The sequence below is a fragment of the Leptodactylus fuscus genome, chromosome 1 (assembly GCF_031893055.1).
Source record: "Leptodactylus fuscus isolate aLepFus1 chromosome 1, aLepFus1.hap2, whole genome shotgun sequence".
NCBI classification, from domain to species: domain Eukaryota; kingdom Metazoa; phylum Chordata; class Amphibia; order Anura; family Leptodactylidae; genus Leptodactylus; species Leptodactylus fuscus.
The window spans coordinates 134404613-134465560 of record NC_134265.1 but is presented as its reverse complement, the minus strand read 5'-3'; the positions used below and the strand labels follow the sequence as shown (position 1 = coordinate 134465560).

The 60948-nt window shown below is 42.7% G+C and overlaps 1 protein-coding gene across 1 annotated transcript; it reads left to right on the top strand.

Moving 5' to 3' along the window:
• Nucleotides 1-9453: 9453 nt before the first annotated feature.
• Nucleotides 9454-41624, top strand: MMP14 (matrix metallopeptidase 14). Its single transcript, XM_075276968.1, has 10 exons — nt 9454-9831; nt 35319-35467; nt 36299-36421; nt 36505-36812; nt 36915-37082; nt 37229-37392; nt 38401-38539; nt 38670-38820; nt 38958-39073; nt 39333-41624. The coding sequence occupies exons 1-10, from the start codon at nt 9751-9753 to the stop codon at nt 39656-39658; spliced, it is 1725 nt and encodes a 574-aa protein (XP_075133069.1). The 5' UTR covers nt 9454-9750; the 3' UTR covers nt 39659-41624.
• The last annotated feature ends 19324 nt before the right edge of the window (nt 41625-60948 follow it).

Here is a 60948-nt window from a genome sequence, read left to right as displayed (position 1 = left end):
TCCCATATTCACATTGTCAAGAAACCAAGCTGGGTGTGTATGGATTCCTTTTGCATGTTGTTACATATATTTTAATTGTCTTTCATGCATGTGCCAAGGTCTTCCTTCTATGTTATTCAGTTCATATACTTTGTGTTTACATCTTTTGTAGTGTGTAACTTGAATTATAGAGAATTGCGTACGGTCATGGCCATAAGTGTCTTCGCTCCCACATATTTCTCCCAGAAAATTATTGCAATCATATATGTTTTGTTACACACGTTTAGTTCCTTTGTGTGTATTGGGACTGCTTATCCACCATCCGGACTATCCTGCGTTGCAACCTTTTATCAGTTTTTCCCTTTCATCCATGTTCAGGGATATTAGCTACAGTACCATGGGCAGTCCACATGAATCTTGAATCTTACTGCAAGCAGCACTTTTCTCTCCACATGTTTTGTGTGGAAACCGAGCGGAAAAAAACACAGACCCCATTATAGTCTATGGGGCCCATGCGGTTTCTTAGTTAACTACTTTTTAATGCGTATAAGTTTCTGTTTCGGGGGCGGGGGGGGGGGGGGTGTCCCCAAGCAGAGCCGCCGAACAGAATACTGAGCATAGATGTGAACTGGGCCTTACTTTGAAAAATGTTTCAAAAGTCTCTTTTATCTATACATGTCTATTAAAGGGATATTTCAGTAGCAAGAAGTTACCCCCACCCAACCGCTGAGACCACCAATCATGAGAACTGGATATTTTGAATGCCAGTTTGAATGCGTGTCATAGTACAGCACTCAACTCAATCTCTGGTGGTTTCCACTGAAATGAATTGGGTGGGGGTGCACATTTCACACTTACCACTGCAAAACACACCAGGTCTTATGATTATTGGGGTTTTCAGCAATCAGCTCCCGGCATGTGATCCCGTCCATCATTATGGGGAATGTGAGATCAATTGTGAATAAGATGGATGAACTGACAGCACTGACCAGACATCAACAGGAGTTTCGTGAGTGCAGTATGATGCTGTTTTACAGAGACTTGGCTTACTGAAATCACTCCGGACATACTTGCCTCCGTGGAGGGCTTCAAACTTCTTCGGGCGGACAGAACACTGGAGAGCGGTAAGCGAATAGGCGGAGGAATTGCAATATTTGTCAATGAGAGATGGTGTAATCCAGGACATATTGTGGTTAAGAAACAATTGTGTGGAAAGGATATTGAACTGCTAGCCGTGGGCATGAGACCTTTTTACCTGCCAAGGGAACTATCACATGTTATTGTACTAGCTGCCTATGTCCCCCCCTCTGCTAAAGCTGACGCTGCCTGTGAAGTCCTCCATGCTGTTGTGAGTGAGCTGCAATCATCTCACCCCCATGCCCTGCTCCTAGTGTCTGGAGTCTTCAACCATGTCTCAGCATCCACTCTACCAGGCTTCACACAGTATGTAACCTGCCATACAAGAGACAACAAGACGCTGGACTTGCTCTTTGCCAATGTAAGGGATGCATATAACTCATCTGCCCTACCACCCCTAGGCAGATCAGATCACAACCTGGTACATCTGCGACCCACATACATTCCACTGGTGCGCAGAGAACCGGCGGTTACCCGTACCGTGAAGATTTGGTCAGAGGGAAGTGTCGAGTCTCTAAGGGACTGCTTTGATATAACTTTATGGGAAGTGTTTCAAGACTCATTTCCAGAGGACATTGAGGGACTCACACATTGCATAACGGACTACATTAATTTCTGTGTGGACAGCACGGTACCAACTAGGAAGGTGAGGTGTTTCTCCAATAACAAACCATGGATTAACTCTGAGATTAAAACTCTCCTCAAGCAAAAAAAGAGAATTTTTAGGTCTGGGGACAAAGATGGCCTGGGGGCGGTTCAGAAACAGCTGAGACAATTGATCAGGGAAGGGAAAGCCAACTACAGACGGAAGATGGAGCTACAGATGGGGGAGGGTAGAATCTCTGAGGTGTGGGACAGCCTTAAGGCAATTTCAGGACACAAGGAAAAGACAGGGCACCGAACAGTAGGGGACAGGAAGTGGCTTAACGAGCTTAATCTATTCTTCAATAGATTCGACTCCAAGCAAATGCTCCCTCCACCAGCATGTCAGCTAACCGCCCTCCCCTCACACACCAAGACCCAACCCCCACCGACCTGCGGTCAACTGCAATCTGACTATCTGATCCTGCAGGAGTCTCAGGTGTGTAAGGAAATGAAGAATATTAGAGCGAACAAAGCGGGGGGACCTGATGGTATAAGCGCAAGAGTTCTTAAAATGTGCAGTGACCAGCTGTGTGGTATTATAACGCACATGTACAATATGAGCCTGAAGCTGGGGGTGGTACCTCAACTGTGGAAAACATCTTGCGTGGTACAAGTCCCAAAGAAACCCAACCCGATGGGCTACAATGACTACCGACCTGTAGCACTGACATCACACCTAATGAAGGTCCTAGAGAGACTGGTCCTGACACACCTACGCCCCCTAGTGAGCTCCGCTCTGGACCCCCTCCAGTTTGCCTACCGGCCAGGCATTGGGGTAGATGACGCCATCATCCACCTTCTTCACAGAGCTCTCTCTCACCTGGAGAAACCCGGGAACACTGTGAGAATAATGTTCTTTGATTTCTCCAGTGCGTTCAACACCATTCAGCCAGGGCTACTGAGGGAGAAGCTGAACCTTGGTGGTGTGGACCATCACCTGTCCAACTGGATCCTAGACTACCTGACAAACCGCCCTCAGTATGTGAGAGCCCAGGACTGTGTGTCTGACACTGTGATCTGTAGTACGGGGGCACCTCAAGGTACAGTTCTTGCCCCATTCCTCTTCACACTGTACACTGCTGACTTCAGGCACAACTCATCCAGCTGTTACTTACAGAAGTACTCCGATGACTCTGCTATAGTCGGCCTTATCACTGATGGCGATGATAGGGAATACAGAGACTTAAACCGGGATTTTGTTGAATGGTGCCAGCAGAACCAGCTCAGGATTAATGCTGGGAAGACCAAGGAGATGGTGGTGGACTTTAGTAAACGGAGAGGTGCTCCGACCCCGGTGGAGATCCAAGGAACATGTATTGAGATAGTCAGGACCTATAAGTACCTGGGCATGCTCCTCAATAATAAACTAGACTGGGCTGATCACCTGGAGGCGCTGCACAGAAAGGGCCACAGCAGACTCTACCTGCTCAGGAGGCTGAGGGCCTTCGGAGTCCAGGGGACACTTCTTAGGGCCTTCTTCAACTCTGTGGTTGCCTCAGCCATCTTTTTCGGTGTGGCCTGCTGGGGAAGCAGTATATCAACCAGGGACAGAAATAGACTTGACAGGCTGATCAGGAGGGCCAGCTCTGTCCTGGGGAGCCCCTTGGACCCAGTACAGGTGGTGGGTGACAGAAGGATACTGTCTGTGGTGACCTCCATGCGGGGGAACAAATCCCACCCCATGTATGGGACCCTGATGGGACTTGGCAGCACTGTAAGCGACCGTCTGCTTCACCCCAAGTGTGAGAAGGAGCGCTATCGCAGGTCCTTCCTTCCAACCGCGACCAGGCTGTATAATCTACATCAGACCAAACGAAGAGCTCTCCGCACAGAGAACTAATGATTATGAGGATGACCATGAGGTCTTCCTCTTTCTCTTCTGTTTTTCCTTAGCTGCCATGGACTCCTAGTATATCTTCTCTTCTCAGCTTATCTGTGTCTACGTCTGTAACATATTACTCTGTATTATCCTGTATCTGTATTACTATGCTGCTGTAACACGCTGAAATTTCCCCAAGGTGGGACTATTAAAGGATTATCTTATCTTATCTTATTGAACAGCAACTTACCCATGATCCTTTAAGCAGGGGGTAGCTTCTAGTTACCAGAATACACCTTTGGGACCAGAGCTCCATATTGCAGAAATGTTGCTGCAAAAACCACTGCATGTTACAGTACCTGCAAAGTGGATGGATTCTAGCTAATCCCATCCACACATTGCAGAAAAAAATCTGCAGTGGAAATTTGTGATGGAGCATCAGCCATTGAGCTAAATCTGGAGTATTTTCTGACAGCCTGTCTAAGTTTATACTGTCTATTAATAAATTTGTGAATTTCTTAAAAATAGGCAAAAATAGGACATTGCCTATTTGTTGTGAGATCATTCACACAATTAATTAAAAAAACGGACGTGTCAACAGATCCATAACTTCAAACTACATTCAACCAACAGTAATTAATGGGCATTTGACGTTTATATTTTTAACGGGCGTCACAAGGTACCTTTAAATTCATGGTAAGTGAAGGCTATTCACATGACCATCATGGACCATCAAAATATAGGTCATGTCCTATTTTTGTCTGTTTTCACGTATCCCTCCATACACTCAAGTGTAAGGGGATCTGTGAAAACGAGTGCCCCTTGGGTGCAAGACGGCCATTAAAAATGGACGTTTATCATGGCCATTTTGCACCTTGGTTGTGTGAACCTAGCCTAACACTGGTTTTACTGCATTTGTGTGCTGGCCATTAAAAAACGGACAGCATAACGCTGTTTTTCACTGGTGTGTGTACAAGGTCTAAAGGACATTCAGGAGTGAATTGAAAAAATGAGCAGAATATCATATGTCCTTTATAGTCTCACTCTTTATGATCCAGTCTGCATCAACAAAATCTGACCGTGTGTCCTAACCATTATAGAAGAATCTAAAAGCAAGGTTCATGAGTTTTCCCAGTAGTTCTCAGAAGTGGCACATGCTGTTATTTTCAGTTAAATAGCAGAGACATGTGTACATCCATATCTTCCCCTGTGGCCTGTTTAGTTCCTATAACTCGGTGCAGCGGAACGCTCTGAAACTACTGAAACTACATTCTCGTCTTAGAATGCCCTTTACATATTATTGTTATTGTAAATGTAAAAAAGGTGGGGAAGAGGCTATAGGAAGGGCAGAGATGCAGACACAAAGAGAGTGAAATTAAAGAAGGGGGGTTGAAAATGAAGACGGGTGTGGGAGGAAAAGTAGGTGGGAGTTTCAGGAAATGAGGGTCACAAGGAAGAAAGGTGGGGGGAGCAGAAATGACGGCTCAGCAAAAAACACACCCAAAGTTTATGCTGAGACAGGATTTCTGGGGTTGAGCACTGTGGGGAAGGCAGAGTGCCAGGTGCACGGAGGGGCTAACTAACATATGATGCTGGGACGGATGCTGTTGGGAACACTGGGGATAATTTGTTGTGTAACCTCTTCTCTTCCAGAAGGTGTATCACAGATTCCCTGGTGAGCTGTTGGTCAGAGCTGCTGAGAGGAGGGATTTTTAAATGACCGCTGCTGTCTACAAAGCAATTTTATAACATCATTTTACCGCACAGGGATGCTTAGTATAGACATTTTACTTTCAGGTCTGCTTCCCATTTGTGACCTTGCGTGACCTTTCCGAGCTCCTTTGTATGTGTCATGTGTTATTGTATTAGTCTGTGGCAAGCTGAGTACTGGAAAAAGGCATCTTAGTATAACATAAATGGCCCATCATTTAAAGGAACGCTCTGAAACTACATTCTCATCTTATAATGGCCTTTACATATTATTACATATTTCCATATTACATTTTTACATTACACATTATTACAAGCTAGAATATTAAGCTACCCAGGATGAACTGTTAGCCACAATGGCATCTACTAAAGTGCAACTCCGATGACCAGAAGATAACCCCATATACACACAAACACATGCACACTCCCCCCAGTAAAGAATAGTCTTCTGAATGGCTGAGAGAGTTCATAGAAGGCAATGGTGCATCTGCTTTTATGGGAATGAAATTATGCCCACTTGCTCAGTGTTGTTATTATGATATTTTTGTCCTAGTAATAGCATCCATTTAAAAACATTTTAGGCTTCAGAAACGCAGCTTTTTTTGTTGCAGATTTTGCTGCGTTTTTTTGAGCCAAAGCCAAGAATGGGTACCAAAGGAATGGGAAATATATAGGAAGCTTCTTATAACTCTCCCTTCTGCTCAATCCACTCTGCAACAAAATCTGCAACAAAAAAGCTGTGTTTCTGCAATGTGGGGCTTCAGCCTTAAAGGGATTCTGCCACCACCAAAATTGCTGGTGTGGCAAGGTGTCCCCACTATGCCACTTGGTGAGTGGCATAGTGGGCACACCTTTTTTGTGTCAAAGTACAATGTTCCTACTAAGTAAATCTGGTTTAGGGTAAATTCACACGGATCTTTTTGGTCAGGATTTTGAGGCCGAATCCGCCTCAAAATCCTGACCAAAAAGTTGTCAATTTGACACAAAGAAGGTAGGTTCACTATGTCACTAATAGTCCCTACAACAGCATATAAGTGGTTTAGAAGAGATTTTGGTGGTGGTAGACCCCCACCTAAAACAGTTTGGTATTGACACTCAGCCACATGGGAAATTCCCAGGACAACTAGAGGACAAGCACCAGCCTCATACCAAAAGTCTCTATCGGGCCTTATTCATATGTCCAGAAACCACAGCCATGTTCTATCTCTGTTCTCTACACACAGCACACAGTCTCACAGATTTTAATGAGTGTAGGCAGACAAAAATGCCTGGTTTTGTTTCATTTTGTTGATCAAATACACCCACGGAAATCTATGGGACAGAATGCAGATGCAAACCACATGTTATTCATTTTACACAGATTCATTGAAAAATATGGCAATATGTTAAAAAAAAAATGACAAAACACATCTTTAAAACAATGGGACTGTGTGCTGTTCATGGATAAAATGGTAAAATGATTTATGGACGTATGAATAAGGTCTAATAGGGCAATAGCCCGTGTCCTTACTACAGTATCTATTATAGTGCCTAGTAATGGTTTAACCTAAAGAGGACCTTACACCAGCTCCAACAACTCCAGCTCTTTGCTTCCTACAATAACTACTGCTCCACTGACTGCGACACAATTGGAATTTTTTCTCCAGCCCCCACCATACCTGAACAAAAAAATCCAACTGATCCATGATCACTGAAAGGGTGCCTATTGAAGAGTTGGAATTGGTGGAGGTGGTGAAAGTTCCTGGGTCCCATTGTAAAGTCAGTAACAAGGGCCCCACCTACCCTGTCACCAGGTCTGCCTGGGTGATGTGGCTACCACTGAACCTCCCTATAGCTTAAAACCATTGGAGAAGATGGAGCTACACACAAGTCATTGCTCGTAGGCTTCTCAAATATAACTTCCTGGCTATGCAGAGAGAGCAGCAACATGGAGGAGGTGGCATCTGTATGGACTCTGCTGTTCCTGGGCGCGCCCATGGTTAGCACACATTTGCCCATAATATGTCTGGTACATTCATGTAGCCTTACTATAGTTAGGCTCTTATATAGATGTTACATTTTTTTGGCTCCAATATGGCTATTGCTTTCATTATGGGCACTGTTGCTTAGGAGTTTTTTATCATATTGCCGCAGTTGGTGCATTTGTATAATCACTGTTCTGGCTGGCACATTGGTATAGTCTTTGGTGTGTCTACCACAGTTATATGCATATAAATATGGTCTCTGTTGTTCCTGGCACAAGTGTATAGTCTTTGCTGTGTTTGGCACAGTTGCATGGTCTCTTATCTGACATGCAGAATGTATGGTCTGTATTGGGCATACTTATACAATATAAACATGCAGCATAGGCCTCATTTTAACAACTAGAATAAACGGATGACAGTGTTGTCTGGCAGTGACTTTCTAGCCAGACAACACGTATATTTTGGCAAAATACACGTGTAAAAATACACGTGTAAAAATCAGACTCCCATTGACTTCAATGGCATTTTTTTTTTTACATGTGTAAAAATACACATCAAAATACACGTCAAAATACACATGTAAAATGTCATTGAAGTCAATGGGAGTCTGATTTTTACACGTGTATTTTGCCAAAATACACGCGCGTTTACTCCGTGTGAAGGGGCCCTTAGAAAACTAAAGTACGATGAGTATAAAAGTGTACAGGGGATCAGGAGAAATAGCTATCGGATGAACACTCATTCTCATTTATATGGCCATCCTTAAACAAAGGTAGGTTGATGGCTGAGCAAGCATTGAATGACTGATCATCTGGTGAATGATAGTTTTGCACATGGAGCTATATACTGTACATCATGGAAGCATTCAAAGAGAGATCTGTCATTCAACCATCAGGTCAAATTTTCAAATATGTCAACCCAAGCATTAGCTATGTCACTCTTCCAGGGGCATAAAATGAATGGGTCTCAACTGGGCCCAGGAGCCTTGGGGGGCCATAAGCACTGGCATAACTGTAGAGAATGCAGCAGCACCCAGGCCTATAAGTCAGGAGGGCCCGCAGGTCACCCTCTCAACTTTTAGGCTGATTAAACATTTTTGATCTCCTTTCTGATTGTCTTTAATGTTCATATAAATGTATTACTCCTGGCCTCTTGTGCACTAGAATGTGACAGGTGAAGATTTATGATACACAGACTATCACTGTCAGAAAGCGTATTAACCTTTTAATGATAAGAGGAAAAGGGTGACTGCATATAATCAAGTAGTGAATTTGTAGAGGGAGACTGTGGCACAAATTATTACTATTACCATGTTTGGTGCACTGATAGGGGATGCAAATGATAGGACCATTATGTGTACAGACAAGCTGTGAACAAGTCTTCATGGCTGTCTGGGTCCAGACAGAGAAGGAAACCGAAATGTAACTGGTGCTAAAATGTACAGATTGGATACAGCACATTCAGGGCCCAAGCTGCACTTTCACACCAGGGCCTGTTATGGTCTTTAGTTATGCCCCTGCCCTTTAGCATTATGTTTTGCATGGATGTGTGTTTTCATATGTAATATGAAATTTGACCATTCTAAAAACAAAATTATATGTAATTTTTTACAGCCAAATAAAGAAACCTGAGCAGATACAACCAACTACAACAGACTATGGATTGTCTTTCTTTGTCTTTATGTTGTAAAGACTTTTCTATGATCCATCCAGTGTATATCAGGTCAGGTATCCCCAAACTGAAAATCTTCTCTATGGAAGTTTCACCACAGGGAACATATCATTCTGTTTTCAGATGAATGGAAATGTATTCTTAGAAAGTACTAATAGTTACGGCTACTATAGAAATGTTTAACAAAACATCCACCTATGTGAATCAGTGTCATTGCTATGATGTCTCAAGAATATATACATATATATACATATATACATATATTAATATATATATATATATATATATACGCAACCATAGTTTCAGGCAGATTGAGTGACACAGGTTATTTGCATGCACATCTGTCTAACCCGTTAAGTCTTTAGCTTTATTAGGTCTGCGATTACTTTACGGAACAACTTTCCTAGAAAAGGACCTTCACCCTAACAGTCTACTAGGCAGCTTGTAGCATCTTTTTATGGCTCCCAAGTAATATCTAATTTGTTCACTAGGGGGTGTACACCATCACTTTTTCCAGTAACTACAAAATGTGGGAGTAAAGACCACGTCTGCAAGTCAGAGGCAGGACACAGTTGGTAAAGAGACTGTTGGAAAGAGGGACATCAAGCTAGGAAGGAAAAGCTGCAGAAGAGGATAACAGAGTTCATGGAGGAGTAGAAGATTAGATGACTGCTGGAGGAGAACTTCCTGAGACTGAGGAAAGAGGCCACCAGTAACTGGCACTGAGAGGAGGTGGGAAAGCTCAGCAGACAATAGCAATATTCTCTACTTTCCTAAATTCCCACCTCCAGCAGTGCAAAAGACTGACTGCAGACTTTGCTAAGAATGGACTCTCTAAGTACAATCTGGATATGGCTCTTGCTGTGTTCGGTATATACTTTTACTCTTGCCAGATTCAGCCCAGAGGTGAGATAATACATTTGCATTCTATCTATCTATCTATCTATCTATCTATCTATCTATCTATCTATCTATCTATCTATCTATCTATATGTCTCATTTTGTTAAGATATATGCATAATGAATATCCTGAAATTTCCAATAGCCTTTTTTGATGATTCCCTTGAAGCCTGTTACTTTTTACCCCTCCCTCCTTTTTTTCCTGGAGAAGTCATTTCTGGGCTCTCCTTGAAATCTGAGGTCACACATGAATCCTGTTAAAATCTGGAAATGTGCTCTCTGGAAAAGATTCAATGTTTAGGGAGAGAGCAAAAGTGAAGGAGAGTCTCTGAATTACAGTGAGTTAGGAGAGGAACTTAGTGTTAAGGGAACGTGAAGGCGTGCTTGATGTCCTACTGATAGAAAAGGTATGGAAGAAAATAAGGAGATCAGGGGTACAGTAGGAAGAATAGGGAGTGAGGATCAAGAGCGGGGTCATTGAGTAAAGACTATCTAGGAATACTAAAGAAGGATATAAGTGAGATTCTGCTTACTCCAAGAAACACATTTCATGAAGGAAAACTTTTCCACAATACAACTGATTTGTGGGTTTCTGTATTGCCGCCAGCATATTTCACAAAGATTTAACTCATTTTTACTAGTTGGTAGAAAAAAAAACTGTTTGGAAAATGTGGCGTTTTAAGTAAAATGGACCAGAGAAGAAGGGGTGAAAATTGGAGCCAGGAGACTGAATGAGGAGAGTCATTGTGGGAGGAGGAGGTGGGGGAGAGAGAGGCCACTTGGAGGATCTTCCATTGAACAGACAGATTTCTTTGGTCTCCTTGTCCTAGCTAACCAGAGACATGAAGCTTAACAACAAGCTGTGTGTCTTGTGAATGCAGCAATGTTGTCTGATTTTCCAAATAAATCCATTTACTTCAAAGACCATGTCTATACAAATGATGCTTGAGTGCATTTAAGAAAGTAAAACTAAAAGGGTATTTATGGAAAGCAAAAAGACTATCCAAAACTAAAATATCTCAGCCAAGTTGACTTTTTTGTGGTACCCCATTGAAGCCTAGCAAAGGTTGATAGCAGAATCACAATAGCTTGAATTTTGTAAATGCTACAAAATATGAGCACTTAGTAGAAATGTGACCTTTTATAGTATGATATATTGTTTCTGTTACTTACTGGAAGCCTGTAACATTTTAAGGCAAAGCGAGCCTAGAAAATGTGCTTTTGTTACAATGATGCAAGTAGTTGTCATACATAGGGTTAATTTCCCAGATGTAGCGCTAGTCCAGATTCACACAAAGACTTGCTCAGTTTAGGATATGCCTTGAATTGTTCCAGTAACAATCTGAAATGAGCGTGCATATGCAGACCGTTCTTCTAAAATGTCTATGTAAGCATCTACTAGATTCCAGGCCAATGAATGAGCAAGTATTAGCGCCGCATAAGAGACGTTGCCATGCATTCCTCCATTTTGTGCAGATGGTGATTTTTTTGTTAACCTTTTCTAATGCGGAGCCCTTCACTTCCCCCTCTCCTGACTCCTCACCTATGCCTGGATTCCTGGCAGGCACAATCATATGTTTATCCAGTGACTACTTAACCACATCTGCATTTTCCTGGCCTAATGTTATTGGCAATGGTATTGTTAATAAATCACAGGCGTATGCTCCAGCTACCAGGGGGATTTGCAAAATCAATTGTGATCATAGACAAAGAATATCAGGAATAGATGGTTATAACTTGTTGGCTATAGCGCTGTGCATATTATGTCATGAGCGCACTAAAATCGTATTATTAGGGGATCTGTATTACCCATTATAACATTCCTTATAGAAATTCTTGAATAAGTTGACAACTGGGCGTTACTGTTCCCCTTGTTACATGGGTGTGTCCCAACACTGTCTGGCACTGATTGGGCAGTGACAGAATATGTAGCGATATACCCCATTTGAGTAACACCCAGTTGTCAATGCATTCATTGATTTCCAGGAGGAATAACAGGAACAATACAACCTTCTAAGAAAAAAAAAAAAATCAGATTTTTAATTTTATAGGGAAGATCAGTTCTTCCTAAAAACAAGATCCTTGTCAAAAGCAGTGAGAGTTCCCTATTGAACTGACTATAGACCTAAGTATCATTCATTTGGATGATAGCCATGATCATTATTAGTAGTCAACGGTGTCAGAACAGTCAAGATATGTGAAACAATAGGCATTTGTGTTAGAACAATGCTGAAATAATTGCTAAAATCACTCCCCCCTGGAATATTGTTTCTATCATTGGAAATATCTGTGCATGCAGGAATTTTCCTGACAAACATCCCCATAGTGATAAATATTGGACTGCTTGTCAGATAGGGCGGGGAAGCTTTACATCTATCACTTGCTTAAAGACAAAAGGCGTCTGCATATACTGTATTCCACTAACTGTTCAGTTCCATTGTGTCCTAATCTTAAAGGAATCCAGATGTTTTTAATATATGGGTGGGAATATAAAAACTGGGTCACCAAGCCATATAGGGTAAGCCAACATTATCCTCATTTAACATTTTACCTACTAAGCAAATTCTAGTACAAATCACAGAAATGTTTTGAATCAGCGTTGGAAACTTAACCATTTCATATAATATTCTGAGTCTAAGCACAACGGCAATACAAAAAGAATATAATATAATGCAAACAAAGCTAGTGGGGCCACGCTGACTTCAGACACGCCAAAACTATATATGACTATAGATGCTGTATATTAAAACCAGCACTATGAAAAAATCTGAGCAGTTAGACACTTACAGTCACATACATAGATATGCTATAGATACATATAGTGCAAATATATGAAAAGATTTCCTAGTCTCCCGGGACAGGGCTGTGGCAGAACAACTTTACATCACTGCTACATTCTCCTCCACACCCAGCTGCTTCCACTCGAAATGGTCAGTAGTACAGAATACACATCTTTATTTGACTGTAGATGCACATAGGTCCTATTATTATAGTATATCATTATACAACCCAGCTACAGGTCTGACCTCTGAAGACCTGGCAATGAGCTTATATCGGTTGGTAAAGTTGCATCCTGGGGCATAGCCATAGGAGGTGCATCGGTAGCAGTCACTACTGAGCCCCATAAAATATACCAGTACCAGATACATAAAATATACCAGTATTTTTAAAGGCAAATAATGGTAAAGAAGGCCTCCATTATAGATTTAGCATTGGGGCCCAGGAGTTTCATGCTATGCCTCTGGTTGCAACCAGCCACACATTGCTGCAGTGGGAGAGGGCAGAATTACATGGTGCCAGTTTATGTGAATGGGAAACCTTGTAATAGATGGCAGGGCCAGGTCCAGCAGAAGTACTCTACCTTATTAGCTCTCTGCTCTGACGAATAGAGGACTTCCGCATGCCCTATGTAATGGGGCTGTCTGACAACGAGGGAGCAAGAAACAAGCCCAATCATCTTAATACAACAACCATATAGATGAGTAGCTTAGGTCTCTAAAACTTTGATCCTCGAGATCTGATCATGACATTCACGAAATATTCAAGCTGGGATTGTATGTGATACTATGGGATAGGCCATAATAAATGGCAATATAAAATGCAATCCTTTGATCTCATTGCAATAATCCTGACCTGCACTTCTGATAACTATGTTAAGGATGTGTTCACACGTGATTTTTTTGGTCCGGAATTTGACGCGGAGGCCGCCTCAGACTCCGTACCAAAAAACGGCTAGCCGCGCCTCGATGTCAGTGCAGTGCACAGGCATCCAGTCGCAGCATTCTGCTCCCTAGTTGGGAGGGAGGTGTCGTGAGGCGGATGTCCGCAGCTAAATCAGCCACGGAATCTGCCTGAAGAAAGGGCATATTGCTTTTTTTTTTTTTTTTTTTAAATAACCAGCTCCCATTGATTGGTTGGAGACAGTTTTTTCAGCAGAATTTTGACACGGATTCCGCATCAAAATCCTGGCCAAAAACCCCCATCTGAACCTGGCCTAATGGTGTAGTTTACACATCTTGGACAATAACATACTCATACTTGGATATCATCCTGAACACATCTGCACTTAGCACTTCCAGTATCTTTACAGTATAGCTCATTGGAATATAAATGGTTATCCAACATGTGTCTATAAAACTACCCGCATACAATAGATAGTAGAGGGTGGGCTGAAAATAATTTCTATGGGTGCAGCCCAAACATCTCCAGCCATCTGCTATTTGGATAAAGAAATATTAGACATAGTGAATTTTAACCTGCCAGAGACTTTGTTGCCCAAAAATATGTGGCCCAGTCACATAACCCCCCCAACCCTTATGGCAATAACAAGTGCACTTGGCTGATCTTCGCCACTATATTTATGTGTGATTTTTAGCAGATTTATAAGATTTTCTTGATTCTCAGTCAATATAGTGAATTAGTACAAGGTTAGAAGATACATAATACTACTCCATTTTATGATTTTTTTGGCACCATGTCCTAAGGATAGAACTCAAAGTCCATTAAATATCACTTACTAAATACTCCACCCTGGAAAATCTGAACATCAAGTCCTTGCAACGGGGTGAATAGTATCTTTGGCCAAAATACACAATGAAATATGTCATCTATCTTATCAGTTTACCAGATCTAGAGACATTTGCCAAATATAAATCTAAACTTTCCCAAATCCTAGGAATGAAATGCATAGTGTAGGGTGCTGGTACTTGCTGACACAAATTCCAGTTGCCCTTTGTATCTGTTACAAAGGATGGGACTTTCCTATTGTACCTAGAGAGATATTTAGATACAACCTGTCATTGCTTAAAAACCTGCAGCATATTTCCCAACAAGTGTGTACTTAGGCAGCATTAACATGAGTCGATGAATGGGACCGTGATTGGGAACAGATATTCCTAGGAACATTCATTACCGTTTATTACCGCTCACTGGTTGCCTTTACATTCAGCAATCATCACTATTGTAGATACGTATGGCGATATGCTGGCAACAACAAATGATTTTAGGTGCCACATAAAAGATATGATCACCTGACAAGTGAATTCTGCTCATTTCTTGTCTGATCGCTGGCACCTTAACATGAGCCAATGATAACCAATCTGTGTAAAGTAGCCTTAGTTGCAATATCTCCCGCACTGGACCATTCTTAGGACTCATTTTAATAGCTAATTAATGAGGTCGCCCCATTGTAATGATTATATATTATATCTATCAGAAGCCTTCAGCAGATATTTCCTTAATAATGTATTACTCGGTAACCTTTGAGGGGATAGAAAAGGCCTCTGAGAAGGTCGGCATGATGTTAAAGGGAGCGCCCTCTATAGGATTGTTTGACTGAGACTGTCTTCCTAATTACATCATGGAAGATAGACTTGCACATTCTCAGTCAGCGCCCTCTATTGGTGTGCATACTTGAGGCACTGACATCCTAATTACATCATGGAAGTCAGATTTGCATATTCTTCCCATGTTCGGTAACCTTTGTCATCAGCCCTCCCTGTCCCTTTATAATGGTAACTCAGAAATGCTTTAATAATATTCATTGCCATGGCAGAGCTGTATGGCAAAACAAAAAATGGGCAAGTTGAATTTAGTATGGTTTTAACACCATTTATTTCTTAATATATTATTAAAGTGTCTTGGTTTACGTTAGGTTCACACCTGTGTTCGGGTTTCCATTCGGGGGGTCCGCTTGAGGACACCCCCAAATGGAATCCCAATCCGCTTATAAAAGCAGTTACCTATGGAAACCAAGCAGACCCCATAGACTATATTAGGGTCCACTGGGTTTCCGCCTGAAGCAGATTTGGTGATGGAAACCCTGAACGTGGATGAGGCGTAGATGTGAATCTATTATATACACAGGGACCTCACATAACATTCTTGCAAAAAAAATAGCCCGAAAAGACTTCACAGTACCACATGGAAAAAGCACAAGCTAATGCAAGAAGACAATAATCAACCAATATATATAAAAAATATATCAAATATTTTATTACACATTAAATAGCAGATAATTATTAAAAACAATAATGTACAGCAGGGCAGATGGATTAAAGCCAAAGACATACACAAATAGACACATAGAATAAAGAACGTGGGTTCTTATGCTAGACCATGTAAGATAAATAAAGGTAAGTATAGTAGCAAAAAATAACACTAGTATGAATATAGCAAAACTACATTAGTGCCAACCATAAAATACTGTTGGCAAAAAGCACCCCTCCAAAAATATGTCCCTATAAATGTAGACTAGTATTTTGTAATTATAGCATAAATATCTGAGGACATGTAGGAGGAGACAGCTACAGTATATAAAGTGTGAGGTAAACTACATAGATATTGCTCCCATCAATAGGGAATATAGATTACATATGTGATCACACTACAATGCAGCCAAAGCTATATACATACAAAATACAAATAGCTCCTATAAGGCAATCAGCCAAATACCTGAAGTCATGTCTCCAAATAAAGGTCAGCTAGCAGCCACGATAGAATACTAACAGATAGGTAGATAGGGGTGGTCCGTCTACCTATCTGTTAGTATTCTATCGTGGCTGCTAGCTGACCTTTATTTGGAGACATGACTTCAGGTATTTGGCTGATTGCCTTATAGGAGCTATTTGTATTTTGTATGTATATAGCTTTGGCTGCATTGTAGTGTGATCACATATGTAATCTATATTCCCTATTGATGGGAGCAATATCTATGTAGTTTACCTCACACTTTATATACTGTAGCTGTCTCCTCCTACATGTCCTCAGATATTTATGCTATAGTTACAAAATACTAGTCTACATTTATAGGGACATATTTTTGGAGGGGTGCTTTTTGCCAACAGTATTTTATGGTTGGCACTAATGTAGTTTTGCTATATTCATACTAGTGTTATTTTTTGCTACTATACTTACCTTTATTTATCTTACATGGTCTAGCATAAGAACCCACGTTCTTTATTCTATGTGTCTATTTGTGTATGTCTTTGGCTTTAATCCATCTGCCCTGCTGTACATTATTGTTTTTAATAATTATCTGCTATTTAATGTGTAATAAAATATTTGATATATTTTTTATATATATTGGTTGATTATTGTCTTCTTGCATTAGCTTGTGCTTTTTCCATGTGGTAGATGTGAATCTAGCCTTAAAGGGGTTGACCGGCGTCAAGTTGATTTTTCATACTGTTGACCTATCCACAGGATAGTTCATCAGTATTTAGTCTATCGGGATCCAACACCCAGACCTGGCAAAGATCAGCTGTCTGTGCCAGAAACTGCTAGAGGACTAGTAGCCCATTCAGTCTATTCAAGTATTAGGAGCAGCAGTGCAATTCCTCTGAACCACTTCTATGCAGTAGATAGGGCTGTTGTTCCTATGACTCAGATTTATAGAAATAAATAAAAATAAATAAATTATAGGAAAAACAAAAATGCAAACTTTACTTGAAATCTATGACCAGCTTCTGAGTTGACTATTAACTACCCTCCCCCATTTTCGGCTACAAAACATTGCATGTGCAGTCATGTGTGATATCTATATCTTGACATGGAAACGCTGCATCTGTCCAGACCTGTTAGTAAGTTTGTTGAGGCAACATTCCTGGTGATATACTGTGGGAATAAATTACAGCCATTGGTTTGGAAGTAAGATTGTACCCAAAGAAAAGATCTTCAACTTATGATCACTCAAACCAGTCACAATATTATTATTAGACACTTTTTTTTCCTCTTTGGTTATTCTGTAGCCCATATTGCTAAGGTTTAAATGTCAAAAATTTGACCAAGCACCCAGTTTTGGTGGGGCATCGCTTTAGGCTTTTGCAGTTCTCCTTTCATAATAGCCCTAGCAAAGCTAGTACTGTTGGCAAATATGTTGATCCATCACCAGTAAAGCTTACAAATCATTTCTGTGAGTCTATTAGCAATGGTGGTGTCATGGGACCTATAAATATACCGAACCACTTATGTTCAATTACTCAGAGCCCAGCATCTACACATATTAATGGGTAGAGATGAGCGAACAGTGTTCTATCGAACACATGTTCGATCGGATATCAGGGTGTTCGCCATGTTCGAATCGAATCGAACACCACGTGGTAAAGTGCGCCAAAATTCGATTCCCCTCCCACCTTCCCTGGCGCCTTTTTTGCACCAATAACAGCGCAGGGGAGGTGGGACAGGAACTACGACACCGGGGGCATTGAAAAAAATTGGAAAAAGTCATTGGCTGCCGAAAACAGGTGACCTCCATTTTAGACGAATAGTGGATTTCAAATCCGGGTCATATGAGAATGTGAACTTTGTGACTATGAGACAGGGATAGCTGTACAGGCAGGGATAGCTAGGGATAACCTTTATTTAGGGGGGAATGTTATTAAAAATAACTTTTTGGGGCTCTATCGGGTGTGTAATTGTGATTTTTGTGAGATAAACTTTTTCCCATAGGGATGCATTGGCCAGCGCTGATTGGCCGAATTCTGTACTCTGGCCAATCAGTGCTGGCCAATGCATTCTATTAGCTTGATGAAGCAGAGTGTGCACAAGGGTTCAAGCGCACCCTCGGCTCTGATGTAGCAGAGCCGAGGCTGCACAAGGGTTCAAGCGCACCCTCGGCTCTGATGTAGGAGAGCCGAGGGTGCACTTGAACCCTTGTGCACCCTCAGCTCTGCTACATCAGAGCCGAGGGTGCGCTTGAACCCTTGTACACACTCTGCTTCATCAAGCTAATAGAATGCATTGGCCAGCGCTGATTGGCCAATGTATTCTATTAGCCTGATGAAGTAGAGCTGAATGTGTGTGCTAAGCACACACATTCAGCTCTACTTCATCGGGCTAATAGAATGCATTGGCCAGCGCTGATTGGCCAGAGTACGGAACTCGACCAATCAGCGCTGGCTCTGCTGGAGGAGGCGGAGTCTAAGATCGCTCCACACCAGTCTCCATTCAGGTCCGACCTTAGACTCCGCCTCCTCCGGCAGAGCCAGCGCTGATTGGCTGAAGGCTGGCCAATGCATTCCTATGCGAATGCAGAGACTTAGCAGTGCTGAGTCAGTTTTGCTCAACTACACATCTGATGCACACTCGGCACTGCTACATCAGATGTAGCAATCTGATGTAGCAGAGCCGAGGGTGCACTAGAACCCCTGTGCAAACTCAGTTCACGCTAATAGAATGCATTGGCCAGCGCTGATTGGCCAATGCATTCTATTAGCCCGATGAAGTAGAGCTGAATGTGTGTGCTAAGCACACACATTCAGCACTGCTTCATCACGCCAATACAATGCATTAGCCAGTGCTGATTGGCCAGAGTACGGAATTCGGCCAATCAGCGCTGGCCAATGCATTCTATTAGCCCAATGAAGTAGAGCTGAATGTGTGTGCTAAGCACACACATTCAGCACTGCTTCATCACGCCAATACAATGCATTAGCCAGTGCTGATTGGCCAGAGTACGGAATTCGGCCAATCAGCGCTGGCTCTGCTGGAGGAGGCGGAGTCTAAGATCGCTCCACACCAGTCTCCATTCAGGTCCGACCTTAGACTCCGCCTCCTCCAGCAGAGCCAGCGCTGATTGGCCGAATTCCGTACTCTGGCCAATCAGCACTGGCTAATGCATTGTATTGGCGTGATGAAGCAGTGCTGAATGAGTGTGCTTAGCACACACATTCAGCTCTACTTCATCGGGCTAATAGAATGCATTGGCCAATCAGCGCTGGCCAATGCATTCTATTAGCGTGAACTGAGTTTGCACAGGGGTTCTAGTGCACCCTCGGCTCTGCTACATCAGATTGCTACATCTGATGTAGCAGTGCCGAGTGTGCATCAGATGTGTAGTTGAGCAAAACTGACTCAGCACTGCTAAGTCTGCATTTGCATAGGAATGCATTGGCCAGCCTTCGGCCAATCAGCGCTGGCTCTGCCGGAGGAGGCGGAGTCTAAGGTCGGACCTGAATGGAGACTGGTGTGGAGCGATCTTAGACTCCGCCTCCTCCAGCAGAGCCAGCGCTGATTGGTCGAGTTCCGTACTCTGGCCAATCAGCACTGGCCAATGCATTTCTATGGGGAAAAGTTAGCTTGCGAAAATCGCAAACTGACAGGGATTTCCATGAAATAAAGTGACTTTTATGCCCCCAGACATTCTTCCCCTGCTGTCCCAGTGTCATTCCAGGGTGTTGGTATCATTTCCTGGGGTGTCATAGTGGACTTGGTGACCCTCCAGACACGAATTTGGGTTTCCCCCTTAACGAGTTTATGTTCCCCATAGACTATAATGGGGTTCGAAACCCATTCGAACACTCGAACAGTGAGCGGCTGTTCGAATCGAATTTCGAACCTCGAACATTTTAGTGTTCGCTCATCTCTATTAATGGGGTCTTCCAGCTATCCACTGGATAGGAGATAAATGCTAGATGAGTGTGGGTTCCATCATCCACCAATCCCCTACTCTAGACACATGACTAAAACAAGAAGTCTGATGGATTTAGGCACAATCTTCTCCAATTGACTGATACATCAGCTTTAATGTTATTATTAGAGATGAGCGAACACTAAAATGTTCGAGGTTCGAAATTCGATTCGAACAGCCGCTCACTGTTCGAGTGTTCGAATGGGTTTCGAACCCCATTATAGTCTATGGGGAACATAAACTCGTTAAGGGGGAAACCCAAATTCGTGTCTGGAGGGTCACCAAGTCCACTATGACACCCCAGGAAATGATACCAACACCCTGGAATGACACTGGGACAGCAGGGGAAGAATGTCTGGGGGCATAAAAGTCACTTTATTTCATGGAAATCCCTGTCAGTTTGCGATTTTCGCAAGCTAACTTTTCCCCATAGAAATGCATTGGCCAGTGCTGATTGGCCAGAGTACGGAACTCGACCAATCAGCGCTGGCTCTGCTGGAGGAGGCGGAGTCTAAGATCGCTCCACACCAGTCTCCATTCAGGTCCGACCTTAGACTCCGCCTCCTCCGGCAGAGCCAGCGCTGATTGGCCGAAGGCTGGCCAATGCATTCCTATGCGAATGCAGACTTAGCAGTGCTGAGTCAGTTTTGCTCAACTACACATCTGATGCACACTCGGCACTGCTACATCAGATGTAGCAATCTGATGTAGCAGAGCCGAGGGTGCACTAGAACCCCTGTGCAAACTCAGTTCACGCTAATAGAATGCATTGGCCAGCGCTGATTGGCCAATGCATTCTATTAGCCCGATGAAGTAGAGCTGAATGTGTGTGCTAAGCACACACATTCAGCACTGCTTCATCACGCCAATACAATGCATTAGCCAGTGCTGATTGGCCAGAGTACGGAATTCGGCCAATCAGCGCTGGCTCTGCTGGAGGAGGCGGAGTCTAAGGTCGGACCTGAATGGAGACTGGTGTGGAGCGATCTTAGACTCCGCCTCCTCCAGCAGAGCCAGCGCTGATTGGCCGAATTCCGTACTCTGGCCAATCAGCACTGGCTAATGCATTGTATTGGCGTGATGAAGCAGTGCTGAATGTGTGTGCTTAGCACACACATTCAGCTCTACTTCATCGGGCTAATAGAATGCATTGGCCAATCAGCGCTGGCCAATGCATTCTATTAGCGTGAACTGAGTTTGCACAGGGGTTCTAGTGCACCCTCGGCTCTTCTACATCAGATTGCTACATCTGATGTAGCAGTGCCGAGTGTGCATCAGATGTGTAGTTGAGCAAAACTGACTCAGCACTGCTAAGTCTCTGCATTCGCATAGGAATGCATTGGCCAGCCTTCGGCCAATCAGCGCTGGCTCTGCCGGAGGAGGCGGAGTCTAACGTCGGACCTGAATGGAGACTGGTGTGGAGCGATCTTAGACTCCGCCTCCTCCAGCAGAGCCAGCGCTGATTGGTCGAGTTCCGTACTCTGGCCAATCAGCGCTGGCCAATGCATTCTATTAGCCCGATGAAGTAGAGCTGAATGTGTGTGCTTAGCACACACATTCAGCTCTACTTCATCAGGCTAATAGAATACATTGGCCAATCAGCGCTGGCCAATGCATTCTATTAGCTTGATGAAGCAGAGTGTGCACAAGGGTTCAAGCGCACCCTCGGCTCTGATGTAGCAGAGCTGAGGGTGCACAAGGGTTCAAGTGCACCCTCGGCTCTCCTACATCAGAGCCGAGGGTGCGCTTGAACCCTTGTGCAGCCTCGGCTCTGCTACATCAGAGCCGAGGGTGCGCTTGAACCCTTGTGCACACTCTGCTTCATCAAGCTAATAGAATGCATTGGCCAGCACTGATTGGCCAGAGTACGGAATTCGGCCAATCAGCGCTGGCCAATGCATCCCTATGGGAAAAAGTTTATCTCACAAAAATCACAATTACACACCCGATAGAGCCCCAAAAAGTTATTTTTAATAACATTCCCCCCTAAATAAAGGTTATCCCTAGCTATCCCTGCCTGTACAGCTATCCCTGTCTCATAGTCACAAAGTTCACATTCTCATATGACCCGGATTTGAAATCCACTATTCGTCTAAAATGGAGGTCACCTGTTTTCGGCAGCCAATGACTTTTTCCAATTTTTTTCAATGCCCCCGGTGTCGTAGTTCCTGTCCCACCTCCCCTGCGCTGTTATTGGTGCAAAAAAGGCGCCAGGGAAGGTGGGAGGGGAATCGAATTTTGGCGCACTTTACCACGTGGTGTTCGATTCGATTCGAACATGGCGAACACCCTGATATCCGATCGAACATGTGTTCGATAGAACACTGTTCGCTCATCTCTAGTTATTATGTGATATCCATTAGGTATGTAACACTGCAATATCCTAGCCAGCTATAGGACGGCTGATCAGAACCCCTATACAAACCAAGTGGTGTGGTGTAGTTGTGTCAGAAGGAAAACCCGCCCCATGCTCTTAACAATAATACCGCATGCTAATACCAGAACTGAAGCTTTACTGATTTTAATTGTAGTTAACAAGACAAGCACACACAGAATAATGCACACATTGAGCTTACACACATGAACTGGTAGGCATCACTCTGGGTTCCCTCAGGCGACGCTCCCTGCCACATTCAAGGATTAAGCCTCTGGTTTTTAGTGATACAGCAGTTTTCCCCAAGGACACTGCACATTGACAGACTGCCCCAGAAAGGCACAAAGGATGCTGTTATACAGCACGCCTTCACCCGTGGATAACCCAAATGCTACACCGCAGCTAGTCAAACAACTCCTCTCAAGGTACAACACTCAGTTGCACCTAACGCTCTGCCCACATATTGCACCAGCAAAGGAAATCCAACATTATACACATTGCATCACCAACACTTATATGGCACTTCCAGATAACAATCATACACAACCTCAAATAAACACAGGAGATGCTAACCTGTCATGGGTGGGGACACTATGTATGACAGTGTACTGCATCTACGGTTACAACAGCTCTTTACGGTTACAACAGCTTGCAGACTTGCCAGTTACCCTCAATGTGGCTGGACTGTCCCATATTTTCAAAACATTCTCCTAGCAAAATAAACATGGCCATAAACTACATCCATAGGGCTAGTTCACATGGGGTTCTGCGTGAACACATCCCGTCGCAGCTTTCCGCTCCGGATTAGGCCCAAATGAATGGGCCTAGTTTGGAGGGTGCTGTTGCAAGGTTGAATCAGCCGCAGAATCCGCCTGAAGAAAGGGCAGCTCACTTCTTTTTTCTGCTAGCACGAACATACCGAAATCAGAAAAAAAGAATGTTAGCAGTCTACATAGACCTCTATTGTGAGGGGGTGGATTTTGAGGTGGATCCCGCCTCAAAATCCGCCCCCTCTTGGCCCGTGTGAACTAGCCCTTACAAATCCCACCCCAAAACAGGCATTCCTGTCTGAGCTTGGGCAGTCAGGAGAGGCAGGACTTAAATGCCCAGATTGTACTGATAATGTTGGTTACAATATACCTTGAAATACATGAGGGCAAAAAATAATGAGTTCCGATACATAGAAAGGCCAAATTCGAAAAACTGAGCCAGTGCAAACATCAGATTTATTTTGTGGTTGAAAAAGGCAAATAATGTTTAGGTTTTATATTCCCATGATGTCAGGAAATGTGGATTTTGAGGGTCACATGCCAAAACCTTTACATGAACTATGTGGATTATATTCTGTGAAATGAGTTACTTGGTATGGAAAGTTTAAGCAGTCTATGTTTTAGCAAAGCTTGTTGAGGAAGTAGATATACCATATAAAGTCATCTTATTCTGCCGCGTCATCCATAGATTCTTACGGTGTGAGTAGCCCCCATTTCATGAAAGGATTTATAGTGCTATCCTACTAGGTAGTTACTGTACTAGTTACATAGCTGATATAGCTTTCATGTTGCATCCTATTTTGTTGTCTATGAGTCCATATTTTGCAATTGAGAAAAATAATAATTGCATTGAATTGAATTGGAACTTGATTTTTGACTGTCCGGTTTAGTTAGATTCTGTCTAACTTTAGGACAATATATATAAGTCCAAGGCATTGAACGTGTATGTTTTTGTGTTCCCTTTTTTTCCTTTGTTTTAACAAAAGTGAGTCATTTCTACTCCCATTCAAAGGCTGGTGAGTATTTTCCCTGGAGACATTCCCAGCAGAGGATTGTCATGCCTGTAACCTTATACCTTGTAGGGCTTTTTGGCACTTAGAACAATAATATTATGATGATATATGTTTTATAACACATTATACAGATTATAATAAGCAGAACACAATATTAACAGTACAAGAAAATATTAAGCAAGGAAGAAAACACTCAACATACCATGAAATACAAAAATATTTTTATTAATCAGCACAAATACACAAATTTACATAAAATATCAAAAAGGAATATGACTGTACAAAGTACATTCCAGGTCAGCAAGATGTAAAAAAAAGAGACCAGACAAATTGACCCCAAGAGAAGTATAAAAAAAAATAGCATCCATGTAAACAGCTTATGTCAAAAGTATCCAAATATACCAACCCAGCAATATAAATATTATACCACAATGTATGAGCACTGGAGGCAGTTGGTGCACTGAGGGCAGTTGGCTCACTGGAGGCAGTTGGTGCACTGGAGGCGGGCCTTCAGTTCCCTTGGGTACTGCTCTAGCTACTCAGACCCCTACTACCCCCTGTTAATCCTCCCAATGCGATGACATCACCCATTATACATACGTAATTATCATAGGAACTGAAAGTCCACGGAGGAAAACTCTATGCACTTACTGTGAAAAACGCTGCAGAAAAGACCACGGCGGAAATGCATCGCTTTTTATCTGCAACTCAATATGTGGGGCCATAGCCTAAAAATGACTTCTGAGGTGTGCAGCAGTCCTCTCTGGAGTGAACACGCACATTCTGCTGAGTCAAATATGTGTTAATGGGGGATGGGGGGATTTCAGTGATGGTTAATACCTCTAGGCTACCAGTTACCTCATGTCTATGGCCAGCTGCATACAAGGCCTGAGAAGACAAATAGTTGAGGGTTAACAGAGAATAAACTGTTTCTAGTGTAGTTTCTGCCACTTAATCATTCTCTGCCTGTGATTATTATTCCAGTGCCTGCAAGTCTATGCCTGTAAAGCTCTGTTCACATTTGCATTGTGGTTTCTTTATATAATGATACACATGATGAAGCAAGGGCAAGAGGGGTTACTCATACACCCCACCTATCTTTAAAAGCATCATGTGACACAAGGTTAAAAGCTGTGAGGTCCAAGGCTATATGAAATAGTTCAGAACCTGTAAACTATCTTAAAATACAATGTGAACACAGCTAGCCTTTAAAGACGTTATATGGCCAAGTACAGTGGTGTAGACCCCACTGCAATCTTTTGTCCGGGGCCCCCTACCTCATCCCTACAGTGAATTCTCGATAGTGATGGTTACGGATGCTAATCTGTAGGTCTCCTTGGTTTATGGGCCAGATGGAAGCTGCAATCTCAATACTGGTGCCAGTGCTTATGGGCCCCCTAAGACTTCTGGTCCCCAATGCGACTGCACCCTCTGCACCCCCTCAAGTTACGCCCCTAGCCAAGTCCTTCATAATTTCCAAATTTAAAAACTTAAACTATTAGTTACAAGTATATATAACAGTGGATTCACCATGCGTATGCTATTACTCCACTTAGTCCACTCCATAACTGTAAAACTTTAATTGTGTGTAGAATCAATATGTTATGTCTAAGGTGTCAATATATAGCATCGTAGACTGATGCCAAGGACCTGTACATGCTCATGTAAAATAAACAAAAATGACTAAAAACAGACCAACATTTTTGCAAACATGAATACAAATACGTAATACCTGATTATTACTATTTATAGTCATAAAATAGCTGTCCACCTACCACTCATATATGAAACCTAAACTTTACCCTCATTAAATAACATTTCTACTTATATGTATATCATCCGAAACCTCCAATGTTGACAGGACCAAATGGCAATCTAATGTGTATGGGGTCTCCTGACTCTCCCCCATCCCAGATCTCAGGAATACTGGGGATCAGACAGTTATATTTCAGTTGCCCAGTGCAGTTATTTGTGGAGGAGATAAGCTTTTTCCCTCCGCCGGCACAATTTCACAGTTTTTTTGTTTGTTTTTTATCGTAATGAGTGTATGAGATTGCCCAAAATCTCATTCACTTTGCTGGTAATATAAAACACAGCATTTTTTTTTCCTGCTGCATTTCACAGCAGCCAAAAACACTGCATTTCTGCAACTTATGACCTTAGCCTCAAAGCTACGAATGCATTTACACTAAACATTACCAATAATGGCCTGAAATTACTCTGCCCAGCTGTAATGATTCAGTCATTTCAAAACAAGTGTAAGGGTGCATGCAGACTACGTAACGCCGGGCGTGTATGAGAGCCGTACACGCCGGCGTTACAGCAGGGCTGCCGAGCACTTCCCATTCACTTCAATGGGAGCGCTCGTAAACGCCGCTGTTACGAGCGCTCCCATTGAAGTGAATGGGAAGTGTTCGGCAGTCTGCTGTAATGCCGGCGTGTACGGCTCTCATACACGCCCGGCGTTACGTAGTGTGCATGCACCCTAAGGGTTAATTCACACACGTTTTTTTTTAATCAGAACCTGAGGCGGAGGCCACCTCTGGTTCCGATCCAAGAACCAGGTAGCCAAGACTGAAAGCCACGCACTCTGCTCCAGATTCGGCCCAATGAATGGGCCTAGTCTGGAAGAGGGAGTGTGAACACCAGGGTTGATCTTCAGTCGATTAGCTCCATCTGGTAGCTGGCTTGAGGAAGGTAAGTAGGAAGGACCTACCAAGGGGGCAGCAATTAACAATCTCCTGTTCTACACAGGGGGGCTCCTGTTCCAGCCAGTTGTTTTACTACCATAGAAAGGGCGGTAAGAAAAATACGATCATGGCTGAACTACTGGGACGCAAAGAGATTTCTATATGTATTTTTCACTTTTTATTTCAATATGGAACAAGGGAAGTGGAGAGATGGAGTTAGGAAGAGCAGGCTTATTTTATTGAGCATTTTTTTCGTTTTGATGTTCCTGTAACCTACTCTATTGACTTTCTTGTGTAAGCGCATATCATGTTTTCTTCACAAATCAAATATTAAGAAAGAAAGGGACATAGCCTTACTATACAACACAATGGCAAATGATTTAGCCTGTTCATCAGATCATTGTGGCTGTCCATAATAAGCTAAGTAAGTTTATGTCTGGACGTCTGCTTATGTGTTTTAATGTCTATGTATATAATTGGGATTAAGACTTAAATTAGATCTTCTTACAGTAACAGTCAGTTCTCTTTGTCAGTTTTAGAAATGTTGAAAGTCAAGCCATTGCTAGACATGACTAGGAAAAAAGACTTCTGGACAGGCAGTCATATTCTTTAGTTTATAATTAGTCTGCTTTCACACCGCAGTATTTCAAGCAGTTTACTGTATGCGCCAATAAAGCTTCCAGCACATTTGGTAAAAGGATATATAGACCCCCATTCATCCAACGGAGGCTAAAAAGTCTCTATTAGGGTAAGTTCACACAGGGTTTTTTGCTTCGGAACCTGAGGTGGCCTCCGAAATACCAAAATATGGGTATCTGCAACTGGATGCCGGTGCACATCGAACAATTCCAGCTTTTTACATCAATTATTACGCACTGCTCCATTGATTCTGGCCCAGTTGGAATTTTTTCTCTAGCCCCCACCATTTCCCAAGCAATCAATGCTGTTAGTTTTGGTGCATGATATACTATTTAGTCTCTGTACTGTCAGGAGGGCGGGGTCAGGCAGGAGCAGGCAAAGATTGTGATTCTGAGCTCTGAAACTGGCAGACTCTCAATTACGCCCACACTGCATGAGACTGCCCTACCAACATGAGCTTAAATAATACATCAGGCACCAAAACTAACTGCGCTTCTTGCCCAGGAATGGTGGGTGAAAAAAATTCTAACTGTGATGGAATCAGTGAAGCGGCACCTATTAATAGGTGCTAGGAACTTGTATTGGTGGAGGTGAAGGTCAGAGGCTACGAACTTGAATTGGTAAAGGTGGTGAAAGGACCCCTTTAAGGCCTGACTGTTAGGAACTGGCATAGATTTACATTATAAATATTTACAATATGAACAGCGAGCAGCTGATGAGGGATTTTGACGCACAAAAGGGCCTTGAGTTAGATATTAGCAGCAAGATCGCCTTTCCGTGCCAGAAAACTGTCGTAGAGAGATATTGTCTTTAGCTATAAAAATTGTGTCTAAAAAAAATAAAAAAAACCCCTGATGCATGAGACTATCCTCAGGGTGGAATCCAGAGATATTTGCATTTTCACCCACATTAAATGGCACAGTAGACATCCAGTTAGAAATAATACCATGTTGTATACATTTTTTAACATGGGTACCTAAGGGGGAAGATGTCTCTTGGTGTCATGTGTTTTTCCACCAGTTTAAAGCATCTTCAGGAACTTTCCTGATACATATGTTAAACTGATTTAAGTAATGTGGTGTAACAACAACCGTAATATCTGACCCTCTGTCTTCCTGTTTACATTGGTGTTATGGGCGAGCTTGCCGGATCCAACTAACTTACAATAGGTACAATAGGTTTCAGTTTATTTTACTAGGAAGAATAGTGCAGCATCCTGGACTACTCAGTGGCCATTCCAGAGCAGCAGAAACATGATGGAAAAGACAGGGTGACTTGAGCAGCTAAAATATGTCCATATTTGCATTGGTACATACAATTACAAATTCACAGTACAGTTGCGTACCCGACTGTAGGCTTTGTTCACATCAGTGTTGTTGTTTGCTTTGTTCTGCTCTGTCAATGGTCACAAATGATATATCATGCTTTACGGAATCTGCAATGGAGGCTCATAGAAGAGTTTTTAGCTTAAATCTAAATAAAGAATTAGGTCAGGGTCCCACGTTGCGAATATAATGCAATTTGGCTGCAGAGGAAACGCAGCAGCAAAAAATGTGTTGTATTACAATACCTGCCAAGTGGATGGGATTCTGGCTAATCCCATGTCATATTGCAGAAAAATATCCACAGTGGAAATGCTGCGATTTCCATTTCCATGTGTTATGCATCAGTTTATGTTATATTCACATCTGCATTGTTCTGTCTGTTGCTCTAGTTCCTTGGGGGAACAGAACAATGGACACATGGACCACTGAAACAGTGGACATAATGACTATAGTGGGGTTCATTGGGTGTCTGTTCTTTTAAACTGAAGCCGGACGAAATTGTCAGACTTGCAGTCATTTTGTCTGGCAATATCTGGTGGTTGCTATGACTGTTGCGTCAATGGAGACTATGACGCAAATTTGAACTTATCCATAGTCTTGATCAGATTAGTTGTGAACTTGTGATAAGTTTCTTTTCTTATTACTGAAGTCAGTGGTTGACAGTAAGCAAAAATAATTGAAACTGATGACAATTGCTTGTCAGTAACACTGCCTAAGGCTTGGTTCACAGTGGCTTCTGTGATGGATATGACAGCTACATGTGGATCAGTGAAACAAATCCTGATAGATCCTATTGACATATCATGGGTCTAGCATATTTTTGGGTGTTTTTTCTGTATTTATTTATTTTTATTAGTATAACAGATTACTCTGTTTTCCCTGTCACAACAACCATGACACCATGAAACACAGCTCAAAATGTATATGTACCGGTAAGTTTTAGAGAATTTTTTACTGTGGATATTAGTGGCAACATGTCTTAAGGTAGACATTCAGCTTAAATAGCTGCTGGTTGAATATATAGGTTTACAGAGGCATACATGCCCATAGGCTCCGGTATAACAAAAAAAAATACACTGCACAAAATACATTTTTGGGGATATTCTGTAAGAAATAGTATAGTTGACTGCTTTATTCTATACAGCAGAAAAGGTAGACCAATGTATGGACTGTCAGTGGTCAGTGTAGTCTTCCATTTTGCTGGTGGGATACTTTGTATGAATGATTTCAAGGATGACCAACCATTCAGTTTGAGATCGATCAAGATCTTATGTGAATGGCCTAATTTAGTAAAAAGAATATTTCTCCACTATTATATATATATATATACAATTTGCAGCAACATATTATGAAAACATACTTGTTCTGTCGCAAGGTAATCCGCTGCCAGATATCTTTCTAGCCCTTACTGAATAAAGATAAACGTTTGGCTGAGCTGACTGTATATGTTTATGGGAGAATGGGGATATATAGCAGTTAGCAGCCAGGTATCCTATGTGTTATATGGTAGATAAACAACACATGCTCATCTGTCACTCCACTTGGTGACATAGTATACATTGTACTATAGTTATATACTGTATATGTATACATAACACATATGGATACACAGACATGCCCAGTCTATCTGGCTGTACTGATCTTTGCTAATAACTGGGCAGATGGAGTACGTAGGAGACTTTATGGTTCTGTTACATGTCAAGTAAGAGGAAGTGTTTTTGGATGAGTCTGATGTTCTTTCTCAGGGTTATTTTTGTGTCAGTTCTGGTTGCGTAAAACTTTGAAATAGTCTTGAAAAGCCTCCAGTTTTCGTAACATCACGTGAGACTATGTTTGGTGGCTTGTAGTTTTTCAACAACATTTTCCCCTCCCTTCTCACAATTCCTTCTGCCCCCTCCCATCCCTATATGTAAAAGGCTTTCCTGTAACTTTAAACTGTTTTCCTGTACCCACAGCACCATACCGCTCCCTGCCCCCACACTCTTTGAAGCTGTGTCAATTTTATGGAGTCTCAAGGGAGATAAATACATTATCCTTCTCAGAACATCCCCCATCCCACACTAATGTATCTCCCTCTCTTCCACAAATGCATCTCTCACTATAATGCAAGCAGTAACTCTTTGTGCTCTGCTTGGTTTGTCGTGCATCGTATTATAGCAGTATATTTTACCAAACCTGAACATTGTCATACCACTGAAGACATGCACTTAAGGATTATAAACCTTCATAAAACTATCATGTTGCTGCTTTTCTCTTGGGTCAGAAAGAAGACCCAAAGTGGAGACCCCTTTAATATTGTAAGTGTGTATACCAGACACAGCTCATCTACATTTTCTTTAAAGGGTTTTCCCATGAGAGACCTTTAGGGCCTTTTTACACAACATTGAAAAATGGATGTGTGATGGGTGTTTTTCTAACAAAGCCACTCATGTCGATTTTTATGGACAGACAAAAAATGGTCTGTTGAAAAACTGACATATTCTATGTTCACCTTTTAAAACAATGACATACGGACCTAATAAAAATCAATGGATGTAAAAACAGACTGTTAGAACTGTGGAGTCGGAGTTGGGACCAATTTTGGGTCAGAGTCTGAAAAATAGTTACAAACTTTGGCTGGAAGGTAGCACCCTATAGATTTATATCTGGTTTTCAAAGAAACCTACGGGCATCATTTTGACACAATGGCCAAACCGGTATAACTCCTCCTAAAGGAAGAGGTTCCCATCTTGGGGGTTTTGCCTCTCATCAGTGCCAAGTAGGGTTTTGGCTTTACTGCTTCTGTCTGACCAAGGCTGTTGGTCATTTATGAAGGAGTCAGAGTTAGTGAATTGCCTGCTGACTCCATAGCCCTAGTTACTTCTGTTAAAAATGGATCAGTGGGTTGCTTAAAAAAAAAACAATGAAATCCATCCCTTTTTTATATAGGATACTGATGCGGAGTGACTAGATATACCATTCCATTTACATCTGTGGGATCTAACTCCCATAAGTACCCCACAAAAGTTTTTCATATGAAGTCCCATTAAAATGCACCTCCATTTATAAGCTATTGTGATCTCAATCTGTGTACAGCCATGCAGAATAATCTGACACAAAGTAGCTATAGTAAATACGGATTATTGCAATCTCATCTTTATAATGAACTGCGAACAGAGTGCTCTCAGACCCCATGAGAATTGGCTGGATTTGCTTATACACAACCATCACACATAGTGTTTCCATCAAGACAGCACATATTCTTTAGTGAAGCGAATGATCGGTACGATTTAATAGACAAATCACATATATTGTGTAAGGCAAATATACTATAATGTTCCATAGGATATTAGCATAGCTGCTGTTCACCATATGATATCCAGATCAATATGCAACGTTTCGATGCAAATATGACCTTTGAGGAGCAAAATCTGGTTGTAGGAAAAAAGCAACTTGTTGCATTGGGTTGGAGAACCCTCCCATATTAGCACCACCTCTCCAGAGACTGCGGTACCATTAATATTTTACTACATATTTACTCTTGAAGAAAAAAAAAAAACACCATAAGGCTAAGGCCCCACGGACCGGAACAACCACGGCGTGAACATATTGCGGTTCTTCCCACAGTGCTTTCAACAGAAAGTTCACAGAGTTTTCCTCCGCGGACTTTCTGTTACAATTATATCTATGGGGAAGCCATCAGCGTTTCTGTAGATATAATTGACATGCTGTGATTTTCAAAACTGCAACGGTTTTGGAAATCGCAGCATGTCCGCGCTACGATTTTTTCCGCAAAGTGGGCATGGGATTTGCATGAATCCCCTCCACTTTGCAAGTACTGTAAAATGCCATGATTTTTCCCTCGGCATTTCCAATCCGTGGGGCCCCGGCCTAAAAACACCAGTATCGCCATGATTTTTTCATTGCTTATTTGGATGAGAGGTCATTAATCCCATCCACACATTATGGAAAAAAGAGTTGTGGAAAAATGCAGTATAGACATTTTAGCTGTGAAATCACAAAAAAAAATGTAATGAAAAGTTCTGTGGAAAAAAACAAGATGCATTTTCGCCACCTTTCTTTCCGCAGCGTTTTGCTATACGAGGGCTCAGCCTAACAGTGTAATCTCACAAGAAAGCATTTGCTTTGTAAAAGAACATTTAGAATTTTCTGTCTGGTATTTGACTGTGCGGTGCAGTACCCATCCATGTGAATACATCCAAAACCAGGCCACAGGCATTGACAACAGACTCATCTATTACCTGAAGCGATACAATCTTTTGCGGCATGTTGCTGCTATACGTAAAGAGCTCATTGATGTCATGGAGACTGTGTAATGCTTCCCCTGCTATAGCACAGATTAACCTATCCCTAGCCAATGGATCCTTCCCCTCCACCTTCAAACACGCCACAGTCACACCCATACTTAAGAAATCGTCTCTCGACCCGTCCTCTCCAGCCAACTATCGCCCATCTCACTGCTCCTGTACACCTCAAAACTGCTTGAGCAACACATCCACTCCGAACTCTCCTCCTATCTCTCGTCCAACCTGCTCTTTGACAGACTACAGTCAGGCTTCCGACCCCATCACTCCACTGAAACTGCCCTAACAAAAGTCACTAATGACCTGCTAACTGCCAAAGCCAAGCGCCATTACTCTGTCCTCCTCCTCCTTGACCTCTCCTCTGCCTTTAACACATTTGACCACTCCCTCCTGTTAGAAATTCTCTCATCCCTTGGTATCTCAGACCTGGCCCTCTCTTGGATCTCCTCAGACCTCACCAACCGCACATTCAGCATCTCCCACTCGCACACCACCTCCTCACCACACCCTCTCTTTGTCGGTGTCACCCAAGGCTCCATCCTAGGACCCCTCCTGTTCTCCATCTACACCCTTACCCTGGGCCAACTCATAGAATCTCATGGTTTTCAGTACCATTGCTATTCTGATAACACCCAAATATTCATCTGTGGACCAGACATTACCTCTCTGCTGGCCAGAGTTCCAGATTGCTTAATGGCTGTAGCCTCCTTCCTCTCCTCCCGCTTTCTCAAACTCAATATGGAGAAAACTGAGTTCATCCTCTTTACCCCACCCCGTATGGCCCCTCCACGTGACCCATCTATCAAAGTCAACTGAACCACACTTACCCCTGTCCCACATGCCCGATGCCTTGGAGTAACACTGGACCCCGACCTATCCTTCAAGTCACACGTTCAAACCCTCAACACTTCCTGCCGCCTCCAAGTCAAGAACATCCACCGAATCCGCTCCTTCCTCACCCCTGAAATGACTAAGACGCTCATCCAGCCCCTCATAATCTCCCGCCTAGATTACTGCAACACCCTTCTCCATGGAATCCCAGCTAACACCCTCGCCCCCCTCCAGTCCACCTTAAACTGCGCTGCCTGCTTAATTCACCTCACGCCCCGATCTTCATCAGCTGCTCCCCTCTGCCAGTCCCTCCACTGGCTACCCATAGCCCAGCGAATTGAGTTCAAGCTACTAACATTAACATACAAAGCCATCCACAACCTGTCCCCTCCATATATCTCTGACCTCATCTCCCGCTACCTGCCCACACGTAACCTCAGATCCGCCAATGACCTCCTACTCCGCTCTGCTCTCATCCGCTCCTCACACAACTGTCTCCAAGATTTCTCCTGTGCATCCTCCATACTCTGGAACTCCTTACCAAGACACATAAGACTGACCCCCACAATCACAGGCTTCAAGAAGGCCCTGAAGACTCACCTATTCAGGAAGGCCTACAACCTCCAATAACACTATCACCACACCACCAACTGAACTGTCTCCCCCTCTCCTTCTGTCTCTACCCTCCTTCCCTCATAGATTGTAAGCCCTTGCGGGCAGGGCCCTCTACCCCACTGTGCCAGTCGGTCATTGTTAGTATTATATCTACCTGTATATTCTGTGTACTGTATGTAAACCCCCAAATGTAAAGCACTATGGAATTAATGGTGCTATATAAATAAACAATAATAATAATAATATTGGATCACTGGTGGTCCCAACAATTTCACACCTTCCAACAAAAAACATACGGTAACTGGTGAATAGAAACAATTTCATATTTGTGACCGCTATCAGACACCATCAGAGGAAAGGAACTTGGATATGAAAGTAGTTCATCAATTTCTGAGGCCTGCCATCTTGAGTACAATATTAAAAAACATCTTATTTGCTTTCTTGTCTGCCTTTGTCTATTTGAAGATTTAATGTTATCATATTATAGACCTTAGTCTAACCTTTACGTTCTCCTCTGTCCTCAGGCCTGGCTACAACAATATGGATATTTGCCTCCAGGAGACCTTCGTACACATACATTACGCTCTCCACAGTCAATGAGTGAAGCTATTGCTGCTATGCAGAGGTTCTATGGACTGACAGTGACTGGCAAGCTGGACAGTAGCACAGAAAGGTATGGCAGCTAATAGTACTTGAGTGTGAGCTGAGCATGTTGTACTTGTGGTTATAACTTTGGAATTTGTATTGTTACAAAAGCAACTTCTCTAGTTTATACATATCTTTAAGAAGATAAGATAATCCTTTAATATTCCCACCATGGGGAAATTTCAGTGTGTTACAGCAGCATGATAATACAGATAACGGATAATAAACAGTAATATATTACAGCAGGAGACACACATAAACTGAGAAAAATACTATACTAGGATTCAATAGTAGCTAAGGAAGAAAAGAAAGAAAGAAGACTTCAGGATCATTTAGCTCTCTCTCTTCGCTTGGTCTGATGTAGACCACAAGAACACAAGATATCTACTAAGGTGGTAACATTGCAGCTGCTCGGCAACTGGGGGAGTCTGCATGTCTTGTTATGGGGGCCTTGGAAATAAGGAACAGTGAGGAATTACTAGAATGCTAGAAAAGGGTATGACAGGCAGGAAGATAAAGATATGTAGGAGAATGGAGGATAAGGGTAGTGATGAAGCTTGAAGGAATTCAGAGCACTTAGCAGACCTGGAGCAGGATTAGGATGATGGTGTCTCAGACCATTCACACTGACCTCTGTTTATCATCAATCATAGTCACAATCTGAGTAATAGACACTCTTTGTTGTTCAGCACTGGTCCTGGCCAGGATCGGGATTTGTAATACAGTCCTTACTCTATCTTGTACTCACTGCTGCCCATGGGGTATCCATGATTACATGTTACTAAGTATTGTATAGATACAACCAAAATATAGCTCTTCCATGTTCTGATAGCAATGACTTACTCATCTCTGTGTTTAGGGCAATGAAGAAGCCACGTTGTGGTGTACCAGATAAATTTGGCGCTGAAATTAAAGCAAATGTAAGGCGAAAAAGATACGCTATTCAGGGTCTGAAGTGGCAGCATCGGGACATCACTTTCTGGTATGTGACAATACACACTAACATATTTACTTAGCATTCTGGTGTTCTGCCACTTTTAATTGACGATGGCTGTTTATTCCTAGCATACAGAACTATACTCCAAAAGCGGGTGAATATGAGACATATGAAGCTATCCGGAGAGCATTTGCAGTATGGCAGAGTGTAACCCCACTGCGTTTCCGAGAGGTTCGATATGTGGACATACAGGACGGTCATGCCAAGCATGCTGACATAATGCTGTTCTTTGCTGAGGGGTTCCATGGGGATAGTACCCCCTTTGATGGAGAAGGTGGCTTTTTGGCACATGCATACTTTCCTGGGCCTGGCATTGGTGGAGACACTCATTTTGATTCTGCAGAGCCTTGGACATCCAGGAATGACGAGCTAGATAGTAAGAAAAAGAATATATACATTAACAAGAAAAATGTAAAAAAAACAAATAGGATATAAGAAATGATTTGATGAGCCATTATTATGCTTTCTTTTCTAATAGAGAATGACTTGTTTCTTGTGGCCGTCCATGAGCTAGGACATGCATTGGGTCTAGAACATTCTAATGACCCATCAGCCATTATGGCCCCATTCTATCAATGGATGGACACTCAGAACTTTCAGTTGCCAGATGATGACCGCAGAGGTATCCAGCAGCTCTATGGAAGTGGTGAGTATAAGTCTGGAGGAAAAACATGAAAGCCTGGTTGATGAATATAAAATTAAGGCCTACCTAAAGAATGACATAAAGTGTTAGTAATATGTCTTTTAAAGAAAGTTGAGATTGTAGGAGTATAATTTTAAAACCTTTTCTAGGTCATGGAGAAGGTCCACCAACACGTGCACCTCGTCCCACACGGGCACCTACTCCACGCCATCCATATGTTCCTGATAATCCCAATGTGCCTTATGGACCAGATATTTGTCAAGGCAACTTTGACACCATTGCTGTGTTGAGGGGAGAGATGTTTGTCTTTAAGGTCAGTTGTGATGATATCTATTTCAATGAGTCTAGTTGAGTCTTGATTTCTATGAGTCTATGAGTCTAGTTTTTCTGTCCCACCACCCGGTATATGAACCCCTTTTTGTGGCCCACCATGCAGTATATGAACCCCTTTTTCTAGACCATCACATGGTATATGACCCTCTTTGTTTTGCCCCCACAGAAAATATGACCCCCTTTTTCTGGACCATAACATGGTATATGACCCTCTTTTTTTGTCTCCACACGGTATATGACCCCCTTTTTCTGGCCTCCAACACTGTATTACACCCCTTTTTTACGCCTATTATATGATATATATCCCTCTTTCTTTTAGCCCCCATATGTTATATGACCCCATTTTAGCTTCCCCACAGTATAACACCCCTTTCGTATGCCCCCCACAATATATTACCCCTTTTTTGCCCACACACAGTATCTGACCCCTTTTTATGGTCTCCACACAGTATCTGACCCCTATTTGTGGCCCCCACACAGCTTATGATCCCATTTTTAAAGCCCACCATGTGTTCCCTTTCCATTCCACTTCCTCCCCCCAACCCCAACAAAGAGTAACAGATGACTCACCTGTCCATGCTCCAGTCCTGCCCACCCTCCGCTGCCACCTCCAGGGGGCACTGTTGCCAACGCTGAAGAACGCAGGGATGCTGCATGTTCAGCATTTTGACTTAAGTGTAGAGCCGCCTAAAGGCAGCAGTGGAGGGTGGCCAGGACAGGAGTGTAGACAGGTAAGTAAAAATTCGGTAGCTGCTTATTGCAATAACATAATAAGTAGCTGCTGACCATCTGGCCATATCCTCAAGTTACCTCATGAGAAATCTGCCCCTTTTTCCCACACACTTGAATGCTAACATTTTCGCACCTTAAGATTTACATTTTCCAAATACAGTATTCCCCCCCTTTGGTTCAGTGAAATATTCCGTAGTAATATAGGGGTGTAAAGCTCATTCAGGCTCAGTGATTTTACTAAGTTATTTCATTGTAGGAGCGCTGGCTCTGGCGTGTACGGAATAATCGCGTAATGGATGGATACCCACTGCCCATTGGACAATTCTGGCGTGGACTTCCAAGTTCTATAAACTCAGCTTATGAAAGAAAAGATGGAAAATTTGTCTTTTTCAAGGGTAAGTGTTCAAAGACTAACTTTCTTTCCTGCTTTATACTTCAAAGCTGAGTAGAAAATGATTTAAAAAAATCTAAAAAATTATTTTGAAAGTATTTCAAAACTTTTTGCGTATGTTTGTGTGTATTTAGGGGACAAGTATTGGGTGTTTGATGAATCCATCCTTGAACCTGGATATCCCAAGTCACTAAAAGAGATGGGTCGAGGATTACCAAGTGATAGGATTGATGCTGCACTTTACTGGATGCCTAATGGAAAGACCTACTTCTTCAGAGGAACCAAGTAAGAGGCTGCAGTATCTAAGTCATTCAGGCGTGCCTTATGCCAGTCAGAGACTTTATAAGACTGGCACAGGAACCGCCAATCTTAATAAATTCCGTGACCAATGTATTTTCACACAATTTCTCTCTTTAATTTAGGTATTATCGATTTAATGAAGAGATGAGAGAGGTAGATGCCGATTACCCAAAACCTATCAAGGTGTGGGAAGGAATCCCTGACTCTATTCGAGGAGCATTTATGGGAAGTGATGGAGGTAGGGAAGACAAAGAAATATAACTGTCTGGGGAACTGTCAAGATGCTATCATACACATTATTAAGTCATTAGCAAATCTGGTGTCTGTACGATCAGTCTGGGAGGAATGACGCTGACTATACCCATTATATACTAAAATGGAAACTATATCCTCCCTGCTTTAGGCTACATGTACATGCCCGCCATCCATGTGCTTTAATAACGGCGTGTGTACTTATTGTGCTTGCTTTAATATTTCCTATTTTTTCTCTTTTTCAGCTTTTACATATTTCTATAAGGGTAATAAGTATTGGAAGTTTAATAACCAACAACTAAAGACAGAATCAGGATTTCCAAAGTCTGTCCTGCAGGACTGGATGGGCTGCAGCACTTTCCGTCAACCTGATGACCAAGATGACGAAAGAGAAGTGGTAATCATTGAAGTTGATGAAGCCAATGGAGGAGTGAACACTGCAGCTGTTGTCGTTCCCGTCCTCCTATTGCTTTGTGTCGTGTTCCTTGGACTGGCTGTCTTGATCTTCCGGCAATATGGCACCCCCAAGAGGCTTCTATATTGGCAGCGTTCCTTACTGGACAAAGTGTGAGACCTCATGGATCTGGACCCTGCCCCCATCACATTCTCTCCTGCCCTCCCACACATCCATCACACACAGATATCATGGGGAGCAGTATCAGTATCCTGGGACAGGAGGAAGGGAGAGAACCAGTTTACACCAACTTTGCCGCTTTTGTGCGGTGGACATTGCTATGTTTAACCCTTTCACTGCCAGATTGGAGCTATGTCTTCCATAACGGTTATTGCAGGGGTACATATATCAGATTTGATTGGCTATTGGTCAGGCAGTGCTCTCGGTACAGCTACCACTTGCAAAATTCAGAGCAGAGATGGACACCCTCCAAAAGTCAGAAAACACACATACAACTACAACTTTCTGACAGATTGTGTTTTTTTTACCCTTCCAAACACCACCAGCACCCCATGGTAGATGTATAGGTTTATCTTACAAGAGGGAATATTTATGATCAGCTGCTTTGCTTTTGGATGGGTACAGGAAAGTACAATGCGAGTGGGGGGAGAGCAACCTGTCTGACCATGTGAGCTTATGTCTACATGCCAAAGGGTTGTGGCTTCTGTGTCATAATGCCAATAGCACAATTAGATTTATGAATAGCCAAAAGATGGACTATAATAGTAAATGAATGAGGAGACTGTTTTCTTCACAGCTGTGTTGTGACCGATAGATCTCCTCTCAGAGAACAGACTTTAGTCACAACAAACTTTTGGTATAATTTGGGACCAAAGTATTTCCATAAAGAATGAATCTTATACTGTGTGTACTGAGGACATTGATTCTTAGTCTTGTTGAATATAAAGTACTGTCGATGATATGTGACCTAGAGAAAGTGGAGATAGTTTAGCAAGTCGTGCAGAGCAGGAATCTCTGAAGAGAAAAGAAGGGACAAGTGGAAGGTCAGTATCAGTAAGCCCCCTAACTACCCGAAAAGTGCCCATACATTGTGTTTCTCCAATGCCTTCTCTGCCCTCCACCACCCCTGTATTCTGCTGAATATTATTTGGAAAGCTTTAACTCTCAGGGTTATCTGCTGGTATCTGTACTTTGTACCAGATATTAGTTACTGTTTTACAGGTCCTGGCAGACATAGTATTATGGTGGTTTTCTGTGATGGAAGGGGTAATCACTGCTCTGAAAGATTCTTTGCAGGTATCTGGCAGAGACAGATTTTCGGCTGTCTCCCAAGTCTCTGTCTTCTGAGGGGGTTAATGCCTGTTTGGAGGTCTCTGGCTGTGATGGAGTAAATCATGGTTCCTAACACCCCTTTAGCTGGAAAGGGAGAAAAAAAAAATCATTGCTCTGCAAGTGTCCTCGGCAGAGAAGGGGTTAATCACAGCTCTGCGGGGTGGGGGTTTCTGACTGGATGAGGTTAAGAAGGGCAGATCACATGGTACGGTCAGGGGGTGGGGGGGTCACATTTGCTTGTTTCCTGTCTTTCTCTGTAACTTTGGTTTATATTTTGATTATTATAATAATTATTATTTGATATTAAGGCAGCTCCTGCAGGTCAGGCCGCTTTGCATTTCCCACCTGTCCACTGCCAGAGGGGCCAGTGGATCAATAGAAACCATGTCTAGATTATGCTCCACTGATCCCTCCTGCAATGAGATGGCGACTCCTTCACCCCTCCTCCCCTCAAGCATAGAGAATGGGGGTCAGAGCTTGCACACTATTGGGGGTTGGAGAGAAGCGTATGCCCTTTCTAACCTAACTCCAAGTGCCTTATATCATTGAGTAACCTCAATTACGGCCCTATATGGTGCTGACATGCGTATCACTTCATGGTTTACCCTAATTTATGGAGGGGATTGGGGCCCACCTTTTCAGTCAAATTAAAGCATCTTTTTTGTGGACAAAGTTTGTGTTTTTTATGTTTTTTTTACCGTCTTTTATAAAATCACCTAAAAGCTATTTGTTATGAACCAATGGTTTTGTAACATTAGAAATATAAAAATGCAAAAAATAACCATCTGTATTCATTTTATTTGTACATTAATTTCGTACATTTCTTATGATTTCAAGCAAGAAATGTTGCCATACATTGATATAGTAAACACAGTGGAGGAATCTAGAAAGACTGATGAGAAAAGAGGCTAAAAACTTACATACATCAGTTAATAAATTATGCCAAGCGTCTTGCTACTTTGATATTCAACAAATTAAAGAAGAATTTCAAAGCTTTTTTTAAGTCCCCCACTCTCCCTTTTGTGCCTCCATTTTGTTCTTAAGGCGAAGATTCCACGTTACGAAAACGCAGCTTCTTTTGTTGTAGATTTCGTTGCGTTTTTTTCACCCAAAGCCAGAAGTGAATTCAGCAAAAGGGAGAAGTATAAGAACTTCCTTTATATTCTCCATTCCTTCTGTAGCGATTTTTGGCTTTGGCTCAAAAAAACGCAGCAAAATCTGCAATACAAGAAGCTGGGTCTCAGCCTTAGTCCGGGTTCACACGATGTCTTTTGGCACGTAATGTGCCACGTAGACACCGCGGCACAATAGCGCCGCGTATACGTATCGGCTCCCATTGAAAACAATGGGAGCGTATACGGCCCGCAAAAGCTCCCGCGGCGTCTACGTGGCACATTACGTGCCAAAAGACATTGTGTGAACCCGGCCTAAGGACCCCTTCACACTACTGATACGCTGCCTGATTCTGAATGTTAAAACACGTTCAGAATCAGCGCGTATAAAGCAGATCCCATTCATTTCAATGGGGAGCCGGCATACGAGCTCTCCCCATTAAAATGAATGGGCTGCTTTTTACTCTACGAGCGCTCCCGTTGAAGTGAATGGGAAGCGCTCACGTGTACGGCTCGGACTGAGCCGAGCGCCAGGCCCCTTCACACGGTGAGCCGTACACGTGAACGCTTTCCATTCACTTCAATGGGAGCGCTCGTAGAGTAAAAAGCAGCCCATTCATTTCAATGGGGAGCGCTCGTATGCCGGCTCCCCATTGAAATGAATGGGATCTGCTTTATACGCCGCTGATTCTGACCGTGTTTTAACGTTCAGAATCAAGCAGCGTATCAGTAGTGTGAAGGGCCCCTAATAGTGCAGTTCTTGTGCTGTGGATAAAACGTTTAGATTTTATTTGCTTCGACTACTTTACGGTATGTTCACACGGAGGAATAGCATCTAAAATCTGCTTCCGACTGAGGCTCCACATTGTGGAAATGCTGCTTATTTTGTTGCAGATTTTGCTGCATTTTTTGAGCCAAAGTCTGGAGTGGATTTAATAGAAGGGAAATGTCTAAGTTCTTCCTTTATATTTCCCATTCCTTTTCAAGCCACTCTTGATTTTGGCTCATAAAACCACAGTAAAATCTGCAATAAAAAAGCAGCTTTTCCGCAACGTGGGCCCTCAGCCTCCCATTGTTTTGAGGCATTGGCACACACTTCTTTTTTCAGCTCTCTGAAAAAAGCATCCCGTTCGTCTTTGCTGCGGTTTCCGATTACAGAAACTGTGGCGAGGTGAGAGGACGCACACATGATTAGCCCCATTGCATATGAGGCTTACCAGCGTGCAAAGCCATAGCTGAGAGTGTGAACGTGCCCTTAGTGGTCTAGTCTGGTCCCTGGCTGTGTCACATGACTCCAGTTCCAGTTTAGTCACACTGTATCTTACGTGTGAACCAGAAACCCATTTCCTGATTTATTAATTCCTGTGAGACTGACATTGAGACTGATTTAGGAACGAAGAGGGAAATGGACTTCTGCTTTGTTCATAAGATGCTGTGGGAATCGACAAGTCCGTACTGATCATGTGACACAACGAGGGATCAGACTACTAAAGCAGCTAAAGCAAGTAAATGTATCTACACAGCCACTTCTACACTATTCCAAACAGACATGGGACTTAAGAGTTCTTTAGCTTGAACCTTTTTAAGATACTGTACAGGATAAATCTATGTAGTTGTCATAGAGGAGTGGCTGGGGCTTTCAGACTAGGAGACCTAGTTATTACCCTTACAAATTCTGTAAAGGATATAAAACAAGAAAATAATCTCATAGATTATCTAAACCTCTGTGTCACATGAGTCCATGGTTATTTGACTTGAACATAGAAATGGCCACCACAACTAAATAAAATAATAGCATTCTCTCTGTATGTAGAATTATTAGGGGATTTTTGGACCGGATTTTGACATGGAGGCCGCCTCAGAATCCGGTCCAAAAAATGGCTAGCTGTGACTGGATGCCGGTGCACTGCAAATGAATGGGCCTAGTCGGAAGGGGAGTGTCAAGCCGCGGACGCCGTGGCGGATTCAGCCGAGGAATCCGTGGCAAAAATGGTCATGTCGCTTATTTTTCCGCTACTTGGTAGCTGAAAAAAGAAGTGAGACTCTTCCATTGAAGTCAATGGGAGCCGGTTTTGGCAGCGGATTTGGAGGCGGATTCTGCGTCAAAGTCCGCTGCCAAAAAACTCAGTGTGAACTTACCCTTACTTCTTATCCTCCACTGTAGCAAAAAGACACAATAGATGGCCTACATGTCAGTTTTTGGATTTACTTGAGAATGCAAAGTAGAAAGGGGGCTTGATTTAGGCCTGGTTCACATCTGTGTTCGGTATTCCATTTGGGGAGTCCACATGGGAACCTCCCAAATGGAATACCGAACGCATTAAAAAGCGGTTAGCTAAGAGACCACACAGACCCCATAGACTATAATGGGGTCCATGTGTTTTCCGTGTGGTGCCTGAAGTACTTTTCTCTCTGCATGATTCGTGCGGAATCCACACGGACCCCATCATAGTCTACCGTGTGGTTTGTTAGCTAACTGCTTTTTAATGCTACGGTATTCCGTTCTGGGGATCCCCAAGCAGACTCCCCGAATGGAATACCGAACACAGATGTGAACTGGACCTTACTGAAACTTTTCACTTCCTTTCTATAAACTGTCTGTAGAGGGAATTTGGTAGGTAATAAAGTTGTGTGCCACACAGCAGCCTCTACACTGTTTAAAGAATGCAATCTTAACACTTTATAAAAATGGGGTAAGGAGACCAGTGGTGAATGTCATGTAAACTAGCAAGTTTGAAGACACAGTGACTGTGAACAATTGCACCTTTTTGGGGGGCACATGGCCTTAAAAACGTGCACCTACAGTAACATGGGCACAACATTTAACAAGGAGGTGCGCCGACATCATAAATAAACACTACAGTAAAACTAGTCTAATAAAAGGTGCACCTGCGAAAAGTATGGCCAAAAAAGGGGCAGATGATAAATAACCCTTGTTATGTAGCAAAAGCAAAAGATCTTTAAGATCTTTTTTGTCAGGAGAAATGCATCAACCACTAGGATCAGATGAGCTTCACCAGCATTCATTCACCAAAGATTTCACATAGCAGATATTTTAGGCTGGTAGGCCTAGCAATTTCAGGCAAACGTTCCCAGATGTTATCATTTGACCATATTGTGAGGTGGACAGTTCAAGGTAGATTCAGCTGTTCAAAGCAATCCTCATCCATGAGTAATCGCAAGAAATCGTGTTGTGGCTAAAACTATCTCAGATAAATGGCACTGCCATCCCTACACTGTCAGTCTCCCAAGATGGGTAGTTTTTCTTAAGTTATGCAATAAACCGACCATATGTGGTCAGATTTAGAAATATCTTGCTTTATGCAGTTAAAATGAACACTCTATATTGGGCAATTGGGAATAAATGGGTATAGTCACGATATGAAGTGCTTTCGTCTGACATCATGCTACTTGCAGCTTGATGTCATGATTGTTTTCAAGGACATATCTAGATCTTGTATTACACTGTGCCTGTATGTGTGTGAGCAAGTACTAGCACTGGAAAACAGTAGGTTTTTTGCAGTGATCTCTTCACACAGGAGATTTTTCTAGGAAAAGAGCTGGCCGCAGCAAAAAAAGCACTATGGGAAAAATGCAGCATCAGCAAGGTTTCCTCTGCAAGCTCTCTGCTTACATTGTACCTATAGAGAAACCACCGGTGTATTGGTAGGTATAATTAATAGAGATGAGCGAGTACTATTTGAAACAGCTGTTTCGAATAGCACGCACCCATAGGAATGAATGGAAGCGGCCGGGACGCAGACTTTGCCGGCGGCTGGCTGCTTAGCCCCCTGCGTGACGGCTGCGTCCATTCATTCCTATGGGTGCATGCTATTCAAAAAGGGAGTTTTGAATAGTACTCGCTCATCTCTAATAATTAACATGCTGTGATTTACAAAACTGTGACTGTTTCCACTGCACGTATTTTTCTGCAATATGTGGATGGGATTTGCTTTGCAATGACTGTAGAATGTTTATGCCACATGGGGACCCGGCCTAACACCACACTGAGCCTGATATAGTGTATGCTTCCAAAACAGCTCTGACCCAGTATGGCACAGACTATACAAGATCTCTTCTGAAGTTGTCCTATGGTATCCAAAACAAAGGCATTATCAGAAGATTTCTCCTGATAATGATAAACGATTCCTGGGCAGTGTGAGTTGATCCTCCCTGTGTCAGTTGATCCTCACATTGCCCAGGGGGATGAGCTGAATGCAGGATGGGCGTGTTTAGTGATGATGCAGAAGTGCGCAGTAATAGAAGAAAACTCCCCCTGTGATCCGAGATCCTCATAAGAATAAAGAATAAAAGTGTTTTTTCTACACATCCCTGGGGCTCTGAAACTTAAGAAAGGTATGGTTTTTATTTTGCTAATGAGTCGCCCCGGCTCGGCCTATGTATTATTATTATTTATTTATATAGCACCATTAATTCCATGGTGCTTTACATTTGGGGGTTACATACAATACACAGAATGTACAGGTAGATATAATACTAACAATGACTGACTGGCACAGTGGGGTAGAGGACCCTGCCCGCGAGGGCTTACAATCTATGAGATGAGATGTAGATTCACGGTGCGAGCAGGCCCGACAGCACCTTGAAAAAGGGGAGTTTTAAGCAAAAATGGATTAAAGAAAAATAAAAAGAAATAAAAGTTTGTTGTGACGCCAGTTGGGGTTTCGGCTTGAGGTGAAGCCGGGCACTATAGGCAGGGCCTCTGGGAATAGGTGGTGATGCAGTGCCAGATGTTATACCCTCCCCAACCAGGGCAGGTCCCAGGGCCAGATGATATAGGTGAGGAAGGGATGATTTCCAAGAGGAGTAACAGAGGATCGATGAAAGACAGGGGTTAACCAAAGACTTACAGTTTACTTCTGTAGTCAGCAGGAGATAACAGATGTTACAGGAGGATTCACCTTGCTCCAGTATAGTGAGATGCCAGTCTTCCCTTTTACCACCAGTATGATTCAGCCTTCCATTGCTGCTCAAACTCTCTAATAGGTTTCCTCTGGTCCTGGGTTCCAGGAGCTCAGAGGTTAATTGCAACTGGGTAGATCCCCCTTCTGGACAGCAGGTAACGCGAGTTCTTTGGGATGCTGCTTGCAGACACTCACCCCAACTCTGTATGTTACTGAGCCTCCAGGAATCCTGCATTCACTAGGCCTAAGTCCAGTGAATCTCTCAATGTTCTTAGTGTTTCTCACACTAGTTAGGAATTGATGGTCCTATGACTGCAGCTCCGTCCCTGCAAGGTCTCATCTCACCTCTGCAGGTCTCCGGCCTCCTGTGCCGTGCACACCATGTGGCTTGCAGCACACACTGCACCTCCACACACCTCTCCTCTCTTCTGCACACTCTGACCTGGAACTGAAAGAGAGAGACCCTCTTCCAGTCTGTAGCTCCTCCCCTCTTCCTAAAGGGGCAGTGTCTGTGGAACTTTGTGTATGCTAACAGGTTGACTGGATCTCACTATACCTTCACAGTACACAGTGTAGATCACATAAGATGACATTTGTAGTGACCCACTCTGTGGGGCGCTACACTAACAGCATCTACAGTTCTATGGGATCAGTTTAAAGTAGCTGAGGGAAGTGATAGACTCCCTTTAAAGGGGCTCTATCAGCAAAATCATGCTGATAGAGCCCCACATATGCATGAATAGCCTTTAAAAAGGCTATTCAGGCACCGTAAATGTTATATTAAACTACCCCCCTTTTAAAATAACACCCTAAAACAGAATGTGATCTACTTACGCATTGTGCACGGTGGGCGGGCATTCAGGGTCCGCTGTCTTCTTCAGCCACGCCTCTTCTTCCTGCGATGTCCTTGGTGATCCTGCCAATTACTCTTTTTTATAACATGTGCTGTAGGACAGTTGACAGCACTAAGACAGTGACAATATGGCCATTGTGTTTTGCATCAAACGTGTCTCTTTTTGACCTGTCTCCTCCCAACCGACCATACCCCATCCCCTACAAATCACCTGGAGACTGTTAATATGTAGTTTCTCACTGTGGTTTGATCTTTACTGTAGCAGATGTTAGTAGTGTAGCAGGTTGTAAAGTGGAATAGTAAAATCCCCTGGGCAGGTCACAATCTGGTTCTGCTGTTGCAGAGGAATAGCACTTGCCACCACAGAACCCATACTACTGTAAAAAGTGCTTGTTAGAGGTGTGCTGGTTCTCCAAACTTGCTGGTGTTTTACAGGTACAGGTGTGTCCTTCTCTTCGCCTATTTGTCCTCCAGTGAGCTACCGTCCTGCTTCTCCACTCCATCTACAAGCCATTTCCCTCTCCGAAGTGCAAGAACAGGTCTTTAAATACCAAGACTTCACCTTGGTTAGCTTGGCCATTGCCTGACATCAGTAGGTCAGACCAGTAGTAGTAGCAAACAACTTTTCCTGTGATGCAACTCATGGCCACAACTTAATTTTACCTCCATGAAGCCAACGCAAGATACAATCTTCAGAAACCACAGAAAGGCTGACTGCTGATCTGCACCTATTAAAGGGGTTCTCCCATCTCAATGTCTTAGCACTGTCTGATTCTCACTTCCTGTATTTCTCCCCCAACCCCCCCCCCCGCCTGAAGGGGATGCAGAACACTTACGCAGATCAGATAATATGCAGATAATTGTGACTATGATGCACCTATTTGCAGCTTTACACTTCCTTTATTCTGCGTCAGCGCTATTACTAAGTGTGCAGCTCAATTTTGGCTAAATTCTTCCCAACCCTGTCCAAGGTAAATCACAGGGTCTGACGTGGTAAATAGCCAGCTTTTCATGGTGTGTGTCCATAGCAGCTTACACTTGCACCAAATGGTGTCTTGAACTTACGCAAGGCAACCTCTTTCACTGGACTGCCCAGATATTTCAGAATTGGCAGCCTGAACACTTAACTACCCACACACATACACTCACTTGATTTCGAGGACACAGGAGTTCCACCCAAACACTCGCTCATATACTTACATATTTACATCACATATTCACACCAAAATCTCCTATGGATCCAGATACAGATGCAACCCACCAATCCCCAGTGGTCAAAGAAGCGAAAGAGCAGCCTCATGCAGCGATTACAAGGATAAATATTTTACACATAAGAATAACTCAGCATGGGAGTTTATTCCCAGCCCTTTATACATGTACACACCCTTTCCATGACCAATATTGAAAAAAAATGGTCAATGCTTGTTAAAGTGTAATTCCCATTTCATTTACTATTTTATTTCTTTGCTTTTGTGTCAGGAGGATGGGGTTAGTGAATATTTTTGTAATATACTTGATTAATCTATCAAACTTTCTTCTAATAGAAAACTGGTTATAAAGTTCCCATTAGCAAAGCTCTAAATAAACATTACCGGGGAATCTGTCTATATACCTGTACTCAATGTATTTAGAGAGCTGAAGCATTTACCAATGTGGTAGGGTACAAAGTATATTACAAAACTGTTCACCAAACATCTCACGACGCAATAGCATAAAAAAAATGGAGTTCCACTTTATTCACAATGAACTGCCACAAGTTATATGATGACACTCTGCAAGCTTGAAGTCCATTGTGAATGCTCGCAGACATTGAACAAATAGCAATATCAGTTCCTTCTAACAACAAGGAATTGGGACAGCTGAGTAGGTGGCGACCAGTGCGAGTTAGGGCCTATTGTATAGGCAGCTAGTGCAGGCAGCTAGACAGAAAAAAAGAAAGATACAATGAAGAGCTCTAAGTTGTAATAATCATTGCTATTGCATGGGGAATACAAGTATGTACTGAACCAGCATTTAGTCACTAGTAGTGTAGGTTATAAGAAAGCAGTTGACAGGGGGCAACTCGGTGGCTCAGGAGTTAGCACTGCAGTGCTGGAGTCCTGGGTTCGAATCCCCCCAGGAGCAACATCTGCAAGGAGTTTGTATGTTCTCCCCTTGTTTGCGTGGATTTCCTCCCATTCTACAAAGACATAAGATAATCCTTTAATAGTCCCACCTTGGGGAAATTTACTTAAATGAAAAAAAAAAAAAAAGTACATTGTGATTCCTATATGGGGGCTCACAATCTATTTAAAAAAATGCAGTTGACTGTGGAAAGATGACTAAAAATGTTGGGTAAAACTAATGATTAATTTCATATTATTTTGAAAGAAAATCTGTCATTAGATTTCTTCTGTTTCAACCATAGGCAGCTTGAAATCTCATGACGCTAGGTTCACACTAGCATTCTCCTGTCCGTTCTGAGCTTTCCGTCTTCTGCATGCCAGAAGTCGGAAAGCTCAGACCGGGTCCGGCCGTGAGCGGCAGTGAGCGTTTTAGGCTCTCCGCCGCGAAACCGGATTTTTTTATCCGGACACAGAGTACTGCATGTCCGACTCTGTGTCCGGATTATAAAACCCGGTTTCGCGGCGGAGAGCCTAAAACGCTCACCGCCGCTCACGGCCGGACATCTCTCTCACCCATTCAAATGAACGGGTGAGAGAGACTCCTGCAGGTTTCCGTCTCCTGCCTCTGTTTTAGGCAGGAAACGGAAACCTGAACTACGGAGACCCGAACGCTGATGTGAACGAGCCCTGAGGCTCCCTCAAACATCTAATGTTTTACTCCTTTTATTGTTCAGCCTGTGAATATGGTAGCATGAATTACAAAAACAATAAAACATCGTCCACAGCTCACTAATATAATGAACCAGCATGACCATATGTGCACGAAAAAACCTGTCTGGCTCAGGTGAAATGCAAATCCAGTATTGCATAAAAAATCAGCTCAATAAGGTCGTAATAAAAATAAAACAACTTTTAATGACAATAAACATATTCCATAAAAAGAAAAATCACCAGATACAAAAATAAAGAATCAGCATGCAAGAAAAAACTTACAGCTACATCAATCCAGTATAGGCGTTTGTGTGAAGCATGTACATGGAATTTCACCTGACAGTACCCTGTATAATGTACACCTATGCACCTCCAGTTACAATCCTTTAATACAAAATCGCAAATCTTTCACCACACAGGAGACCAAGCGTCTAACCCAGGGGTAGGGAACGTACGGCTCTCCAGCTGTTGCAAAACTACAACTCCCAGCATGCTTACTTGCTCTGCTGTTCTTGGAACTCCCATTGACATGAATTGAGCATTTTGGGAGTTGTAGTTTCACAGCAGCTGGAGAGCCGAAGGTTCCCTACCCCTGGTCTAACCCAACCAAAGATGTTGTTCCCTATAGCAAGGTGAACACTCCCCTAACATTGTGTTGCTTGTGGATCTAATGCCTCTTCAATTCAGCATTGCTACAGGAGAAAACCATGTTATGGATAAAGACAATGGAGCAGATTACTGGCATATTGTTTGGGAGAGTTACACTCACACACCTTGGTATGCTATCATTGTGGTTATTAATGGTTGTCTGAGAGACATTATGCATGGTGATGGCATGCAGATCCTCAAATTGGCTACAAGTCTGCAAGCGCTGCAGGCCATGGTAACATATTTAAGTCGCCTAAGATGCTCAAAGTAGCACAAACATTGTGTGGCCTGACATAGTCCTGTTGAAAAATATCTCCTGGAACACTTTAGAAAAATATTGGTATATTAGTAAATGTTTGGTGCCAAGTATTGGATGTATGCCTGTGGTACCCAAAGTTCCCATACACCAATATCAGGGTCCCACAGTCCTCAGATAAATTCAAGGCTAAGACAAGGAAACTTCACCACAGCCAACAGGTTTTCATATATAGTTTTAAGAGACTGTTATCAAAACTAGTTCTCTGTAAGCTGTTGGGTGGAGACTAGCTGCCATACTAGCTGCTCTGATAAGTTGTACAGTACTACAAGGTTGCTAATAATCGCATGAAATATTCATTTCTGGAAAATCCACTGGAACAGGGACTATCTATTTTCCCTGGGTGAAGATTCTCATCCTCACGTTCTGCAAAGTTGGTGTTGCCTGCTACTCCTTCAATTATCCTTAAACCTACACGCATTCACAGTGTCCACATCTGTTGCGAGACATTGAAAGACAGTATCAAACAGTGCCTTTACTCTAAATGACAAGCTAAGACTTCAGAATTCAGTGGTTCATAAGAATACACAAAACGTTACAGTCTAAGCTCAACATAATTGTGATTTAACCTGGAAAAACATATATACAATGTTGTTGGCCACATGGCCAGTGGTGCTGGACTGTCTTGAGAGTACTGTTTATAAAGGACTTTTCATCACTTGGGGCACATGCGGTTTTATATACCGCTAGAAAGCTGACAGTGGACTGAATTCAGCGGCTGTCATGGTCTTTGCCCCAAGTGAAGAGCTATCAGTCCCACTACCGTAGCTCTTCACCGTCAGAAGGGCGTTCCTGACAGTCAGTCAGGAATGCCCTTCCTCACAGCAGTGCCTATAGCGCTGTATAGTGTGAGCGGGGAGGAACGCTACCCCAGTACTCATCTATGGATGAGTACTACCAGGAGGGGAGGGGGCGTTCCTCCTCGCTCACAGTGTACAGCGCTATAGGCTCTGCTGTGAGGAAGGCCATTCCTGACTGACTGTCAGGAACGCCCTTCTGACGGTGAAGAGCTACGGTAGTGGGACTGATAGCTCTTCACCTGGGGCACAGAGCGTGAAAGCCGACAGTGTGCTGAATTCAGCGCACTGTCGGCTTTCTAGCGGTATATAAAACCGCATGTGCCCCAAGTGATGAAAGGTCTCTTTAAAAGATTATAGAAGGTGGAATAGTGGAAGAATAGGCTGTTATGAAGCAAGTGAAAGCAAGGTAGGGCAAGGAACAGGGGTTACCAAGAATAACCTAGTGCATGATCCCTGTTTCTATTTACAGGGTGAAGGGTTATGATGTAGGGGGGTCACAGCACAACACTGAACTGTTGGGGGAGAGTTCATCACAGCCCAGCGTACAAGGCTATGGAAGACGCTAAGCTATAGTGATAGTGAAGAGACATCTGTGTCGAAACTAAAAGCAGCGATATCTCTGGCACCCTGGCGTACACTGGCAAAGCTGCCAATGGGCTGAATTCAGGTCCTTTTTTTATTGCATACCTGCTTACCTGGTCACCTGCTGTGCAGGTAATTTCTGCATCTTTCCATTCCAAGTAATAGGACTGACTACAATTCCCTACACAGCGGGTGGCCGAGAGCACTGCTGAGTAGGATTAACTTTGAAGCGATCACATTTCAAGCAGTTCTGCAGGCCCTTCTTAGTTATTGAATATCAAACCCCACTTTATGACATGAGGCATTGTAACTGGCAAGGGAATATAATTGCTGAGTATTTTATGTTATTATTTTATTACATTTCCCCCTTTTCTAATGTTTTCGACCTGTCACATGAACACGTCTGATCCATGGGCAGCATGTCGTAAAGCAGGATTAGCTGAGCAGACTGATATATAGTTTACTGGGTAATGATTCAGTGACTTGTGTTTTACTAACGTAAATCATTGCTCGTTCTGAAAAGTGCTACTCAGTAATTAACAGCTATGCACAGCCATACAGGGGAGGCGGTCTCACCAAGTAGTACCGCCCACTGGACTCCTAAGCTTAGAATAAGCAAAGATTTAAAGAAGTAAAATAAAAGTAATGCATACCTCCCAATTGTCCTAGGTTCTTTACTGGCCGGTGGGAGGTATGTCCTGGCCCCAAACATCTGCATGCGAAGGACACATATGAGTTGAATACACTGGTGTTTCACCAATTCCCCCTGTATGCTCTAGGAGCTGTAGCCGCAATGTGCTGATGTCACTGATATCGTGAATGCACCTACCTAAAGCCTCTGAAAGCAGAGCAGCAGGGGGATAGAGACATAATATTGTGGGTGCAACTGGAGGGGGACATGACACTATCGGGCAGTTAAAGGGGGCACATTAAACACATTAAAGAGGGAGCAGATTTGGGCGCGGAATCCTCCTCAAAATCTGCCCCCTCACAATAGAGGTCTATGTAGACCGCTAGCATTCTTTTTTCCACTAGCGGTTTGTTCCCATTAGCGGAAAAAAGAAGCGAGCTGCCCTTTCTTGAGGTGTCCGCCTCGCGACAGCACCCTCTGGACTAGGCCCATTCATTTGGGCCTAATACGGAGCAGAATGCCATGACAGAAAGTGCACATGTGGAATTCCTGTATGAGCTAGCCCTACGTCAGGTTTCATGTGGCCTCAGACTGAAATCTGCGGCTCACAGCCTTCTTCCCAGTTCTGCCAATTCAGTTGGATAAGCAAAATATTGGAAAAAAGAACCCCCAACCTGAGTTTGTAGACTGTAAACCTGATACTTACTAATGCCACTAATGGGATGGAATTAAACTGTGTGGGGCCACTAATGGGATGGCATTAAACTGTGTGGGGCCACTGCTGGTGGGGAAATTAAACTATATGGGGCTACTTCTAGGGGAATGTAAAATTATGTGGAGCCACTCACGGGGGGAGGGGGGTTGGGGTTAAACTATATGGGGCCAATGGTGGCAGACATTAAACTATGTGGGGCCACTGCTGGGGGACATTAAATGGTGAGGAGCCACTGCTGGGGGAATTAATGTGTGAAGGGCCACTACTGGGGAATATTAAACTGCATGGGGCCACTCCAAGGGGCCATTAAACTGTGAGGTGCCACTGTTGAGGTTACTTAACAATAAATTTGTATTGTACAGAATGGAAAAGAACTTCAACTTAAAATTGCACTATGTTGTATGAATCTCCTTGAATTGTTGTAGAGCTTACAAACAATTTCTGCACTAGTTTCAGATATACAGCTATTATAACCATATGAGTTTTAACAGTGCTGATCACAATGATGCTTTATTTTCTAATCAGGAGGTTGTTTTTCTATGCGTATCCATGAGAATTAGAGTAACTTATCATAACTAAAAAAAATGTAGAACACATGCTTGGAGACCAAGGACATTTATTCAGCTGTGTTATTGTTTCCTTTTTCTACAAATGTCTGCCTTGCTTTATTCCCTCATTGATTTCTTCCTGTCTTTCTTTCTCCCATCAGCCTTCCTCCTCTGCTAGCACTACTCTTCCCCTCCCCTCATCTCCTCTTCCTGGCCAGGGGTCTGGGTCCTGTGATCACAAAAGCTGCCAACATTCCACAGAAAATGGAAACAGAACTATCCAAACTCGTGATTCCAACATTACAAAACAAAGAGAACGACAGGGATAAAAAGAGGGAAGGGGGGTTGAGGCACAGGCATATATAGAAAGGGGAGAACCAAGTACAGAGGAAGAAAAGGGAGGGTATAACTGCAATACTTGGATAGGAAAAAAGCATTGGATACGAGAGGGACACGAAGGCAGATTTTGATTCTCCAAATGTATTATATTGTAGAATCCTACATAAAAGTAGTAGAGAGTAGAGGCTCTTATTTGCCCTCTAAGAACGTGTATTTTTGGGGAGGAATCGAGTCTATATCTATATAAATAAGCAGATATGAAATGGTTGCTGTTAATCTCTGTTTGGGGTTGTGAAGATTAGCCAGCATCTTATTGCACTGCTGCGGAATTCTGATGTAACCTCAATTACGCACACAACATCATGATTCAGATAATGATACGCAGACAGCCTCCTGGATCAGGACTCTCACAGTGATTTATTAAAGATTGATTAAATGCAGAGATATACTACAGGGTGAGGACCTTCACAAACTGAAGTCAGCATACAGAATAGGATTGTCACTTGTAACTTTGGGAGAGTCCAGAGGACAGAGGTTAAGTAATCCTCAAGGCATGGAACCTTCTGGAACAACATGAGAAAGTCTTTAAGGCGTATATGTGAATTTATAATTACAGATGTGAAAAGCATAAGGAGCAAAATGATTACAGAGCATAGCTGCCGTAAAAAGTTATCACAAGGAAGGGTAAGAAGTCATGATGACCTGGATATGGACTACCAAAAATCACGGACAACCCATTGACAAATGGGAAAATGAAAAATGAACAATAAAGAAAATGATATGAACACATAAGCAATATTTATTGTGATCTGTAAGATCATATCAATTACAATCACAAACACAATCTCCGCCAGACCTAAAAACCTCACAGGCCCAATTATATTGTGAATTTATTTATATAGTGCATTAAGTTCATTAAGTTTATAAGGGAATTAGACACATGAACACCAAATATAGCCGAAGACATTCCATATTTTTTTCATAACTAAATAATTTATTTGAACCCAATAAGAATTTATTGGTCTGGCAGAACTATTCCATGGATTTGGTGTGTGAGGATGTAAGGCCGAACCATAAGGGTCCATTTACACGGAGTTTTCTGGCGCGGATTCTGACATGGAATCCACGCCAGAAAAAAAGTACGCAACCCATTGAACTGAATGGGAGGCTTTTTTTCCATGTGGATTCTGACACGGATTCAGCGTCAAAATCAGCGCCAAAAAACTCAGTGTGAATGGACCCTAAGACTTCCAGCTTGCAGGTAATAGATTGAAAAGTTCAGAATTGGTGCGATGAGGATGCAGCACATATATTACTAAAGGCACCTTCTGCTGCAGTGAATACAACAATAGAAGTTATCGTTCCCTGGATAATCCCTTTAAAGTTACAATTTATTCACTTTTTAGTGTTTTGTTGTGTTACACGAATAGACAAAACATGTTATTTTCCCCCACGTTAGGTCAGATTGTGAAACAAACATAGTTTTTACTTAGTATTCTTATTCCAAAAATAAATACATCACTGTCATGAGCAGACAATTTTCCTCCCCACTTCCTTCTTTCTTGGGACTTTTTTCAGCTGGTTCATCATCATTTCTACATGAAACATACAAAACCACATCCAGGAAATGTGACTAGACATGGCTGCCCCCTACAGAGCCAAGACCCTTCTCAGTGATCAGTCCACCTTCCAAGACATATAGCCACCACAGGGACTCTAAGGTCTCCCTTGCTGATCTTTTGCAAATCAAAGAAAACCTAATTCAGGAATTTAATATAGGGACTTGTGGTGCTGGAATAGGGCCAGGATTCGAAATGAGGGTCTCCAAGGCAGTGAGGAAATCAAGTATCCCAGTCTGACAATGCTAATGAAAAAAATGCAATAAAATGTATTAACGTAATTGTGTAGTAAAGCAATAGAAACTTTGACTCTATATATGTCACACAATAGAAGATGTTGAAATATTCAATGGAAATTAGAAACAAATGAATAAAAGAAATACAATAAGTAAAAAAAAACAAAAACATGTGTAAAGCCAGAAACTAATTTAGATTGAACAAAACAGTGTCCAGATGGAGAAAGATTGCAAAGTAGAGCAGGTCACGTCAGGCAAAGGAAATGAGCAAAAACACACAACAGGAAAAAAAGCAGAGAGTGACAATGAACCCGAAATAGAAGATGAAGTGGAATGTATACAACAGGTAATAGAGGGCGAGCCCTGGAAAGTCTGTGAAAGCAAATCTAGTGAAAGATATATATATCTTATATATAACATGGCTGATTTTTTTTTCCCAAATACAATTCTACACATGCCACCAAAAGATGTGTGTGGTATTGCAGCTCAGTCCCATTCACCTCAATGCAGCCGAGCTCACAATATCACAAACAATGGTGAAGTAAGTGAGGAGCTCTTTCTGCAAGAGAGCAGTTCTGTTGCAATCTATTTAAGTATATCCTCATTTTGCTTTGTGTCAACAGCTCCTATGCAGACCAACTTGTCTCCATGGTTACAGACTACAAAAAATCCCTTTGTGAAATCTAAATTCTAAAGGATTATGTTACTGACTAAAATTTTAGCCAGCGACTAAGGCCTTAGGGAGCCTTCACGCAGAGTAAACGCTCCGCTCATTCTGAACGTAAAACTCATTCAGAATGAGCGGCGTTAAAACAGATCCCATTGATTTCTATGGGTGCCAGCATACGCGCGTATCACATTGAAAGCAATAGGTAAAAAAGCCTCCCATTGATTTCAATGGGTAGCGCGCGTATGCCGGCATCCTTTAGAAATTAATGGGATCTGTTTTAACGCCGCTCATTCTGAACAAGCTTACGTTCAGAATGAGCGGAGCGTAACTCCGTGTGAAGGCTCCCTAAAACTGGCTGAAGTTTTAGTCAGCGACACAATCCTACAGCACCAGCAACAGGGATGGAGAAAAGCAGATTTGCTGCTCTGTAACAGATTAGCAAAAAGGGGTGAGTTTAGCTGCTTTCTCATTTTATTGAGATCCCTGGGCAATCAGGAAACCTTAATTCTACCAAGATAAGCTATTTAAAGAGGACCTTTCATGTCCTCAGGCACATGCGGTTTTATATACCGCACTGTCTGCTTTCCCATTAAGTGCCCCGAGGAAGAGATATCGGTGCAATTACCGATAGCTCTTCACTGTCAGAACGGCATTCCTGACAGTCTAGCTAGGAACGCTCCTCTTGAGAGTCCTGTGTGTAGCGCTATACTGTCAGAGGGGCATTACGTATCACCCAGCGATGACGTTGAGCAGTGAAGAACGCCCACACCAGTACTAGTCTATGGACGACGACTGTCAGTAGAGGGGGGGTGACGTTCCTCACCACTCAGCGTCATGGCTGGGCGACAAACAATGCCCCCTCTGACAGTATAGCACTATGGACAGTACTGTCAGGAGGGGTGTTCCCAGCTAGACTGTCAGGAACGCCCTTCTGACAGTGAAGAGCTATCGGTAATTGCACCGATATCTCTTCCCCTGGGAAAGTCATAAAGTGATTAAAGGGGTGGTCTCACTTCAACATCATAGATTGCTCTTCTGCTTGGGACCCACTTCTATAAACCATAGTAAAGTACTGCCTGAAAGAATAGACTTGGATAGTAGATGGTGGTTGGCCATATATTTCAACAGGTGCTGAGCAGAGGTACATTTTACCTGCTGCAGCCGTTGCAGAGTAAGTTAGAGATTTCTGGGGTCGGGGGGGGGGGGGGGGGAAGGGGGGGTAGGTTATACTGACCGGGATTAAAGAGGCAGGACCTGAACTCTATTTGTCCATCTAGCATCATTCTGAGAGGACGTTGTTCAGTTCAGATTACTAAGGTCCGGTTCACATCTGCATTCGGGTTTCCATTCGAACCCCCCCCCCCCCCCCCGAATGGAAACCTATGCGCATAAAATAAGGAAACCCATGGACCCTTTATTTTCTTTTTTCTTTATGTAGATTGTGAGCCCCATATAGGGATCACAATGTACATTTTTTTTCTCATTTAAGTATCTCTTTGTAGAATGGGAGGAAATCCATGCAAACACAGGGAAAACATACAAGCTCCCTGCAGATGTTGCTCCTGGTGGGATTCGAACCCAGGACACAAGTGTTGCAAGGCTGCAGCGCTAACCACTGAGCCACCGTGTTGCCCCCTTACCTGTGGACCATTTAGACTATAATGGGGTCCATGTGGTTTCCACTCGGTTTCCACATGAAAGAAAAGAAAGAAAAGTCCTGCAAGCAGGACAAGAGTAGATGTCTTATGGAGACAACTCCCTTAAGGTTTTTAGCTTTATGATGTCAATGGCATGACCAGTAGCTGGAAGGAGGCAATGGTTACTAGAAACCAGTAGTGAATTTTGCTCTAAGAACAAAGCTTTCACATGTTATCATTTATGAGGAAATAACAATGAATGATTTAACTTACCGAATCCCTCTTTGTCACGTGAACCACATCATGAGGTAATTTCGAAGAAAACCTATTGCAACATGTTATTTTTATTCACTGGCATGTGTTGTTAAAGTGAAGAAACACTGAGTGTGGGCAGGACTCCGTACTCTAGTAGTAGTTAAGAACTTCTACAGATCCTAAACAATAAGAATTTCTTTATTTCTTTTTATTTATTAGATAAGACTAGCACATTTAGGGTGATAGACAGATATGATGGAGGAGATGGCACAAAGGGCTGCATCCATGTAGCGGATGGAAAGACAAATGAGTCAGGCTTCTGCAGGACAGACTGTAGAGGGGACATTTAGGGTTCTTGAGAATTCCACAGTGGGAAAAGGGCAGATTCCGGAGAATCAGGTGAGGTGAGCCTGCAAGTGATACAATTTGTGGGGTGAAAGACAAATATAACTTTAAAACAGCAAGCATGCTGCCTAGGAGTTATGTTTAGATCACAAACTGAGATAAAGATATTGAGTCTGGATAGGTTAATAGATGGTGGAAATAAAAGAAGTTCCATTTTTGAAAGATCAACTTTCAGATAGAAAGAAGACATGATGTTAGAGACAGCAGAGAGACAATCATTGGTTTTCTGTATTAGTGCAGGGGTGATGTCATGGGGTGAGGTATATCATTATGTTTCATCAGCCTAAAGACTTAAAATGTGGCGATGCTTTGTCCAATAGAGGTTGTGTAGAGGTAGAAGAGTAAGGGACCTAGGACTGAGCACTGAGGTACCCCAACAACATGGAGAACAGGAAAAGAAGTAGCACCATTAGCAGATTACACACTAAACAAATGGTCAGAAAGACAGGAAGAAACCAAGAGAGCAGTGTCTTTAAGGCCAATCTATAGTATAGTGATGAAAAGTTGGTGGTCTATGGTGTCATATGAGAGATGATGAACAATGAGTAGGGAGTGGTTGCTGAATATGTGTTTAGTTATTTATCATATCATGTAGTTCTTCATTCAATATTATTAAAGATTGTCATCTACAACACATAAAATCACCAACCTTCCTAATTTCAACAGTGTTGGTGGAGAACTTAGGACTGCGTTTACTTCATGTTTTTGCCCCACATGTACTCCAAGAAAGCTTCCAAATGTGTCCATACCTAATGAGAGAGGTGACTCCCATCCCCTGCTGGCATTAATGCCCCTCTTTCCATTCTATGGCACAAGGACTGCCTACCATGAGGCACAGTTCAGCAGTGGCAGCAAACCACTGCCTGCCTATAAAATGCAATATGTTGCACCCTCCTGTTGATGTATTTTTCATGTTGTATTTCAAAATTGCTGATTGGTTTATTGGCAGCAGTTTATTATCCTTATCCATCTCAAAAAACATTCACTGATATGCTTACAGTCAGCTG

Bases quoted from the DNA above. Each gene is read 5' to 3' on its own strand.
- MMP14 (XM_075276968.1), top strand. From the start codon at position 9,751: ATGGACTCTCTAAGTACAATCTGGATATGGCTCTTGCTGTGTTCGGTA. The intron at 9,832-35,318 runs GTGAGATAATAC...CTCTGTCCTCAG, and splicing joins TTGCCAGATTCAGCCCAGAG to GCCTGGCTACAACAATATGG. The intron at 39,074-39,332 runs GTAGGGAAGACA...TCTCTTTTTCAG, and splicing joins ATTTATGGGAAGTGATGGAG to CTTTTACATATTTCTATAAG.